At 36.8% G+C, this 72,089-nt stretch overlaps 1 protein-coding gene across 2 annotated transcripts; it reads left to right on the top strand.

Annotated features, from left to right (window-relative positions):
• The first annotated feature begins 47,120 nt into the window (after positions 1 to 47,120).
• LOC107873251 (MICOS complex subunit MIC60) lies at positions 47,121 to 66,242 on the top strand. Of its 2 annotated transcripts, XM_047401807.1 has the most exons (12): positions 47,121 to 47,327; positions 47,531 to 47,594; positions 51,163 to 51,876; positions 51,957 to 52,058; positions 52,190 to 52,330; positions 52,510 to 52,587; positions 52,799 to 52,891; positions 52,971 to 53,090; positions 54,847 to 54,924; positions 57,700 to 57,879; positions 65,273 to 65,374; positions 65,483 to 66,242. In XM_047401807.1, the coding sequence occupies exons 1-12, from the start codon at positions 47,317 to 47,319 to the stop codon at positions 65,714 to 65,716; spliced, it is 1,917 nt and encodes a 638-aa protein (XP_047257763.1). In that variant the 5' UTR covers positions 47,121 to 47,316; the 3' UTR covers positions 65,717 to 66,242. The 2 variants fall into 2 exon arrangements, with proteins under 2 accessions (XP_047257763.1, XP_016575502.2); XM_016720016.2 differs by lacking the exon at positions 51,957 to 52,058.
• Positions 66,243 to 72,089: the final 5,847 nt, after the last annotated feature.

The raw sequence follows: 72,089 nt of genomic DNA, 5'->3' as shown, positions 1-72,089 counted from the left end.
TTCACTCCACTACACAATTTTGCTGAGGGGACCGAGGTGAAGAGAAGTTCTGAGAGTATTTGTTCTAAGCGCAATACTCCTCAAATACCTTATTTTCAAATTCTCCTCCGTGATCACTGTGAACATAAGTAATGAGGTGTCCATCTTCTCTCTTTCCCTTTCTATAAAAATCTCAAAATATGTGAAAGCCTTATGTTTATGAGCAAGGAACATTACCTAAGTAAAACGTGAATAATCATCAACCATGACAAAATCTCTTTCCACCAGTGCTTGTAATTTTAGTTGGGCCAAACAGATCTATATGGATTGTTTGAAGAGGTTTGGTAGTGGAGACAATGTCTTTGACTTTGAATGATGTCTGGGTCTGCTTACTTAATTGGCAGGCATCACAGATGTGATCATTTTCAAACTCGAGTTTTGGCAGACTTTTCACCAATTCAAGTCTAGACAACTTCTGAATGATATACATACTAGCATGCCTGAGCTTTCTGTACCACAACAAAGTATCATTGGATTGCATAATGAGGCAAGTTAAGGTAGTAAAATTGGGACTATTTAAAACATAAATATTGTCAATGCGCTCACCGATGAGAGACGCCTCTTTAGTCGTGTTTGATTAAGCAATTTGTAGCATTGAAGAGAACTTCAAATCTGGCATCACAAAGCTAACTGATGCTGAGCAAATTCTGTTTGAGGCCATTACTAGATATACTTTTGTTAATTCACATAATGAGCTGAGTTTTACTTGGCCAACGCTGATGATATTGCCTCTAGCATTGCCATCAAACCTTATTGATCCTCCATCTATTTTCTCTAGAGTAGAAAAGTTTTATTTTTTTTTGGTCATATGTCTGGAACATCCGGTATCAATGACCCACATTCCTTTCTTATAGCTCTTGCGGACCTGTTTTTGCAACACAAGAAGATCAATTTTATTTAGGTACATAAGTGGTCTTTGGTCCTTACGGGTTAGATGTTCTTCCTTTGAATCTCCAAACCCACACACTTTTAGGATTATTCCTGCAGCTATAAGATTTATTCCCTCTCTGTTCACATATAAAATAGATAGGTCCTTAAGAAGAAAAGAAGATCGTAGCTGATTTAAAAGATTCTGATGAGGGGCTTGATTTGTTTTGAAAAGAGTTGGATCTCACAAAACTGTGACTATAAATTTTCTTAATACTGTTTAGCTTTATTTTCACATCATCAATCTCTTCATGAAGCAAGTCAATTTTAATTTGACATGCTTCAATTTTTGTTTGATGACTTCTCTGTTCTTCCGTAAGTTTTTGTTTAAATAGCGCTTCACAACTTTTCTTCTCTTGAGAAAGTCTGTTATATTTATCTATAACCTTTTGAAGCTCGTTAGTTATCAAATCTAAGTTAGATTCTAGAATATTACAATTGTGACAATCATGTATTCTTACCTCGCTAGATTCACCTTTTGCCATGAAGCACATATTGGCTACTTCTACTTTTTCTTCGATTTCATCTTGATCACTCCAGGCTCCAAGGTTTTGATTTTTTGGATAATCTTCTCTTTAACTTATGAAATTTTTGTGTAAAGTGACCAGGCCTTCCACAGTAATAACAACAATCATCGTTTCTGGTGGAATCATCATTCTTGTCTTCTTAGGATCTTTGTTGTCTCTGTCTCATGATTTGCCTCACTCCACAATTTGTAATAGCCATTCCTTCACTATTAGCATCTTCCTAAATGTCCACTTCTTCGGTTGGAGTAGCATTGAGGGTTACTGGTTTCTTCTTTTTCTTCTTGTGGTACCTATTAATATAACTTTTCTCATATGCAATAAGGTTACCTCATAGTTTATCATATGTCATGTTGTGAAGATATCCGTCTTCCAGAATAGTAGCCTTGGTTCCCCAAATCTTTGAGAGACTTCGGACTAGCTTCTGGACTTGCGGCTTATGGATAGATCATCCTTAGAGATTTCAGTTCGCATACGATCTTACTGAATCTAACAAACATTGTTTTAATGTCCTCATTCTCTTTCATTTTGAACAACTCATATTCTTTGACCAGGGCAGCAATTTTTGACTTCTTGACTTTGGTGGTTTATTCATAGGTTACCTCTAATTTGTCCCATATTTCTTTTGCAATCTCGTAGGTTGATATCTTGTCATATTATTCTTCACTTACTGCACAAAGAAGTAAACTTATAGCATGTACATTGGTTTGAATTACTTCTTATTGTTCCTTGGTGACCTCAAAACTTTCAAGGTCTTCTATGTCGGTACTGCTAGATTCTTTGTCTTTGTCTTTTTGCTTCTCTTTGAGTCCTGGAATCAGCTTTAGACCCTTCTTGATGACAACCCAGGATTATAAGTCATTTGATTGGACAAAGATTCTAAACCTATTCTTCCAGTAAGAGTTGTGTTTTGTAATTCATTTGATTGGACAAAGATCCTAAACCTATTCTTCCAGTAAGAGTTGTGTTTTGTAAGTCATTTGATTGGACAAAGATTCTAAACCTATTTTTCCAGTAAGAGTAGTCTTGTCCATCAAAGTATAGTGGACTTGTGGAGGAGTGACCATCCTAAAGAAGAGCACTAGGAATTTGATAATTTACAATTTGATCTTTGCTCACTTGTGGTTAAGCAACATTATTGATAAGACCTTCTCTGATACCAATTGATATTCAAAAGGGAGTGAATTGAAAATTTTCTGTGAGTCATCTAATGACTTTTCATAGTTGACTCGCCTGCAGATCAGTACACTTCACAAGACAAATTAGATTTAAAACCATTAAGAAAATAAGTAATCAAACATAAAGTAAAGACACCAAGATCTATCCTAGTTCAAAATACCAATGTGGTGCTTACTTCTAGTCCCCTTGGGTTTCAACATTTTCTTAGATCTTTCATTATTGGCTTCGAGTACAATGATGGGAAACAAGTTTCGAAGACTTACTTTGCTCTTTGAATCTTGTGACACAACTTTAATTTATATCACAAAGTTGACTTGATCCTATTCTTTGTATAACAATTGTAATCTAAAGATTACAAAGCCTTATGAGACTAAGATAGAGACACTTTGAGTTTTTCTTCTTAAGGTTATGAGGCCTGTGTCCATCTTCAGTTTTTCTTTTTTATAGTCGTCGGTTGCTACTCTTCGTAAGGAAACCTAAGATATTTCTTCTCAATCAAGGATTTGAATGATTCCTTGATTGAGGAATGTAGCCATAGGATATGTCCATATCAGATATGTCCATATACGGTTGTTACTCACGTCCATATCAAATATATTCATGATTTATTATTCCTTTTGATCTCGTAGAGATTGATGCCTTTCCAAATGTGTTTGTGACCTTTTTCTTCTTTTACTTGATCGTGATTGATCTAATTTTTTTATGACTTTTGGGGCTGAGATTCTCCTTCCATTTGTTCTCATTGTGATTGATTTACTTGGATGTCATGGATCGTGACTTGATGTCCTTCCATTCATGTTGTCCTTCTATTCCTAATTTTTTTTAGTCCTGGAGCTTGTGATTGAATGTCGTGGATCGTGACTTGATATCCTTCCATTCCTGATGTCCTTCCATTTCTAGAGTCGACTTCTTTTATCCTTCCAATATTAGCAGTCTTTAATATCCTATGAAGATACACTTGTTAGATTGTTATTATTAAAACATAGACTTAGGAGGCTAACATATGTTAGTAGCAGAAGATAGTCTAGTTATATATGATTCCTTGTTTGCATTTATGGCTAACATAGAAGATAAAAAAGAAAAAGAGATAACTCTTTCTGATATTAAGGATAACTAGATAACTACTCTGCTAGGAAGATAAAAAAGCTTTCTAGTGTCTTGATTGTCTCTGTATGTGAACTGACTATTGAGAAAATTATTTTGGAAGAAAAGGTTGAAAATCAAAAGTTTGAACTGATTGCTTAACTCTCCAAATTTCTAAAACTGAAGATTTGTTCATAAAGATAAAATCTAAAAATCTGAATTTGATGAGTACTCTGATGAAGGTAAATGAGGTAGATGGAAAATGGAAGAAAAAAGCTTTAAGGCTTCAAATTGATCTTGAGGAAAGGTTGAGGGATTTTCAAAAGTACCTTATGTCTCTACTCCACAAGAATGAAGAGTTAGAAAGGGACCCAATCCGTTTAAAAGAAGAGCTTAACAAATCTCTTAAATGGACTGAATCTTCACAGATCTTTTCTAATTTGACCAGTAAAGGTGTAAATAATATAAAAGGTCTTGGTTGTCAAGGAGAATCAAAACCTCTTGGGTAAAAAGGAATAGCTGCTCATGATGCCAAAAACAAGGTTCACAAACCTTTATGTACTCACTGTGGAAGAGATAGGCACTTGAAGAAAAGATGCCAGTATTGGTGTAAAGCTAGAATAAGCAGTACTGAATACATTCAGAAAGGGAATTCACACCCTAAGGGTCCCAAAATCTCAAAAAGTGTGATAAGGAATTCTCTACCTAGATGGGCTAAGAAGTATTTGATCACACCATTGAACTCAAATTTAAGTAGGATCCCAAATACAACTTGTAATCATGATTCCAGGTATGAGAAAGAAGATTACATTCAGGAATGGTGGGTTGTTGATAGTATGTTCTCAAAGCTCAATATTGGAAGATCTGACTAGATTCTCTCTCTCAAGATACTTCAAGGTTGAAGTAACTGATACGCTCAAATTACAACATTCTTACAAAGTGTAAGTGGTCGTTATCAAATATAGAACTCAACTGGGTTGGGTGTCGAATCCCATTGGGAATACTGTGTTCACTAAGTATTGTGACTGTTATTAGACTGTTGACCTAAGATTCTATAGTAAAATGGGGTGCTTGATGCATTAATAATGATCTTTCATTCTTGTATCACACAGCGGTCCAGCTAATAAAAGTTAATACACGTGTAAATTCAATGAAAATGAGTTAACTAGAGTTATGCTCACCAAGAAGTTCAAATAGTTAGGGTTGTAAATTTGTTCTTGAATTCTAACTTATTATTTCAATTGCAAGAAGTATTAAATCTTAGGGATTACCCACTTGTTTCTCAACCTAATGGGTCTTTTACCCTTTTCTTCTTTCGAACTTAAAGGATCCATGTATTATTCAATAGAATTCTCATGAGGGTTGATCCCGTTAGGGCATCAACCCTTGACCCAAAGAGTAAACCTATGGATTTCATGTGAATCACCTTTTTTTCCAACATCCACTTTCTTATCAGACAAATGGTGTTCATGGGTTCACTTCTCAAGTTTGTAACCAAGATATGTCATTATAATAAAGAGAGATTCATGCAATTTAGATAGATGTTAGAAATCAAATAGATTCACAACCCCAAATAGCTCTCTACATCAAGGCTCTTATAACCCTAGTTATAGGAGTTTAGCTACTCATTTCCATATAAGATATCAAAGATATATTGATGTTCATAAATAACTTCAAGAGAGCACTTACAAAATTTACAATATTATTCTTCTCAGTTTTAAAAAAAACAATAGAGAATAATAATCAGATTTAAATTTCTAGCTTCAAATCTCAATAAAAATTGTTACCAGCTCACAATAGAGAAGAAAGTATGAAACTATTGTCAAAACAAAAGATGCAGAATAAACCCTAATACTTGGTATCTATATATTTTTAAAATTGGGATTTTAAAATTCGAACTCGAAGTTGCCGCTTCATTCTCGACGGGTCGAGCGACGGTTCATCGCTGAGGCGACAGTCCATCGCCTGGACCGTCGCTAGAGCTCCAGTAAATCAATGTTCTGTTACTGGGCGATGGGTAGGGCGACAGTTCATCGCAATACAATGGTATATCGCTTGGTCCATCGTATGACTTCCAGTGGTCTTGCATTCTATTTCGTGGCAACGGTTTAGGATAATGTTCATCGCAATACCGACGGTCCATCGCCTAGACCGTCACATGACTTCCAATGGTCCTGCATTCTATTTCTTGGTGACGGTTTAGGCTGACGGTTTGTCTCAAGGTCGACGGTCCATCGCTTGAGCCGTTGCTGATCATTTTTCCTTTATTTTGGCCAGTTTACCAAGTTATTCTTCAAACTCAGTTCTTATCCTAAAAACACTAAGACACTATGTTAAATATGACAATCATTGCTTGAAAACACCCAATTATCCTAAGAAAAAGGACTAAAATGTTACATTAAAAGTCGTAACATCAACATCCCAACTTAAGGCAATTACTTGTCCTCAAGCAACTCAGCACCAAATTAAAAATATGAATAACATAATGACAGGCATTTGCTACTGAATAAGTTTTCACACAACCATTTACTTGTCATCCAAATCATATGGTTTAACATGTCAGAGTCCATAACCGGCATTGTCTCTAATTTTAATTCCTCTACACAAACATGGATACAAGAATCTACAGAAATTAACCAAACTAAGTGTAACTCAGGTTGCCCTCATAGCCAAGGAGATCCACCACTCAGAATATTTTATGGATACAAATCAAAACCCTCTCACTCATCAAAGAAGTTACTAACATAGAGCATGTACCCATAGGCTTGCCTTTATCATACAACGCCCTCCTTATAGCTAAGTTCCAAGATTAAACAAGTCTTTTCTAAGTTAGTAATGATGTATCCGGCTAGTCAGGAAGGAATTTTTGGGTAAAAGTGACTAAGAACTAGGCTTTAACTCTCTTTGCATTCAAATTCTTCTTACCAAAGCCATTACTTTGCTAGCTCACTTACCCTTTTCTCATTTATTTATGCTTTACCACATAAAACACACTTTATCCTAGCAGCCACACCTTTTTTCTATTTTTTTTACAAACAAGCATCAGCCTTCCTCAACTTAAGTTGATGCCAAAAGTCAAGGTGCACATTGTCTTAACTAGACCAGGGCCAAATGCTCTAATTCAAATTCTAGACTAACTGTCCATTAAGCAGTTAACAGCCCCACAATAGTCACACTTAACTTAGGTGTTTTGCCTAAGTTTAGGTACACATTGCCCATTACTAGGCCAGGGGCAGAGCTAGGAGTCAAAAACTGAAAGAGAGTTAACTAGAATACTTGGTGATTAAGAAAGATTTACAAAGGCTCAAAGAAAGGTTCAAACATGGAAAATTATTTTTGGTGGGGGCTAATTTTTGGCTAATTGGACTAACAGCACAAGGTGTCCTGCCATCACTTCTCATCCTATAAACTACAGAACAGAATCAATTGAACTAAGCAAGTTCTAGGTACTATACTTTGTAAGAACTAATACAAAATACCAACACACACAGTGGCAACTGAGTTGTACTCATTCTACTATTCTTTCGATGTTCGTCATATGTCATATGAATTTACAGATTAATACCAACTACAGATTCACTAATAGTTGATAACATATGCTAGGAGACAAAAGTAAACAGTCAAATAGGAATAGTTATAGCTTGATGCCAACATCATTCATCATCCATATTTACAACAAGATACTAACACGAACAACATTTTTATTTCATGGACCAACATTAGCAACATAACTACATAACAAGACTTAAACACAATAAAAATACAAATCTAAAATTAAACCTAGACATGTCGATTCTCCTAGATAGCACATGGTAGGGTTAAGAATATCAGCAACACAACCCTCCAGGGTACAAGCACATCCCACCCCCACAGAAAATAATACTTTGTCCTCAATGCATATAATTTAAGTACAAAAGAGGAGAAATACTTATAGTACCTCTTATTCATCTGAGGCATCTATGAAGTGCGATGAGGCTGCAATGTCCTCACCAAGTGCAATGTTAACCCCCATCGTGGTGGGAGTGATCACAATCACTTCCTCCAAAATCGGAGGTACAACATCTCTGGCTGGATCTACAGCTTGCCTCCTAATTGGGGCAGAACTGGTAAACACTCCAACTGCTTTGTCCTCTTCTCTTTTCTTTATTCTCTCCTCATCTTCCCTTGATTTCTTCTTGCTTTCTTCATCTCATATTGCTCTCGCTCCTCTGGTGACATGGCTTTAAGTCTTTTTCTTTTAGTAGTTTTCCGTGTAGCTTTTTCATTGGTCTCCGCTAGCCTTTTACGCTTATCTTTGATTGGTCACCCTATTAAATCTATAAGACATTCGTCTTCATCACTTGCAATCTAGACTGGATAAAATATGGCCTGCTGTGGCTGTTGATTCATCCTGTCTACATCTGCCCAGATTTGTCTAAACTTCTTAATCAATTTTGTAAAATCCGGAATAGACATGGCATCCAACTTCTTGTTGATTCGCTCCTCTATGTTGTCCATTCTTAGCTGGATGTTTCTGAAAGGATGTATCACTTCCTCTACAATTCTTTCAACAAAGGGTTTAAAATCTGCCCCCCATATAGATAACTGTTTTTCAACCCTTTTCTATGCCCGGACTACCTTTGTAAAGTTCTTTTGGTTCAGCCTGTATTCTAAATATTAGGACAAAACTGATGCAGAATTTGAAGTCCCACCCATGGGCATCAAAGCTGAACCAGCATAGGTGGTAGGAGGCATATACATAGTAAGAGGCAATGGCATACCTGAAGAAACCTCAGATGATTCGGGAATTGGCATTGACTGAGTTTGCTGAGTTGGGGGCCTGTTGACTCGCATATCAAACTTCAAGTCATCCCTTGTCTTTTCAATATCCTGCCTATGCACTGCCCGAATCTCATTATCAAGTCCACTAATCAAAGAAACATTTTCTTGCTTACATAACTCAGTGATAAGACATGGAAAGGGAAGCGCAGTCATGGTCTTATGAGCTCAGAAGAATAACTCATCAGCAATAAGGTAGCTAAAATCTATTGTTAATCCCTCGATCAATACAGCAATAATTACAGCTCTAGTGACCTCTAAGCGGTCATCACCTCTTGTCGATATCAGCCTCAATCTTACAATTGCCCACCAGAACTTGGCCCTAAAGCTCAGGGATAACTTAGATATCCATTCGCGTGGGTTGTGCAACCACACAAGCTCTCCTTCATCTGTCAGTATTCTGGCCAGCCAGGGCCTTTGTATCTTTGTTGTAAACAATCGATGTTTAAATTTTGGGATTGCACTTGGTATCTGGTATTCAGGACCAAACAAAAATCTATTCAATGTTGGCTCTGAGATATCTATATCAACTCTGCGAATAAGAATTGTATCCAGCTGATGTTCCTACTTTTGAAGGAATATTTTAGGCCTTTTCCTTAGGATAATTGTGAGTTTTCAAGCAACCATCATTGAATTTAACATGTTATTTTAGGATAAGGATTGAGTATGAAGGATAACTTGGACAATCTGAGCAAAACAAAGGTAAAATAAGCAGTGACGGCTTAGGCGACGGACTGTCGACCTTGCGATGATCTGTTGGTCTAAACCGTCGACAAAAAATAGAAGGCATAGACTCTATACATCCTATAATGGTCCAGGCGGTAGACCATCAGCCCCGTGATAAACCGTTAGTTTGAACGTCGCCAAGATATAGAATGCATCATCACTGGAAGTCCTGCAGTGGTACAGGCGATGGACCACCGACCTTGTGATGGGTTGTTGCACTACCCATCGCCCAGAAGCAGAACATAGAGTCACTGGACACCCAGAGATGGTGCAGGCAATGGACTGTCGGACTTGCAACGAATCATCGCTTGACCCATCGACCATAACGCAGAGAATCTGAGTTTGAATTTTAAAACCCTAGTTCTAGAATCATATAAATACAAAGTATTAGGGTTTATTCCGTATCTTTCATCTTCAGTTTCATACTTTCTCCTCTAGTAAGAGCTTTGTACTACTTTTCATTGGGATTTGAATCTAGAGATTGAGATTTGATTATTCACTTTCATATTTTCATCAAATATTAAGAAGAAGAATATTGTGACTTTTGTAAGTACTCTTCTGAAGTTATTTATAAACATAAATATAACTTTGATTTCTGATATGGAGATGAGTAGCTAAACTCCCATAACTAGGTTTATGAGAGCCTTGATGTACAGAACTGTTTGGGGTTGTGCATAAATTTGATTTCTAATATTTATCAAAACTGCATGAATGCTTCTTCAATATAATGACATCTCTTGGTTGCAAACTTAAGAAGTAAGCCCACGAACTCTATTTGTCTGACAAAAAAGTGGATATTGGGAAAAGAAGTAATTCACATGAAATTCATAGGTTTACCCTTTGGGTTAATGGATTGATACCTTAACAGGATTAACCCTCATGAGAGTATTATTGAATAATGCATGAATCCTTTAAGTTTGAGAGAAGTAAAGGGTGAAACACCCATTAGGTTGAGAAACACGTGGGTAATTCTTAGAATTCAATAATTATTGTAATTGAATACACAAGTTAGAATTTAATAACAAATGCAAAACCCTAACTGTTTGAACATCTTGGTGAGCATAACCCTAGTTAATTCATTCTCATTGAAATTACATCTACATTAACTCATATTAGCTAGACTTTTGTGTGACTCAAATACGAAAGAATTCTGTTAATATTTCAAAAACCCCTTCTACTCAGGAACCTTAGATCAACAGTTTAATAACATTCACAATACTTAGTGAACACGGTATTCCCTGTGGGATTCAATACCCAACCCAGTTGGGTTCTATATTTGACAGCGACCGTTTACTCTCTCATAAGAGAGGTGTAATTTAGGTGTATCACCAGTTTGTTTATGTCAGAGGCTGACGCGCTTGGGGGATAGTTCTTCTCCAACAATGCCAAGTAATTGGCAAAAAACTCATGTACCAAGTTTGGTTGATATGATCCGAGTGGCCTGCTCATCCATGTCAACTCATATTCATTGAATCGGCGCTCAAGTTTTGGGTACTCATATAGGGTTGTTGTCACAATTTGATACTCCTCAAAAATAGGTCTCTTTGTGTACAACTTGTCTATTGGTGTGAGCCCTTTGTTGAAATAATCCCGAGCCCCCTCGACTACCATCTGATACTCTCCTGCAGTTGTGTGTCCTCGCACCAAACTATATTCGGGTCCTCTTATTCTGGAGACTCTCCTTGGATAGGGTTAGATACTTTAACCCCTTCCTCAACTAGTATTGACTTGAGTTGTTGTTGTTGCTGCTTTCACCCTCCTCTTTAGATTAGGAGGATGAAGAAATTACCTGATGATTACGCCGGGCGTTGCATGCCGATGTATTTTAACTTTGGGATGGCCTTTACCTGGAACTTTAGCCTCTATCCCTACCCCTAGTTGGTGGTAATTTATTGGCCATAGTACCTGAAAGTGCAGCATTTATCAGCTTGCAAACTCAAATCAGAAGAAAGAAAATTTTCCAGCCAGCGACGGATAGGGTAACGGTCTGTCGGGTTTGCCACGGTTCGTTGGGGTCATTCCAATAATTACATTTCTGAGAAAGTTGTGACGGCTTTAAGCGACGGATCGTCGGGTGTCCGACGGTCCGTCGCTCAAGCCATCGCCTATATTTTTCAAATTCAAGCCTCATTTTGGCATTTTGTCAAACACCTTGCATACACTTTATTTAAGAATGATTTTCATGGCATATTTATCGATAATACATCACCATATTTTGCCATTTTTGGTCCATGGGTTACTCAGGCTTCCACCGGGACAATGTATGTTAGGTTTCAACTCAAATCATTACCACACATTAACAAGAACAGAAGAAAATTGGTTCACTTGATTGTATTCACCTATGTTATTGATCATCATGTTGAAGAAAAATAGGGAATGAAAGGAAATTCATACCTTGTTGTTGTAGTATTGGGTCACTTGTCTGACTTTGCACAATGAGCTCTGAACCACAGATGATTATTTGTTTTAGTGAAAAGAACTTTAGCTAGATTGTGATGAATAAAGAAAAATAAGAAATAAACTTTAAATAGCTGGGAAAAGGGAGATAGAGAGTTATAAGAGAGAGTGAAAGGGTTTAGATGCATTGAATGGTTGGGGAGTTACTTAACCACTTCAAATTATTATTTAAAACCATTTAAATCAGATAATAATGAAAAATCTGGCTATTTAAACAAATTTAACCTGACCCGCTGAAATAGGGTTTCATGCGATGGTTCCAGTTATGGTACGTCGCATGTGCGATGATCCATCGATCAACACGTTGTCCCTTTACAGTGAACTTACTTAGAGACAAACTGGCGATGGTTGGATCGACGATCCATTGAGCTTGCGACTATCCATCGGTCATTCCGTTGCTACTTTTCCTATATCTTGGTTTTTGGAATTTGTTACGACAGTTCCCATGATGGCCCATTGAGTCTGCGATGGTTTGTCAGGTAATCCATCGGTCTCCCTGAATTCTTTCAGCTTCTATTTTCCTATACTATCATACCTACACACTTACACAAACCCTTCAGCTTGCATAAAACAGTAAAAATAACTTAAACTAATTCTTTACAAAATACAATGTCGGTTGCCTCCCACTAGCTTCTGATTTATTATCGAGGTACGACTTAGTTATCTCGATTACTCAAACTTCATCAAGATAAATTGTCGCAATTCTCTTCATCGAGTTTGTTGGACTGATAAATCATTTTTCATGCTGCCCATTAACTTTGAAGACACTTCCGTCTTCATTTTTGAGTTCCACTACTCCAGATGAGTAGACTTGGTTAACTCTAAATTGGACAGACCATTTGGATTTGAGCTTACCTGGAAAAATCTTGAGTCAGGAGTTGAAGAGTAGCACCAAGTCCCCTTTCTGAAAATCCCATTTTTTAATTTTGCGGTCATGATACTTCTTTATTCTTTCTTTGTACAAATCAGCCCTTTCATAAGCTCCAACAAAACTCATCCATCTCATTCAGCTGCCCTAGTCTCATATCGGCTGCCTTATTCCAGTTTAGATTAATCCACTTCAGTGCCTACAGTGCTTTATGCTCCAGTTCAATCGGCAAATAACACGCCTTTCCATAAACCAATTGGTATGGTGATATGCCAATTGGTGTCTTGAAGGCTATTCTATATGCCCATAAGGCATCATCCAGCTTCCTAGACCATTCTATCCTGCTAGCATTTATAGTCTTAGCAAGGATAACTTTGATTTCCTAATTAGAGATTTCCACCTGCCACTGGTCTATCGGTGGTATGGTTTAGCCACTTTATACTGTGTGACTCCATATTTTACCAAGGCGGCTCTAAATATCTTGTTGAAAAAGTGTGATCCTTTATCGCTTATGATGGTACGTGGTACCCCAAAGAGAGAGAAGATATTTCTCTGTAAGAATGCAACAACCCATTTTCCTTCATTGTCTGCCAGAGCCACGGCCTAGACCCATTTTGACACATAGTCAACAACAACTAATATGTATTTCATCCCAAATAAGCTCACAAAAGACCCCATAAAATCAATGCCCCAAACATCAAATAACTCTACCTCCTGCATTTTAGACATTGGCATCTCATGGTGTTTTGAGATGGACCCTTGCCTTTGACATTGGTCATATCTCTTTACGAACTCGTAAGCATCCTTGAACAAAGAGGACCAATAGTAGCCGCTCTGAAGCACTTTCCTTGCAGTCTGGTCACCTGCATGGTGACCTCCATCTGGGGAAGCATAACTTGCTTCCAGTATACTTAACATATCTACTTCTAGGAGGCACTGTCTAATAATACCATCCGCACATCACCAAATAAGATATGGCTCATCCCAAAAGTAATGGGTCACATCATGGAGAAATTTTTTCCTTTGATAAAAGAAAAGATTCTTCGATATCATCTCGCTCACCATATAATTTACGAAATCAGTATACCAAGGTATTTTCTCCATAACAACAGCTAAGATTTCCTCATCTGGAAATGCATTATTGATCTCAAATTCATCTCTAACTTCTTGTTCACTTTCCAACCTAGACAGATGATCTGTACCTTGATTTTCGCAACCCTTTCTATCTTTGACTTCAAAGTCAAATTTTTTAAGTAGTAGAACCCATCTGATCAACCATGGTTTTGCATTCTTTTTTGCCATCAAATATCTCAAGGTTGTGTGGTCAGCATGCACCACTACCTTGGTTCCTAGCAAATAAGCCCAAAACTTCTCAAAAGCATAAACTACTGCAAGAAATTCCTATTCTGTGAGGGTGTAGTTCTTTTGAGGTCCATTCAGCACTTTGCTGGTATAATAGATTGGATGAAATAATTTATCTTTCTTTGGTCCCAGCATAGCTCCAAGGAAAACACCACTTGCATCACACTTGATCTCAAATGGTTTTGACCAATCTGGTGCAACAATAATAGGAGCATCAACCAACTTCCCTTTAAGGCATTCAAATGCCTTCAAGAAATCATCATCAAAGGCGAATTTGACTTCCTTCTCCAAAAGTCTGCATAGGGAGTTTGGAATCTTTTAGAAGTCCTTTATAAACCTCCTCTAGAAGCCAGCTTGACCAAGGAAACTACACACCTCCTTCACTTAAATAGGAGGTGGAATCTTCTTTATAACCTCAACTTTAGCTCGATCAACTTCAACCCCCTTTGCTGAAATTTTGGGTCCGAAAACAATGCCCTCCTTCACCATAAAGTGGCATTTCTCCCAATTAAGCACAAGATTGAACTTTTCACACCGCTGCATGGCCCTACTTAGATTCAGCAAGCTGAGCTTGAATGAATCACCGACAATCGAGAAATCATCCATAAATACCTCTAAGGTTTCTTCAACCATATCAAAGAAAATCGACATCATGCACTGCTGAAAAGTGGCAGGTGCATTACACAACCCGAAAGGAATCCTATTGAAAGCAAATGTGCTATATAGGCACGTGAATGTCGTCTTGTCCTAATCTTCAGGAGTAATAGAAATCTAGTTGTAACCAGAATACCCATCTAAGAACTAGTACCAACCTCTTCCCACTAGCCGATCAAGCATTTGATCCATGAAAGGCATGGGGAAGTGGTCCTTCAGGGTCCACGAGTTATATTTTCTTTAATCCATACACACCCTCCACCCAGTAACAGTCCTGAGTGGGATCAACTCATTCTTCTCATTAGCCAAACTGTCATGCCCCCTTTCTTGGCCATGCACTAAATAGGACTTACCCACTTACTATCTGAGATAGGATATACCACTCCTGCATCTATTCACTTGATGATTTCTTTCTTCACTACATCTTGCATAGGTAGGTTTAGATGACGCTAATGCTCAATAGTTGGGATACAATCCTCTTCAAGCTGGATTTTAACTGTGCATATACCAGGAGGAATACTGATAATGTCAGCAATCATCCAACCAATAGCCCTCTTATATCTCTTAAGAATAGAGATGAGGGCTTCCACCTATTTTTCACCTATGTCAGCCGCAATAATAACAGGTAGTGTATTCTCGCGGCCCAGGAATACATACCTCAAATGACCAAGAAGCTCTTTCAACTACAAAGTGGGTGGCTCTTCAATAGACAGCTTGGCTAGTGGACTGGGACGATTTTTCAAGTCCAAATCCAATTTGTTGGGTACATAAGAATAAGACCCCATTCCTGTCAAGGCACACACAGTCTCCTCATAATCTTTAATACCGTCTTGATCAAAATTAATTAATACAGCAACTAAAGTCTCCATAATAATTTTTTTTTCTATAGGTACTTCCTGCTCCTCCTCATAATAAACATCCATAATAGAAAATACGATCATATCTTTATGCTGTTTCATGGACTGGCATACATCGAATTGAACTACTTCATCATTCAACCTAAATAGTAGTTTGTTTGCCTTTAGATCAATAAGTACACTCCCTATTGCGAGGAAAGGTATACCCAAGATTATGGGCACCTCGAAGTCTACCTCGCAATCGAGAATGACAAAATCAGCGAGAAATTTAAAACTGGCCACCTTAACTAATACATCATATAGAATCCCCTTGGGCCATTTGACCGATCTATCCGCCATAACTAACCTTATGTTCGTAGGAGTTGGATCCCCTAAACCCAATTTTTTATACACAGCAAGTGACATCAAGTTTATACTGGCACCCAGATCGCATAGAACTTTTGTAAAATCAAGAGGTCCAATAGTGCATGGGATAGTAAATGCTCCTGGGTCTGCCTTCTTCTGCACCAACGACCTTGTGGAAATAGCACCACGATGATGGAGATTGTCCACCGTCTCATAACTAACTATCCGCTTCTTCGTAAAAAGGTCTTTCATAAACTTTACATACCTGGGCATTTGCTCTAATGCCTCTACCAATAGCAAGTTGATTGTCAACTGCTTAAGCATGGCCATAAACTTGCAAAACTTTATGTCGTTGGCCTTCTTTTTCAATCGATGGGGAAATGGAGAAGGTGGTTTTAGGAGCGTAGTAACCACCACTTTGGTCTCCTTTTTCGTGATCTTCTCCAACTCATCAACCTGCTGATGGTTCGATGGTGCTTCATCAATAACTTCATTCTATTTCTCAGACTCCGCCGAATAAGTTCCTTCATGCTCAATATCCTCTACAATCATAGCTTTGCCCACAGATGGGCCTGGTAATACCTTATCACTCTGTGTGGTAATTGCCATACAGGAGCCATCATTTTGAGAATTATGAACTGTATCACTTGGTAAAGTTCTACTCTTCTTCTGATTCAATATTGTTGAGAGTTGAATCATTTATTTCTCCAACTGTTTGATAGAATTAGTGTGTGAGTTTACGAACTGACTCATGGAAGATAAATCACTCTTCATAGTAGTCACCCCAGAGTTGGTAGTCTCAACTCCCTTTAAGAAGTTCTCCATCATGTCCTCTATAGATATCTTGCTAGAGCTAGTTGCAGAATTATCTCTATTTCCAGAAGGTACATATAGTCCACTCCTATAATTTTTGCTCTTAAAGTTCCCTTGATCTCTATCCTTGTAACTAGCTTTATCATAATAGTTCCGACCTTGATTTCCTTGGATATTGCCTCGGAAACTCCTCTGATTATTTAGATAGTTTGCCTTTTCTTCTAAATTAGAATCAACTCTTCCCTGGGATACAATAGCTTTCACCTTCTCTGTTTTTCCAGAAATTAGATGCTTAATTAGCAAATCCATCTGTGTTTTTAAATATTCTAAATCCTGGTTATGTTATTCCTCTTTTTTATGTTTCTCTGCAGTCATACTACCAGACATAGTAAGGCTTGCTACCATAGAATCCCTGGTATGCCAAGCTCTACTCTGTTTGGTTATCCGATCAAGCATCTCCGAGGCCTCTAGAAAATTAAGGTCAACAAATGACCCTCCTGTAGTATTATCCACGACTGGCTTCATAATAGAGTTCAAAGGCCGATAAAGAGTCTCCATTAATAAATATCTGTCATGTTATAGTTCGGGGCATTGTATTAGCTTTTTTTTAATCCTCCCCCAGGTCTTATGAAGAGCTTCAGTGGGAAGCTATCAGAAGTTACTAATTGCATCCCTCAACTATATCCTTCTGGAGGATGGAAAGAACTTTTTTAGGAAAGCCTCTTTCAACTTCCTCTAATTGGTTATAGAGTCAGGTGTTAGTTCATTTAGCCATAGTGTAGCCTTCCCATATAGAGATAATAGAAACAAATATAGGCGGATAGCATTCTGACACACTTCTGTATTATCAAAAGACTTGCAAATGGTGATAAAATTCACCAAATGCATGTTTGGGTCATCTCCAAGAAGACCATCGAACAACCTCTTAAGATAAAAAAGTTGAATCATCGTAATGGTGATATTAAATTTAGCTCCTGGTGCTAAAGATGGAGGAATCATAGCTCCAGTTTCACCTACTCCATCCATTCCATCTTCGTCGTCGTTCAAATCAAACTATACTGGTTGACACTCTTGCCTTTCCCTAAAGGGATGACTCCTATTTATATTCCAATTCACTGGTGCTGCCACATTCTCTGCCCGCCTTGGGTTAATAGGATCTAACAATTCATCATCCCCTAAATCATCATCATGAGATTAGGATCACGTGCTTGTTGGCCGTCATTTTGCTGATTTAGTTGAGCTCTACCCAGGGCAGCTAGTCTTTTAGCATCTTGGGGGTCTGCCATTCTGCCAATTAACTGCGGTTCCAAATGTATTGGTAATAATGGTGCATCTATTCTCCTTGTACTTGGCATACACAATAGCTCCCCTGCACAGAACACAAACAACAAATAAAAGTAAAATATGGGAAACTTGATCAAAGGTCAATTAACAAACACAAACTTAATTGACAACTGTATTCCCCGACAATGGCACCGAAATTTGATACACCCAAATTACAACTTTCATATGAAAGTATAAGCGGTCGCTGTCAAATATAGAACCCAACTGGGTTGGGTGTCGAATCCCACAAGGAATACTATGTTCACTAAGTATTGTGACTGTTATTAGACTGTTGATCTAAGATTTTAGAGTAAAAGGAGGTGCTTGATGTGTTAATAATGATCTTTCATTCTTGTATCACACAGCGGTCCAGCTAATGAGAGTTAATGCACGTGTAAATTCAATGAAAATAAGTTAACTAAAGTTATGCTCACCAAGATGTTCAAACAGTTAGGGTTGTAAATTTGTTCTTGAATTCTAACTTATTATTTCAATTGCTAGACGTATTGAATCCTAGGGATTACCCACTTGTTTCTCAACCTAATGGGTCTTTTACCCTTTTATTCTTTTGAACTTAAAGGATCCATGTATGATTCAATAGAATTATCATGATGTTTGATCCCGTTAGGGCATCAACCCTTGACCCAAAGGGAAAACCTTTAGATTTTATATGAATTACCTCTTTTCCCAACATCCACTTTCTTATCAGACAAATGGTGTTCATGGGCTCACTTCTCAAGTTTGTAACCAAGAGATGTCATTATAATAAAGAGAGATTCATGCAATTTAGATAGATTTTAGAAATCAAATGTATTCACAACCCCAAACATCTCTCTATATCAAGGCTCTCACAACCCTAGTTACAGGAGTTTAGCTACTCATTTCCATATAAGATATCAAAGATATATTGATGTTCATAAATAACTTCAAGAGAGTACTTACAAAAGTTACAATATTGTTCTTCTCAATCCTTAAATAAACAATAGAGAATAATAATCAGATCTAAATTTCTAGCTTCAAATCTCAATGAAAATTGTTACCAGCTCTCAATAGAGAAGAAAGTATGAAACTATTATCAAAACAAAAGATGCGGAATAAACCCTAATACTTGGTATTTATATATTTCCAAAACTGGATTTTAAAATTTGAACTCAGAGTTGCCGCTTCATGCTCGATGGTTCAAGTGACGGTTCTTGGCTGAGGCAACGGTCTATTGCTTGGACCATCGCTGGAGCTCCAGTGAGTCTATGTTCTGCTTCAGGCCAACGGGTAAGGCAATGGTTTATCGTAATACCGACGGTATGTTGCTTGGTCCATCGCATGACTTCCAATGGTCCTACATTCTGTTTCCTGGTGACGGTTTAGGCCGACGGTTCATCAAAATACTGAAGGTCTATTGCCTGGACCGTTGCATGACTTCCAGTGGTCCTGCATTCTATTTTTTGGCGACGGTTTAGGCCGAAGGTTCATCACAAGGTTGATGGGCCATCGCCTGAGCCGTTGCTGGTCATTTTTCCTTTGTTTTGTCTAGTTTATCCAAGTTATTCTTCATACTCAGTTCTTGTCCTGAAAACACTAAGACACCATGTTAAATACGATAATCGTTGCTTGAAAACACCCAATTATCCTAAGAAAAAGGCCTAAAATGTTACGTTAAAAGTCGTAACATTAGTGTCTTATTTGGAAATAGTTGATTTCAAGGGACTTGGTTCTAAACGAATTCATCTTAGAAAAAGTAACTTGAGGCAGTATGAGTAAAGTAAAGTCTGGGGCCTGGTCCTCAAACCTGTTCTAAAAAGAAACTTGAGACTGATCTTGATCAAAATACCCTGACCTAACATTTGAGTCAGTATCACACCTCAAAATTGGCTATGTTAAGGAGACATGTATCCATGATAAAGTCAGTTCATGTTAATCTAAGTTAGTTCCACCCTCTTTCAGGTATACACCCATAGGAACAACTTAGGAAGAGAACAGTTGAAGCAAATACAAGTATAGAATTCAGTCAAAAAGAGAGGGACCTGGTCCCATCTCTCAAGTTAGTACAAAAATAATGTGCCTTAAAATTCATAAATTTTCTATTTAAAAAGACCACATGTCTTCTCTTATTTGAACAAAAGCCATCAATTTAATTCAAATATGAAAAGTCAGACCGTTGTCATCAGACGTGTCTCAAAAAGGATATCTCTTAAATGTCAAATGGTTATCTCTTTAATTATAAATTCAAATCCTTTTATTTCATTCTCCTCTCAATTAACTTAGAACATCATTCTAAATTATTTTCTTCCTTAATCTAAACTGGTCTTTTTCTTTTCTTTTCCCAACAATTCAAAATGTCTAAAATTCCATGTTCTTCAAACCCCATGAAAGAATTATCCTCTGATCATCCTCAAAAGTCACAAAGTGCTTTACCCACTAGTCCTTCTCCTGAAATTCCAAAAATCCTAAGTGAAACAATTCCTGTCAAAAATCCTACATCCATTAAAGATCTTGCTGAGTTAGCTTTGAAAGTTAACTTAAATCAAGGATCTGACCCACCAATTGAAGAAGAAACTTCTCAATCAGAAATTCCCCCTTCCTTAAAAGAACCAAAATCCTCCAATATTCCACAAATATCTATTCACTCTGAAGAATTGGAAGGTATTGAAATATCAAAGAACTTACCAATACCTGGTTCCCCTACCCCTTCTGATTCAAACTCCATCTTTACCCAATTGTATGATGAAGGAGTTCATGTAGAGAAATCTACTTCACTTAGCAGCGTAACTTGGTGGTTGAAATTTTTCTTCTACTTGCATATGATCCCAAGGAAAGCTCTGTTAATGCAGAAAGGACCATAGTAGGAGAAAAGAATGATTTGACAAAGGATGGGGAGTTTATATTACCTCTAAATGGGGAAGATAGAGAAGATGAGGATAGATAACCTCGAATTTGGAAATTGAATAGACTAATAGACAATAAAGAAAAAAAGAAATTGATTGACTCTAGTGTTCAAGTGACGAGATCTTATTCTACTAGAGTGTCAGAAAAAAATTACTAGATGATGCTTTAAAGGCTAGTAAATCTTCTACCATTAAAAGAAGAAGACTTAGGAAAGCTATTGTGGTGAAGTAAGAAAATGTTGAAGTAATAAAAGTTAGCGAAGGTAAGTAAATTGATTATAATATTGCTGCTACAACCGAGATGAAAAGACAAAAAGTTCATGTTACTGAAAGAACTAGGTCCTCTGGTTCAAAAGCTGAAAGCTATCCAGGAAAGGAAAAGAAACATATTACTATAAATAAGAAGAAAGTATCTGAGGGACCTAGTCTCAAGAAGAGAAAGGTTGTTGAAGAGGAACCAAGTAGTGACTCAAAGAGAAGAAGAAAAGAAGGTTGTCCCTAGAAAAGCAAGAAATGTTATCTTAGAAACCCAGAAAGTGTTGTTTATGAGAATGTCTGATCCAAAGATTTATGAGAAACCTGGCATGGTGAAATTGGTGGAATATGTGAAACACCAAGGTTGGCTACACCTACTTAAAGCATTAGCTCCTACGGTGTTTGAAAATGAAGTTAGAATTTTATTACACCATGAATTTCTTAGAAGATGGGGTGCTAGTCTAACCAGTCTAGTGCAAGGAAGGAGATATATCTAGATGAAAAGGGCTTGGGAAAATTCTGGATATACCTATAATAGGTGTAAGGACTGTTGTGAAACAACAACCTTTAATAAAATTTGTGATTAAAACCTCAAAAATGGGTGGAACTTTAATAGCTGGTGTAAAGAAATAATTTCACACATGTGAGTTCCAATTAGTTTTTGAATTTGTGAACAAGGTCCTTCGACCTAGATCAGAGAAAAAACCATTGCCTCTAGTGTTGACCTGTTCTTAAACGAATGTTTGAGTAAGTTTGAGTTGATAAGCTTACCTGCTCTTATGATAGAGCACATAAAGAAGGTGATCTATGGGAAGGAAGGAAAGCATGTGATGCCATATGGATACTTCCTAAACAATGTTTTTTATCACTTTAGAGTAATTGGGACAAAAGAAACCCTAGGAACATTCAGACAAAAGCTCAGTCTGACAACCTTGGTAAAAAATGAATGCATTAAAGAAAAAGTGGAAACTATGTCCCAATTGTTAGAACTTTTTGGCTGCTTAAGAAAGCTTAACCAAGGAAATAAAAGAGTTGAGGATTGTTTAAGTAGTAAAGGACACTGAAACTACAGAATTAGAAGTTTTCCTCAGAGGGACCTAATGCCACTGAAGAACTTACAGCAGAAAATGCGAACCTCAAAGGCAAGGTTGCAAATTTAACTGGTAAGGTTAAAGGGTTGAATGATTAAGTAAAGACCCTCACTAAATAGTTGTTAGATACTCATACTATTGAGGCTGCTAGAATGGATATATTGGCAAAATCACTCTTTCCTCAGCCCTATTCTACCTGAGTTCTAGTGTGTTAGTTTACTATGTCAGTCTCTGTTGTGGCATTTACAAATAATTATTTGAGTATTTTTTGGTATATTATAATGGTGCTAGAATGAATGAAGTTCTTCTTGTGTGCCCCATCTGTTTCCATTCTTTTAAAGTTATTTTTCATGTTAGTGTTTCCCTAGTGGCCATGAGTTAACTAACGTATGCTTATTTTACTCTTGGCTTACTGTTATTCCATTTCAATGATGCCAAAATAAGAAATATTAACTTCATTTGTTTGAGTCTGGAGGCATAGTGACGGGGGAAAGTATACAAATACACTAAATGACCAATGGTGCATGATGACAGGAGAAGTAATTGAAGCTTGATAGCAATTGACATTAAGGGGCCAGGTCTGTAAGTTGTGGAAGCATGGTATTGCATGATAGGGTGGACATTCATCTTCATTAGTGGAAATCAGACTGATTAAATTGATGAATAAGCATTGAAATACCCAAGATCTTGGACTTGCAAAAATTTTTGGTTTTGAGCATGTTATCCAAGATACGATTAGACAAGCCGCTCGTACCCCTTGTATACGAGTCGTATCCACTCTCCCCTCCATTCTGTGCCGTAAGAAGACTATGAGGATAGAATTCTTTCCTCTATATGACTTTTCCTCCCCTCACTCATACACAAAGCTACGAGTCGTACCTACGTAAGTTATATAGTGCATGGTCCTTAGTGAAGAGTGGACTCTTTTTTATACGGGCCTTGGATATGATTGGGTATGAGTCATACCCTTTAGATACGACTGAATGGTGGGTAGTCGTACTCTTGACAGTGTATGTGACCTAGGTGGAGCTTAGGGTATTATTCAGGGTACCACTCGTACCCTAGGGTATGATTTCTTAATGAGTCATATGTTGAATCGTACCCCTGGACGGGTTCATTTTTCAGATTTTGACCAAGGGCCTTGTGGTAATTTCCTACACCCTAAATTCTAATCCTTCTCACTATATAAGTGTATATGTCCTCCTAAATCATATTTTGAGTGGATCTAACATCCTAAATTCTTTCTCTAACACTCTCAAAGTTTCTTGAGACAAGATTGGAGGCTAGGGTTTGGAGGGTGCTCATCTAGAAGAAAAAAAGAAGTCATGTTCTTGGTTGATCAACTTGTTTATGGCATATAACTCTTCCCCTTGCTAAATAACTCTAAACCCACGTATTTCACACTTGGATTAGTAAGTGTACGTGGTGGTTTTGAAATCAAATGAAAAGGGTTTTGTTGCCTTATGATGAATAATGTTATTTGTTTCTTAGACTTGTGTATATACATGTTATTGATGATGAATTACAGATGTGGATTCTTGTTGTATATGGTTTAACATAAGGGTCTTGAGTAACCCTAATCTTGATGATTTCTGCCATGAAAATAGCCTCGTTGAAGTTATGCACACAAGGTGTTTGTGAAATGTCTAAGTGAATTTTCTAGTTACATGTTGGTGATGTTTTGAGTTAGGGAAATGACCCAATAATCATGAATGATGATAAATGATATTGTGAAGGTATTGAAATCCATGTATTGTATACTTAATGACCTTGTTGGTTAACGACTAATAAGGGATTAAAGCCCCTAAATATGAATATAAATTTAAATAGTGTGTTAAACTAAAATGTGGTAAGAATGTGGTATAAGATTGATAATGAAATTTGAATAGTTATATGGATTTTAATGATCGTAAATTGAATTGACGATGAATTGAATCAATGCATTTAGTCCATTGGAGTGACTAGAGGTTAAATGGTTTTGTGAAAGTCAAATGTGTATCTATGGTATTGGTCTAGTGGAAATGAATGATATATGATGTTGTTAATGAGTGTGAACACTTGGTAAATATTTAATAGAGGCCTTGTTGGCCATGTGAGGAGTAAGGGATATCTTTGATAGTTAGTTGTTAAAGGGGTCATAGTCCCTATGACATAACTTGAATTGTGTTTGAATAAAAAGGTATGCATAAGGATAGTAATGAGGAATGATTAGTTCGTAGAGGTCTTGGTAACCATAAATGAACTTGCATCGTGTTGGGAACTAACTCCTTGGGCCTATTTATACGATTAATGGTTAATTTTGGTTGGCAAAGACCATGTGGTTGTCTATGGTGTTGATATGTAGCCATAGTGGCTAGAAATACTTAAATGGGTTCGAGTCCTTATGTGTTGAATGATATGGATGTTGATATGTGATTAAAGAGGGATAGAGTCCAAATATCGATTGTTGATGAAATAAGACGTGTGTAGTTTTATGGTCCGAGTCCACTCACCGTGGGAGTTGGTTCATGGTCCAAGTCCACTTACCATATGAGTTGAGTTGGTTTGTGGTCCAAGTCCACTTACCATATGAGGCGCATTGGTTTGTGGTTCAAGTCCACTTACCATACAATGCGGGTTGGTTTATGGTCCAAGTCCACTTAGCGTACAAGGCGTGTTGGTTTGTGGTCCAAGTCCATTTACCATATAAGTTACGTCGATTCGAGGTTCATGTCCATTTACCATAAGAGGTATGTTGGTTTGTGGTTCGTGTCCACTTACCATGATTAAGAGATAGGTTGGTTTGTGGTTCGTGTCCACCTATCATATAAGATGTATTGGTTTGAGGTTCGTATCCTCTTGCCGATTGTAATGTAGAAACCCTATATGGCTAAAATGTGAGGGTGGAAGGTTGGGAAGTCCTTCATTCCATGACTCATGAATGAATGATTCGAGAATGCATGTTATGATTTGTTCCATGGTTTGGCACGTTATGTAAATATATGTACATGTAACTTTATATATGCATATACTTATGTAATTGTGATCGTATATGATGTTTTAACATGGATTTGAACAAGGTGTACTATTTTATCCTTATCCTTGGATTACATACTAGCGCTCCAACCGCTGACCATCTTCGGATGCTATGTCCCCATATGACATAGGGGCTGGAGCTTTATCTTCTTTTCCTACGCAGTGACCAAGTGATCGAGCAGATCATGTTGAAGTGGTGACCTTTCATTCTTCAAAAGGCACATATTTCATAGTCTCTTTATCTTATGTTTTAGACATGATGTTGGCTATTGTTGGGGGCATGTTTCGACATATGTTCATATGTTTAGACTTTGGATTTGTATATAGGTATCATGGATGACTGTGGACTTGGGTATATTAACTAGACTGTTGTCATTAATGAAATGTTAGTTATTATTTAAGCTTTGACTATTAGCCTTATGTTTCTGCTATCTTATAATAAGGTTGGGATTCCCTGACCTTTATGGTTGTTGTGAAGATGATTAGGTTGGGTTATCGGGGCGACCTCCAATTCATGTGGGCTTGAGGTGTCCCTTCGACATGGCCCGATTTTGGGATGTGTCAAGCATGAGCATTGATGCTCAAAACTCTGTGGCTAGTTTTTCATCATCAAAAGGGGGAAAAACTATTGTATCTTGTTTTGATGATGAGCATATGACTACAAGGGACTAGGTCCCTGGATGTTCAAGGTAACAGTATAACTGGCACACATCTGCACAGTTTTTTCCTCTTGTTTAACAAATTGAGCAGGTGATGCTTGTGCTATTTAGGACACTTGGTCTAATTATATTTCAACCCTAATCATCACTCTACTATAGAAGGAAAAGAATATTTCTCTATCAAGTAGTTTTTGCAAATTTGATAGGACGGAGTGAGAAAAGGCCAAAAACTCAATATTCAACATTGCTCAAGTTCTCATTTATTGTTTGTTTAGAAATAAAAAATGTTCTGAGTCTAGTTTGAGTCTGTAAATTAATTACTCATTCTATAAGAGTAATTCTTTTTTCTTCTTGTTATGAGTTGCTTTTGGTAGAGTTGCCTAAGGTTGAAATTGGTTAGAGTTAACCAATGTTGAGGAGTCTTAGAAGAGTTATCAATTTGAGCTTGTAGTTGAGTTACTACAAGCAGGAGGAACCTAGAGTTAGGTTTTGTCACGACCCTAACCAGGGCCTGGCCGTGAAGGGTATCTCAAGGCCCATGTGGACCGGATATCACCACCTTCACCTAACCTGATCAGCACAACAACCTCAAGTGTCGAATGAATTTTGAACATACAACAAGATAGAGTAAGATAGAATTAATATTAATTCATAATAAGTCTATATCAACCACCAGTAACCGGACGGCCGTCCATCACCAAAACACTCAACCAAACCACCCAAGTCCACAGTAATCCAACAAAGCCTCTACAAAATCAAAATTAATAAAATATCAGTCCATGCCCCCAATAATAGCCAAAACCAATATCCAAGGAGGTAGTCAAAACAAAGACTAAACAAGGTTTAAGACATAGATAACAAAGAACAAGAAATGAAGAGTTCTAAAGTATGGAAGCTTACTACATCAATGTCAACTCACGAACTACTCGAGCACCTAATTACTGTACATAAAAAGTAGAAAAAGCTCTGGGACCTGCATTGTGTAAGGATACAGCGTTCGGAGATAGTTAGCGATTGGAGCACTAGCATGTAACTCAGGGATAGACGATATAATAATTCCAAGTCAAAACCAATCAAAGCCTTATGCACATCATCATATATATATGTAAGTAATATACTGTGGTAGGGAACAAGGTTTAGCATAAACTTTTGAAATCTTATCCTTGGTTTGTATAGCTTAGTTGTCATGTTAATTCACCCATGAGCTATAGGGGATCCAACTCTCACCCCCTGGCCAGGGCCCCAGTTCATGTAGCTGCACGAATCGGAGAATGATCTTACATATATGCTTGGGAGACTCAACCTCCCACATCACGTAATATGGAGATTTGAACTTCCCGGTCATAGTAAGCAAGAGGACTCGAACCTCAAGCCATTATGTCCATTCGAACCTCCTGATTATAGTAAGCAAGAAGACTCAAACCTCAGGTTGCATTGGCCCCCGCATTGGTAAATACAGTTTCCAATGTTGATCCCCCTGGTACCTCCACCTTCACTACTCAGCTACACAACTCTTTTTAAAGCCCAATTAAGACATTCATTACATATAGACAAATATTTATCCAAGTACTTACCAAAGGCATCCAGTTGATATCGTCATACCAACCCCACTTGCAAGCATACAACATGCCATAACCATTATTAATCAACTTAGGACTCAAAATCATTATCCAGACAAAGACATCAATTTAATTTAATATTTAGGGACTCAAACCCATTGTCCAAACAAAGACATCAATTCAATTCAACATTTAGGGACTCAAACCATCAAGGTTACAATGCAAATCAATTTATGGCCAACAAGACCTTCATGAAACCATTTACATTATTAGGACAATGTCTTAGTTCAAAGCATAATTCAATTTAATTTACGGTCATCAAGACCCTTACAAAGCCATTCATCCTTCGTTCACATTCTTATGCCAAGAATTAGCTCAAAATATAATTCATCATATGAAAAGATTCTCCCTATTGACATTTTCAAAAATAGGTTGAGGGTATACCATTTATCAAACCATTATTCAAGCCATAAACTATGAAGTTAGCATTACCCATGCCCCTTTGTTTAAACTATAATTTCCAAGCACCCACGTGTGAAAATTCATTATTAAAACATGCATAAACACAAATTAAATCATGAGAGAATAATACTCAACAATATGCATGCAAACCCTCAACCATGGATTTTAAAACCACTATTTATAATTCAAGAATATAGTTTAAAGAATATGATTTTTGTGAACTAACAATGAATAAAGAGTCACATGCCTGAGTTATGAAGATTCACGGAAAGATTTCGATCCTTAAGCCTCTAGATGACCACCTTGATAAAACCCTAGCCCAATCTTATTGAGAGGTTTTTAGAGAGTTTGAGAGTGTTTTTTATCTTTTAAACTAAAGAATGAAAGGCCAAAAAGTGTTATAATACATGGGGTATTAAGGGCTTGGGTGGGAATTATCCAAAATATCCTTAGCTTAAAAGCTATAAAAAGAATGCATGAGGGTACGGTTGGACACCTCAACTCGTATCCACATCATATGAGTGGTACCCTCAACTTATAACTTGATAAGAAAGTTGAACACCATATTCTGTACAACATACAACTCCTTAGCCTAACTCGTACCATCACCATATGAGTAGTACCCTTCAAGTCGTACCCTAAGCAGAACATCAAAGGCTATATACTGGATAATATACGGTTGGGCACTATACCTCTTATATCACAAATATATAACTCATGTAGAGTCTTTTCGTACCTTGAATAGAACTTGGCTAATATCACACTGGCCAACATATAACTAGGGTCATAGACCCGTATCTATACCATACGACTAGTATGGTGTAAGTCGTATGATGATCAGAAGGCTCAAAACTTAAAAAATTTATAAGGACCAAAGTTTAGGGTATTTCAGGTTTAGTGGAGTTTGTAATCAAGAGTTTAATAATAGTGGAATTTTGGGTGCTTGTGAGTAAAAGCAGTTGTTTTTCCTTCCTTGGGCAAAGGGATTTCCATGTTAAATCTTGTGTCCTTTACTTTTGTTGTACTGTATTATGTTTCTGGTTGCTTTACTGTGTCTTTCCCTGTGATTGACTTTAAGAAACCTAGTATCTTACAGTATGGTGCAACCCCTAGGGTTTCAACAACCTCCATATAGTGTTGTAGACTCTTAAGAATCAATGTTTGTATGCTAAGTTTTTGAAGTATGACTTTTGGTTGAGGACTGTGACCTTTCTTGGTCATGTTGTTTGTAGCGAGGGAATTATGGTGGACCCACGACTCCAACCGATATTTGGAGCTTCTTGGGTTTAACCAGGTATTATAGGAGGTTTGTGGAGAGTTTTCTTCTATTGCTGCACCATTGACTAAGTTTACTCAGAAGAAGGTGAAGCTCCTATGGTTCGATGCTGGTTAGGGTAACTTTGAGAAGTTGAAGGATAAGTTGACTTCAACTCTTGTTTTGACCCTACCCTAGGGTACTAATGGTTTTATTGTTTATTATGATGCATATCATATGAGACTGGGGTGTGTTTTGATGCAGTGATATGGGGTGTATTTATGCACTTTACTATCGTTATCCTAGCCTATTTAGCCTTGTTTTAAGGATAATTCGTGTACTTTATGTTTTGATGATGATACAAATAAGCATCTAAGTTTTCAAGGATGTGATTACAATAATTAAAAGTGTTTTCAAACAAGTTTGGGTTTAAATCGATCATTTAAAGTCTAGACAAGAAAATTAGTTTTACTAGCTTGAGCTAGGTATTGATCTAGTCTATCATGATAGATTCTAATATGTCAAATAAGTTCCATATGTCATTAATGTGGATTTATTAGAGTAACAACTTGCTTGTAATGTGCAAAGTTCAATTGAAATGAGCCAAGAGTCAAAAAGAAGTTAAAGATTAAAGTGGTCGAGACTAGTGCTTTGTTTGAGGTTCTAGCTTACAGTTCTTGACATGGTGTTGTGTTGAACTATAATTCTTGGTGTTTGATATTGTAGGATTCTTTAGGAGTTAAGTTTTATGATATTTTGATGTTGAACAAGCTGGAATTGAAGGAAAAATAACATCATAAGGCAAGGATGGACAATGAACACTTCGATAAAATTTTAGAAGCAAATTCCAATGAGGGCATGAAGATATGCCCACATTGCCCCAACCATAGCAGTGTACTAGATCCTGCACAGCCTTCCTTAGAGTGATACAATAGATCCCGCAACGCCCCTCTATTCCTAACCAGCTAAAAATTGCCCAACTATAAATACACGACTTTACACACTTTGTAAAGAAACTTTTGGACGTCTTGGAGCATTATGAGGGGCTGCTAAACACTTTATTTAGGGTTTTTACTCTTTAACTTTATCTTTTTAGTATATTTGATTATGTATTCAAGTATTGGGATCATGATTATGTCGATTAGTAGCTAAATGCCCCCTTTCCGGGGTTAAAGCCAAGAACATGACTACTATCATTTTGAATTGATTTCATTTGATTTTCTTATCATATTTAGTTGTTTTTTATCCTTGTTGGAACTATTTTAAGAAGTATCTAACCTTAGAATACATATATTATTGACCTTGTAATCTCGAGAGGGGGAATAGGAAGATAGAACGCGGGGATAAGCAAAGTAAGGCTCTTATCCTTTTATGAAATAAGGAATTTGAATTAGCATCTAGGATAGGGATGTACCTAGAAGCCTTTCTTGGTTCACATGTAGGATAATAACTTAATGCATCTAATTGGATTATTATATCCCCGCTCAATAATGTAGTTGTAATGATCAAGTTAGGTAGATGATTAGAGGTCGGGAGACCATGATCATGCGATAAACCCTACGCATCAATAACTAAGATAAGCGATTTAGCGAATGAAGTTCAATAGCATAGTATGATTATTCGGAGTGATTTAACCCTGGGATTTTCTCTATTGATTGTCTCAAGTCTTTTACTTTATGCACTGTTTACTTTAATTTTAGTTTACAACTTTCAAACTCTTTTGGTTACACTTGCACTAGATTAATCTTAATTGTGAACTAGAATTGGATAGTTGCTAGAACAAATCTTTGTTAGATCTATATTCAGCTTTTTTAAGGCCACTATATTACTTGGTAGACCCCGTATACTTGCGTGTGAACTTGGGCACTGTCATGTTCTTGGCATCGTTGCTGGGGACTTGTAATTTGACAGCGATATTACTTTTAGTTTTACATTTTAGATTTCTTTGGTGCTTTACACTTGGTTTTGGTTTTTTATTTGCAGGAAACAGGTTTTCAGGTTTTTCATTTGCAGGAAACAGGTTTTCAGGATAGTAAGCTGGCAAGGGATAGGGAATTGGATAAACCAAGCCCTGAACTTGAGCAATGCGTCCATCAACATAGGAGAGAAATAATCTTTCTCCCCCATATTCCGCAGATAGAAAAAGATCAAGATAATCCTACTCTCATGGCTAAAGCACAAGTAGCCCGCAGGATAGTTAGAGAAGTGGCAATCCCACTTTAAATAAATTTTACCTCCCCTTTTAAGAAACCGACTGTTGGAGGTAATTTTTAGTTAAAGCAAAATATGGTGCAGCTTCTAATCAGCAGTGGACAGTTTGTCAGGCTTTCAAATGAAGATCCACAATTCCACCTGTGACTTTCTAGAGATCAGTGATACATTCACCCTACGGGGGGTGTCAACTGATTATGTGAGGCTGACATTATTCCCCTTTTCACCACTAGGGGAAGCGAAGAAGTGGTTGAATGCTGAGCCGACAAATTCAATCACAATATAGGATGACTTATCTTAGAAATTCCTCATTCGATTCTTTCCATCTGGCAAGACTGTGAGAATTCACAGTAAGATTGTGTTTCAAATAGAAGTTATACGAGAATTTATATCATGCTTGGGAGTGGTTCAAAGCTCTTTTTCATGACTTTCCACACCATCAATAGTCCAATGAGGTATTAGCTCATACTTTTGTAAAGGCACTTGACCATAACACAAAAATTTTGCTAGATTCAGCTGCAGGTGGTCATACTTTGGAGCTAATGTATGATGAGTTGTATACTTTGTTGAACCACATTGCTTAAGGAAATCCCGAGTAGCATTTAGGCTAAATGAATGCTCCAAAGAAGATTGTAGGTGTGCTGGGGGTAGACTAAGTTACTGCTATATCATCCCAGATTTTTGCACTATAAAGTCAGATAAGCAATATTAAGTTAAGGGTTACACAACCTGCAGCCATAGTTAATGCAATTCAACAAGCTACACGTTGGTATGAAGTTTGTGGTAACAGTGGCTATTCGGCAGTTATGTGTGCTGTAAATCCTGAGTTAGTGATGTATGTGGGAAATGATTAAAGGCAAAATTATGGAAATACATACAATCTAAAGTTGAAGACTCAGCCACTAAATCAGCTATGGAACACCCAACAATAGCAGCTTCAGCAACTACAGGTTCAAGGGAATCAGGCCACAAATAGTAATATGGAAGAGATGCTGAAATAGGTGTTACCTTATCAAACACAATTGGCAGCAGATATAAAGAGTCAGCGGAAAGACATGAAGACTCAACAGGCAACTACAAGGAACTTGGAGTTGCAGTTGGGACAACTACAATAGACACTAGATACCAGGCCATAAGGTGGTTTGCCAAGTGATACTGAACCTCCTAAATAAGTCATTGTAATTACTTTGAGGAGTGGTAAAAATCTTAATGAAGAACATCCAAAGGCAACTAAGGAGGTAGATGTAGAGAAAGCTCTTAAACAGTTAAACGACAAAGTTGCTGAAAATTTAAGAAAGTTTGAGTACTCAAAAAAAGTTACTGAAAAAATGAAGGAGAGTCCGCCACTACCTCTCCCATAAGTACTGAAAAAATGCATGCGTTAAGAAGTTCTTTGACACGTTCAGAGAGCTTTATATTAATTTACCTCTTTTAGATGTTTTGCAGGGAATGCTCATGTATGCTAAGTAATTGAGGAACATGGTTGCTAATAAGTTAAGTTGCAGGATGCTGAGACAGTAGCACTCAATGAGAAGTGTTACTTTGTGGTGACTCAGAAAATGCCCAAAAAGTTTAAGGATCCTGGAAAGTTCACACTCCCCATTCAAATTGGCAACAGCGAGATAGTCCATGCACTTAGTGATTTAGGGGCAAGTATCAACTTAATACCCCTATCTTTATGCAACACATTGGGCTTGGGAAAGCCTAGACCGAGCTCTGTGCTAATGCAACTAGCAAACGGGACCATAGCCCATCCTAAAGGAGTTATAGAGGATCTTCTTATTAAGGTTGGTAAGTTTATTATTCCTATTGACTTTATTGTTTTAGATTTTCAGGTAGATGAATAGGTGCCAATCATCTTGGGACGTTCATTCTTAGCAACAGGAGGAGCTTTGATAGATGTAAGAGAGGTCACACTCACAATAAGGTTGGAGGATGAAGAGGCAGTTTTTAAAGTGTACAAATCGCTTAACACACTATCCTATTACAAAGACTTGTACATGATTATTGTGATTAAAAGGGATAAGTGTAGGGTGGTGGAGATAATTCATAAAATACCTCTTCGGACTTCCTCATTGAGCAGTTAAAGCCACAACCACCTAAGCCCGACATGATGCAGATTGATGATCCTAAAAAGGCTATTTGTGAAAAAGTTATTGACCTTGAGAGTTCACACTCAAGAGGTTAGAAACGAATAAGAAGATGACCTCCAAGTGTGAGGAAAAGGATGAAGGAATGTGGATGAGTTGTAGTCGGGTCGTTCCGCAACACTAAATCAGGCACTTCTTGGAAGGCAACCCAAGTTAAGTAGGTATGTTTTAGTTTTAGTATTTTTAGTTTTTACTTCACGTAGTTTTTGTTTTTGTTGAGTCACAGGTTGATGGGAAGTCTGAGTACCGGAAAACTTGAGCTAAGAAGCATGACGAAGACTAAGTGGGGGCTCCTCGAACCCTCTGGATGTATAAAGATGCTACTACCTAGGCCTAGAGGCCTTAGGAAGTATTTCTATCTCTACTTTTTATAGTATACTTTAGGGACAAAGCAGATTTTTGAGTGTAAGGTATGGAAATTTCCAATTTTTAAGGTAATTTTAAATTTTTTTGTTAAGAATAAATATGGGATATTCTTGTTGGTGCTATATTTAACTGCATGATGTAAGTGTTTCAGTTGTATGAGCATGTTGATTGTGTGAATGACTACTTTTTAGACCCCTAGGCTCATGATTATGACTCTTGTGCTTGTTGGCTTGATTGGAATTCGTGTTATTATTTAGTTAAGAGTCTATGATGATCTTACTTGTGTGAATGACTAATTTAGTTGTTAAAGGTGAGTTAATTGTAAAAATGTGATGTATTAAAGTGCTTAGGAAAGATAGTCACTATTACTGGCTAGAATAGTTCCTACCCGCCCCTTAGTCTATATTTCGACCCGTAAAGACCTATTTGATCCTAAGCTTTATCATTCTGATATTAGTGGAGTACTATACTAAGGGCAAACTTATGGTTCATTATGTGTAACTTGTGAATTCCTTGTGAGAGTGAGCGTAACTTGATTTTTGTACCTATTGTGTTATAAATTGCATTTATGTGAGTAATTATGGGTAACTCTCTTATTGTGAGAAAACATATTTCATGAGTGTGGGAAATTTGTATGATGTCTTTTATTGAGAAATATGCATGAGTTTTCCAACTTGGTGAGTCAATTCTTGAGGCTAGGATGTTTTTAAGTAGAGTTCTTGAATTGCCAATTGTGTACATAACATGCTTAGTGTAGAAACTTGCATTCTGTGTAGTCATTGTAGTACTAGCTTGAGTGTCTTGCATGTAGTAGAAGTGTAAAGTCTCCTCAATTTATGATGCTTAGGGTAAAGAGTTGTTCAAGGACGAACAAGGCTTTAAGTGTGAGGTATATTTATGCACTTTCTATCATTATCCTAGCCTATTTAGCCTTGTTTTGAGGACAATTCATGTGCTTTATGTGTTGATAATGATATAAATAAGCATCTAAGTGTTCAAGGATCTGATTACAACATTTATAGTGTTTTCAAACAAGTTTGGGTTTAAATCGATCATTTAGAGTCTAGACGAGAAAACTAGTTTTACTAGCTTGAGCTAGATATTGATCTAATCTATCGTGATGAATTTTAATGTGTCAAATGAATTTCCAATGTCATTATTGTGGATTTATGAGAGGAACAACTTATTTGTAATGTGAAAAGTTTAATTGAAATGAGCCAAGAGTCAAAAAGAAGTTAAAGCGTAAATTGGCCGAGACTAATGCTTCGTTTGAGGTTCTAGCTTGTAGTTCTTGACGTGGTGTTGTGTTGAACTATTATTCTTGGTGTTTGATGTTGTATGATGCTTTAGTTGTTAAGGTTGATGATATTTTAATGTTGAACAAGCTGTAATTGAAGGCAAAATAATATCATAAGGCAAGGATGAACGATGAACACTTAGATAAAATTTTGGAAGCAAATTCCAGTGAGGGCATAATGATATGTCTGCGTTGCCCCAGCCATAGCAATGCACTAAATCCCACTCATCCTACTTTGGATCCATGCAATAGAGCCCGCGGTACCCCCTATAGTCTGGGCTCAACAGTCAACAGCCCGCAATGCATTTCTAACTAGCTAAAAATTGCCCAACTATAAATATACAACTTGACACACTTTATAAAGAAACTTTTGGACATCCTAGAGCATTGTGAGGGGTTGCTAAACACTTTATTTAGGGTTTTTACTCTTTAAATTTAGCTTTTAGTAGATTTTATTATGTATTCAAGTATTTGGATCATGATTATGTCGATTAGTGGCTAAACGCCCCCTTTCCGGGGTTAAAGCCAAGAATATGACTACTATTGTTTTGAACTGATTTTTTTTATTTGCTTATCATATTTTATTGTTTGTTTATCCTTGTTTGAACTATTTTAAAGAGTAACTAACCTTAGAATACTTATATTGTCGACCTTGTGACCTCGGGTGGGGGAATAGAAATATAGAACATGGGGATGGGCAAAGTAAGGTTCTTATTCTTTTATGAAATAAGGAATTTGAATTAGCGTCTAGGATAAAGATGTACCTAGAAAACTTTCTTAGTTCACATGTAGGATGATAGCTTTATGCATCTAATTAGACTATTATATCCCTAATGTTGTAGTTATAATGTCCAAGTTAGGTAGACGATTAGAGGTCGGGAGACCATGATCATGCGATAAACCCTATGAATTAACAACCAAGATAAGTGATTTAGCGAATGAAGTTCAATAGCGTAGAATGATTGTTCCGAATGCTTTAACCTTGGGATTTACTCTATTGATTGTCTCAAGTTTTTTACTTTACACATTGTTTACTTTAATTTTTGTTTACAACTTTCAAAGTCTTTTGGTTATGCTTACACTAGATTAATCTCAATTGTGAACTAGAATTGGATAGTTGCTAGAACAAGCCTTTGTGGGATCTATATTCGATTTTCTTTAAGGCCACTATATTACTTGGTAGACCACATAAACTTGCGTCTGTACTTGGGCGCTGTCATGCAGCGTGGCAGGGTTGTGGCTTATGCTTCAAGGCAGCTTAAGGTGTATGAGACGAACTATCTGACTCATGATTTGAAGTAGCTAAGAACTATCTGACTCATGATTTGAAGTTGATGGATATGGTTTTTGCTTTGAAGATTTAGTGTCATTAGTTGTATGGGGTTCATGTTCATATATATATTCAAACCATAAGAGCTTGCAGTATGTGTTCACCCAAAAGGAGTTAAATCTTAGGCATAGAATATGGCTTGAGTTGCTCAATGATTATGGTATGAGTCTTCATTATCATCCAGGTGAAGCTAATGTGGTTGTTGATGCTCTTATCATATTATCTATAGGGAGCTTATTTTATGTGGATGAGAAGAAACGAGAGTTGGTGAAAGATATTTACCAATTGACAAATCTTAGAGTTCGTCTTTTAGATTCTGAGGATGGTGATGTGATTTTTCAAGAGCTGGTGAAGTCATCTTTTGGTGCTGAGGTGAAATAGAAGAAAGCTTTAGACTCTATCTTGATTCAAATTAAGAATGATGTGGGTGAACAAAAAGTTCTGGCTTTTGGGATTGGTGGTGATGGTATCCTGAGATATCAAGGTAGATTTTGCGTTCCCACTGTCATTGGGTTGTGGGAAAGGATTTTGGCGGAGGCTCATGCGTCGAGGTATATTGTTCATTCTGGTTCAACAAAGATGTACCATGATTTGAAAAAAGATCTACTGGTGGAACAACATGAAGAGGGATATGGCCAATTTTGTGGCTAAATGTATGGTTTGTCAGCAAGTAAAGGTGAAGCACTTGAGGCCTAGTAATTTGTCTCAAGAGATTTGGGAAGTGATCAATATGGATTTCGTTATTGGTCTTCTGCAGTCTTGTATTTAGTTTGATTCGATTTGGGTCATTGTGTATAGGATGACTAAGTCCGCTTATTTCTTGCCACTAAGGACTAACTTTTCTGTGAAGGATTATGCAAAGTTATTCATTCAAAAAATCGTCAAGTTGTATGGTGCTTCGATTTCTATCATATCTGATCTTAGTATGCAGTTCTCGTCTCATTTTTGGCATTTATTTTTGAGAGGTTTGGGGACTAAGATAAACCTTAGCACCGCTTTCCACCCTTAGATGGATGGATAAATGGAGAAAACTATTTAGACTTTGGAGGATATGCTAAGATCTTGTGTGATTGACTTTGGTGGTAGTTGGGTTGACCATTTGCCTCTCATAAGGTTTGCATATAATAATAGCTATCATTCCAATATTTAGATGGCTCTGTTAGAGGCTTTGTATGGTAGAAGATGTTGGTCTCTTATTAGGTGGTTCGAAGTTGGTGAGGCAAAGTTATTTAGTCCTGAATTGGTTCATCAAGCTATAGAGAAGGTGAAGATGATTATGTATAGGCTTAAGACCACACAAAGTCACCAAAAGTCCTATGTGGATGTGAGGCAAAAAGAGTTGGAGTTTAACATTGGCGATTGGGTGTTCTTGAAGGTGTCTCCCATGAAGGGAGTAATGAGATTTGGAAAAAAGGGGAAGCTCAATCCCTATTGCGTTGGCCCGTACTTGATCTGAATGGGAATAGCCAATGTGGCTTATGAGTTGGAGTTGCCTTCGAGTTTGGCTTTTATCCACCCGGTCTTTCATGTTTCAATGTTGAAGAAATGCATGGGTGATCCTTCCTTGGTTATTTCCTTGGAGAGTTTTTGCATTTCAGATTCCTTGTCTTATGAGAAAATCCCGGTTTAGATTTTGGATAGGCAAGTCCACCAATTGAGGACTAAGAATGTGGCTTCGGTGAAGGTTCATGAAGGAATCATAAGTTTGAACAAGCTACTTGGGAAGCTTAAGAGGACATGAAGTCCAAATATCCATTCTTATTTTTCACTTTAGATAATTGTGCTTAAGGTATGTGTATTCCTTAATATCTTTGTTTTCTGTCTTTGTTAAAGGAAAGCGTAGTTGTGCTCTATGTTAAATTGTGCTAATGAATGCTTTGACTCATTATTCATGGACGAATGATCCGAGAAGGGGAATGTAACACCTTGGATTTTGGTCCTTGAAAATTTCTGAGTTTTTGAACTCATTGCCCAACCTACGACTCACTTTACGAGTCGGAAGGTGTCCTTATGAGCCATACGAGCCAAATCATCATCTGACTAGTGAATAATGTCTATGCTTCTATCTTGGTTAAGACTACGACCCTACGAGTCGTAGGGTCTCTTGACGAATCATATGGTGTGAGTCGTAGGATCACCAGAGGGGGGTCCCTCAGCTACTGTCCAGACTACGACTCATGGTGATGAGTCGTAGTGAGTCTTTACGAGTCGTATAGTGACCCATAGTCACTGGTGATAAATTTTTCAGCTTTTTAATGAAGCGCACTCTGGAAATTTCCCTCTTTACCCACTTAAGACCCATGACCATAAAGCACCTTTGGGGCGTTATTTTTAATACTTATCAAGCATAAACTCTCTCTCACAAATCCCTGAGGCAAGAAGATGCTAGGGTTCCTCAAAGTTGGTCATCTAAGGGCTTAAGGGTTGGCGTTGGTTTCTCTTCATAATTCCCTGTACTTTAAGGCCTGTGACTCTACCTTCAAATGTTTTTTCCTTTAAGCATATGTATTAAATAATTATTGATGTGAAATTGAATGTGGGTTTTGACATAGGTTGAGGATTTTGGCATGGTTGATTCTTAAATTATTTTTCCATGATTTATTATGCATTAGTTATGTCTTATCAATATTTTTTTGAACTAATTGGGTGCATGAGTATGAGAATTGGAATGGGGTCGAGGCATTCCCCCAATTTGATGATTTTGGTATTGAAATTGGTTTGGGAATTGTGTTCCTTCAACTCATTTGTGAAATTGGTTTTGAAATATGAATTTGTCACACGGTTTGACTTACCTACCCACACTATTTCATTGCATGAATGGTTAAAAGGTTAAATATGAATTTACAGGCCTTGTTGGCCGTGTTTAGATTGAAATTAAAACCTCGAGGGTCGAGACATTCCCACGAGTTGATTTGATAAACTAAAAAGGGTCGAGGCATTCCCAAACTTGATTTAATAAACAAAGGGGGTCATGACATTCCCCCAAGATGATAGAATGTAAATTAAAACAACATGAGTTTAAGCTTGTAAGTGTAAGGGTATAACGATACATGTGGTGTGCCTTAATGTCTTATTCCATGGTTTAACGAAAGGGTTCTGTGAAATTTTTTTATATATGGGCTTAAATAGGGTCATGTAGCTAAGCCGTAAAGGAATGAGTCTTGAAGGACTTGTAATGGAAACTTACGTTTGCCGGCATGAGGGGTGGTCTTGATAACCGTGTGCTTGTGACATACTCTATATAAATATATATTTTTGTATCCTGAATTGACGTGGGGTCAGGGCATTCCCTGGTATTCCTTGATACCTCCGGTTCGTGCGGCTAACATGTACTAGGGCCCTTTCAACAGGAGGAGATGGACCCATATAGTCCTAAGGTGTTGTTACGACGGTTGAGCTACATAGTTCAGGTTAATGTTTTAATTCATGCTAAGCCATATTCCTTACCCAACATGATTATATATATATGTATGTACACTGTGTGCATGTGGATTTTACTATGATTTTGACTTAACATTATTTTATCTCTTCCCTGGGTTACATACTAGCGCTCAACCCACTAACTATCTTCGAACGCTGTATTCCCACGCAATGCAGGCATCGAAGACATTTTTGCTTTTCCAGCACAGTGTTAGAATTTTTGGATTGTCAGTTGTTAGCTTTGAAGTGGTGAGCTTTCATTCTCTGGAAGAGCTATCATTTTGGAGTCTTGTTTCGTTTATGTCTTAGACCTACTTCTTTGGTTTTGGTTTTGGCTATCGTCTGGTGTATGTCCCGATTTAGATTGGTTTTCGATTCTGTTAGAGGCTTCGTGGATACGGTGGATTGAGATGGCTATTGATATTCTTAGATTTCTTGAGTTTTGATTATTCTATCTTGTTATATGTTCGAAATTCATCCGCTGCTAATGTATCTGGTTTTGTTTGAATAGGCAAATGAGGTGGTCTCCGATCCACGGCTGACTTGAGATGCCAATCACGAACATATCGTGGTTCCAATTGTGACACAAAAAAAGACATAAAGTAACATATATTATTCGAAAATGAGATAAAAAGTATTGTAAATCACAATAATTGAGAAATATATATATATATATATATGTATATATATATATAAATTGACTGTCGAAATTTTATCTGTTCTACATAAATGAAGAGAGAGAAAGTATTTATACCTTATTAAAAATTATTATGATTTACATGATTAACAACTTAAAAAATTTAGGAGATAGAATATATTTGATCGACTCTTGAAATTATATCGGTGTCACTTAAATTGAAATAGAAAAAAAATTATAAATCACAATAATTAAAAATTTAAATTATTTTAGTGATTGATTATCTAAATTTTAATTATGTCACATAAATTAAGAGAAAAAAATTACTATTGAGCACAGATGGTTGATATGTAGTAGAGAAAAGACATTTCCCCCCACCCCCCTTAACTTGTCCTCCAAACTCACTTTAGCACTTAAACTTAACTTCCGTTTATTTACCCCCCTTAACATCTTTAAAGTGAATTATTTCAACCCATTAACAGCCTAACCTAAGTCAAGGCTGGGTGTTGTTAAGTATGCGCCCTTTGATTGGTTGATGTTATAATCCGACCCATTCATGTTTATAACCCGACCCACTCCTATCAAATACTCCAAAACCTAAATAATAACCCATCTCACTTTTTCTCTCTCTAAAACCACTCTATTTTACCCAATTCCACTCGATTTCACTTCAAATTAGGTTATTTCTGTAATTTTTTATGTCTTTTGTGTTGCTCCGTGACGGAATTTGACTACTCAGGTGATTATTAGGGTTGTTTTACTTTGATATTAAGGTTTTTGCCGTGAATAAATTCTAACCTCGTTTTTTTTTATTTTACTACAGATTAACCATGTCTTTTGTGTATGTTACATTGAGGTTTCACCATGGAGGCAAATTACAACAAAAATCTCATATTAAGTATCATGGAGGTATTTTTACTGACTGTGTCGATGTGGATGTAGATAGACTTTCTTACTTTGAATTTATTGATATCGTAAAGGAAATTGGGTATATTTGTTGCTCGTGTATTGTTTATCTCAGACCTCCCAAAAGAAAAAAAATTAGTAATAGTAACATGTGATAGGGACATTTTAAGTATTTTACCTCAACTTAAAAATGGAGATGTTGTTGAGTTATACTTGACACATTTAGTTGATGAGGCTAATGTGGTCCCATCTATTGAATATGACCCCCATGTGGGAGGAGAATCTTGTCCTACTTTTGATAAAGAGTTAAGTGAAGACTTTGGAGACTATGATAATTTAGGGTTTGAAGAGAACTTTGTAGAAGCCACAATACCTCATGAACCTACTTTTTCTGAAAACTTGAGTGGTGGTGGTACTGCTAAAAGTGAAGACTTAGGTGGTGGTGATGATGTTTCTTCTATTGGTAAGGACTTAGGTGGTTGTGGTGGTAGTGTTTCTACTATTGGTGGGGACTTGGGTAATGGTGGTGCTGCTGCTAGGGGTGAGTACTTAGCTGGTTGTGACAGTGATTTTTTTGCTACTGGTGGCAACTTTAGTGTTGATGGTGTTGCTACTAGGGGTGAGGACTTAGGTGGTGGTGGTGGTAGTGCTAGGAGTGCTGATTTGGGTAGTGTAAATGGTGTTTCTGCTATTGGTGAGGATTTGGGTGGTGTTTCTGCTAGTGTTAATCAGAATTTAGGTGACACTACTTTTGTTACTGCAGCAGATATCCCTGTCATTCCATCAGATTGGGAAAGTGAAACTGATGTTAGTGAAAAATCAGATTATTGTGATTTCTTTGATGAAGGTGAAGATGATGAGTATGGTAGTGATGTTCATGAGGAGGTAAGGATTTTGAAGGAACAAAAAAGGGCTGCAAAAAAAAAAGAGATCTGATGAAACCAAAAAGAGAAAAAAACATGAGCCTAGAGCTAAAGGTGTTGTTTAGGTAAAAAAGGAGTTGATGTGGGATATGATGAGATTTTATCCAAGAAGAAAAATAATCTAGAGGGCAAGATAGCTGGAGATGAGCCATATATTGATTCAGATGATGAGGTAAGTTTTGAAATAGATTCTGATGAGGATAATTTTGGGGATGGTGAGGTTGAACAACCTGCTAGAAGAGAAGGAAAAACAAGGAGAGCAAAAAGAAAGTATAAGAGGATTTTGTTTGATCCTACTTGTAAATTAATAGTTTGGGAGCTTGGACTTTGTTTTGCAAATGTTGGAGAGTTTAGAAAAGCTCTTACTAGATATATTGTTCAAGAACATATAGAGTTAGAGATAAGTTTGTGAATGAACCAAAAAGGGTGAGAGGAAAGTGTATAGATGGTTGTCCATGGTTATTGTTTGCAAGCACTGATTCTAGGACTGCAGATTTTCAAGTTAAGAAGTGCATTCCAGTTCACAAGTGTAATGCCACAACAAAGAACAAATTGGTGAATTCTAAGTACTTGGCAGAAAGGTACAGGGACAGAATCACATCAGAACCTGAAATTAGAGTTTCTCAGTTTCAAGAGTTAGTAAAAATGATTTGGAGGTGTATATAGGGAGGACTGTAGCAAGGAAAGCTAAAAACATTGTGTTGCAGCAAATTATAGGTGATCATATAGAGGAGTTCAAAAGAATTTTGGATTATAGGGATGAGCTTTTAAAGACCAATCCAGGTAGTACATGTGTAGTGAGGCTTAGTGAAGAAACTTTTAAAGGTGGAAGAAAACAGTTCCAATCATTTTACATATGTTTTAATGCTTTGAAGAGAGAATTCAAAGCTGGTGCCAGGAGATGTATTAGGTTTGATGGTTGTTTTTTGAAAGGTATTTGTAAGGGTCAATTACTTGTGGCTGTTTGTAAGGATAGGAATAACCAGATGCTACCACTAGCCTGGGCAGTGGTTGAAATTGAGAACAAATTCACTTAGAGATTTTGTTAGATGGGAGATGGGTCTAAAATGACTACTATTACTGATATGCAGAAAGTAACCTCATTTATTTTCTCTTATTCATTTTCTGAATTTTTTATTTTGCACTTATTTTATACTTATGGCAACTGATATATTTTATTTTTTTCAAGGGTCTTAACAGTGCAATTTCAGATTTACTGCCAAATGCAGAACAGAGAATGTGTGCTAGACATGTTATAGCCAACTGGTCTAAGGATTGGAGAGGTATTAAAAGAAGAAATTATTTTTGAAAGTGTGCCAAATCTACATATGAACAAGAATCAAGAAGAAATTTAGATCGTATGGAGATGTTAGGAGATAGAATTTGTGGAGACCTTTTGTGGTACAACATAGAAAGGTGGTCTAAGGTTTACTTCAAATATCACAGTTGTTGTGATAGTGTTGACAACAACATGGCTGAAAGCTTCAACTCATGGATACTAGAGGCAAGATATAAGACTATCATATCAATGCTTGAGGAAATAAGGGCTAAGGTGATGAGAAGAATAGGACAATTGAGACAGTTTTTTGAAACATGGATAACTGATATTTCTCCTATGGCACTAAAAGTGTTGCAAGATAACACATCAAAATCAATAAAGTGTACTCTTGAGTGGAATAGTGAATTTAGTTTTGAAGTTAAGGATAGATGGAGAAATACTTTTATAGTGAATTTGAGGGATAATACTTGTACATATAGGCCTTAGATGTTAAAAGGTATACCTTGTTGTCATGTCATAGCTGCACTGCACTTTAGAAGGCTAAAACCCATTAACTATGTTGCACATTGGTATACTAAGAAAACTTACCTCAAGACTTATAGTTACTTCATTTAGCCTGTTACTGGTATGAAAATGTGGCCCAAGTTAACCAATCTTTTTGTTATACCACCTACAATAAGAAAGCTTCCAGGCAGACCCAGTAAATAAAAAAAAAACAGAATGAAAATGGGGCTGGAAAGTTGTCAAAGAGGGGTGTTGAGATGACCTACAGGACATGTCACAACAAGGGTCATAATAAAAGGAGTTGTCCATTGAATTCAAGTTCCAATAGAACTAGTGTGGGTTCTTCTTTTGCAGCACCAAGCACAAGTAGAGGAAGAGGAAAACCAAAGGATCTACAAAGGTAATATTTGACTTGTAATTTACTAGTATTTTAATTCTTTTTTATTTTCTTTCATTTTTTTATCTCATTATATTTTTTCTTATATGTTGTAGGTTGCTGCAGCAGCAGTAGCTACTGGTAGAGGAAGAAGATCACCTGCAGCAATTGCTGCTACTATGGGTGTTGATAGAGGAAAAGGAACTGCAACTTGTGCTGTTGATAGTGTTATTGGTAGAGGTAAGGAGCTGATGCTGCAGTTGTTGGTGAAGATGGTATAGGTAGAGGAGCTGGTGCTACAGTTGTTGGTGGAGCTGGTGGAGGTAGAGGAGCTGGTGCTGCAGCTATTGGTTGTATTGGAACATCTAAAGGAGATGGTGTCACTGGTGCTAGCAAAGGTAGAGGGACAGCTTATAAAAGACCTAGGATGGTTGGAATGTGGGTGCTTCATATGGAGAGTAGTTTTAAAATCCTCAATGTAAGTTAAAATTTCTTGATTATATTTGTCTAGTTTAAAGTAAACCTTTTCAAGTATTTAGTTAAATTTGTTCTCTTTTATTTTTGTCAGCCTGGAATGCCAATGAACTTCTCCATAGTGATTGGAAATCTTGGACATCACAAACCAACCTCAGGTGTGAAATGGAAAGGAAAGAAAGTTGTGACCTAACAAGGACTTGAAGACATAAGAGCACAGAAAAGAATGAGGACAAGATCAAATGTTGCTGAACTAAATCATCTAAGCCAAACAAGTTCAACATCTTTCCAGTAAAAGCTTGATTATGTTTTTCTCTTTGTGTATTGATGGTGTGTAATGAAAAAGTAGTGATTTTAACTTAGCTAGTAGTTCAATTGTGGTGACTGTAACTATGCAGCTGTGACTGCACGAATTTGATATGTTTTGAAAACAATGATGCAGTAGTGACTGTATTTTTGGCTAATATATCAGCAGTTGTGGCTGCATTTTTTAAACTAATGTTTCTGTTGAAATATCAGCAGCTGTAACTGCATTTTTTTGGCTAATGTTTCTGTTGAAATATCAGTAGTTGTGACTGCATTTCTATTGTGTTATATGCTTACAGTATTTTGACATTTTGCAGCTTCAAATTACAGTTTGTTGCCTGCACTTATTTTTGGGCTACTAAATGATTCAAATGCAATCAATTTAACAATAAATACTCAAACAAACACAAAAAAGTATGAGCTGCTTCATTACAAAAGATAAACAAACATGATTCACTTCATCTAACAACCTTTCTCTTTTTCATATATATTTGAGAATCCAAATACAAAAGAAGTTGCACTACTCAACACAATAATTTGCAACACATTATATAACAACAACCTAGTGCTAAGGTAACCTCATTGAACCATTTTTCATAGAGAGCATCCCAACCAAATAGCTTAAAGCTATTACTAATATACAACAAAAAAACACAACAAAGAAGTGAGTATTGTCTCTAGTCCTTCCTTCAGCTATTCGTCTCCAATTCTTTTCTTTCTCTTTGATCTTTCAAATTTCTTCTTCCAACTTCTCTAATTTCATATTAATCCCATTATCATCGTATTTGGATTTTTTAGGTTTGTCAACTTCTTCTGAACCTTCCTTGATTGATTTGCTCAATCCAATCAATTTATCAACTTCATTGAAACGATAAGATTCAACTACATTCTCAAGCTCACCTAGTTTTTCAATTAGTTTAGGAATCACATATTTGGACCTTGGATCAATGTTTTCGAATCCCTCCAACACCAAAAGTCGCAAGATCTTGGACCCTTCAATGTTGACAAATAAAGAATGATTTAACCTCATTTCTCTTCATCAATTCTGTTGAAATAACAAGAGAAAATGCAAAATTAGATATTTACCCCATAATAAGGACATGCCCAATATCTTCTACCAGGATTACTTGAAGTCCAAGATGTCTTCAAAGGCAACAAAATTTCGTGATTACAATGAATAACTTGCTTCAAAGCAGAATCATTTTCTTCCATACATAGTTTACTCAAGTTAACTGACTTCATTATTGTATGCTACAAGAAATTCATTTCAACAAATAAGATAAAATTCAGAAACAAAATTAAAAGAGACAATAAAAAAAGTAATTCAGAAATTCATTACGAAAGTGATTCCTAATAAAACATAGACAAAGTAATGAATGAAATTATACCTTAATACGAAAAGGGATGAAGCTAAAATCAATTCGATTTTATGTTTTTTAATCTCAACTTTATGCGGCTTAATACAAATAAAGAGAAAACAATTTTAATTTTTGCATAACTTTCATGAATTGAAGAAATTTTGGATTGAAGATGAAGAAGGAGGAGGACAAATTAGGTTTTTTTTTTTTATAGAATAATGGATATAATCGTTAGGGAGGTTCAAACAGGTATTAAAAAGAAAGAGAAAAGAAATTAAAAAGACAAAAATGAGTTTTTACGCGTCAGTAATATTTGTTTATATGCGGACTATTAAAGAGTTGAAATAATTCATTTTAAAGATAATTAATAGGTAAATAAATAAAAATTAAATTTAAGTGCTATAGTAAATTTGGAGGACAAATTCACACAAAAAAGTTGTCTTTAAAGAGAAAAGTTTGGGATGTACAATTTTTTTTTTTTTTTAAAAAAAGGAGTGTAAGAAAAGCAAATGAATCGGGCGTAGTGAAAGCGGAAAAAAACTCCGCCATTGGCGCGAGGTTATGTCAGACAACCTACAAATCTCAACTCAATAATTACTAACTTATTTTACGCCCATCGTCTCACCATGTTGCGAAGGTAACCCTTAATCAAAATCTAAATTTCTACACTTATCAGTTCATAGCTTTTGTTCATTGATTAGGGTTGTAACAACACAAAATTCGGCATATTATTCTGGAGTATTTTTCTTTCCGTTGTAATACATGGGATAGTTAATTTGTGAATTGTTGAACTAATTTCTTCTTGCTTTTTTTCCTTTCTCTCTTTATTTTATTTTACAGGTCCATCCTGCGACTATCGGCTGTTAAATCAGTAAAAAGAATTCCAATAGAGGTTACAACACAGGTACTTTTGGAATATCGTCTTTTTTTCATGTTAAAATAGATGAACAAATATTTTTCAATTGAAGAAAAGATCTGTTGTGGGTGCTGGAGTGCCAAGCAAGATTGTATGAATGGTGAACTGTGGTGTATCACATCAAGCAGCAGCTTCGTCTGGTTGTTATAATTTCCTGATTCACATTATGGCAATAAATATTTAGGTGATGTTAATAAATTAAATTAGTTATCTTCTATCATTTATTGTAGTATTATTCCCTAGTTTATTGGAATATTCGATTATCATAATGAAATAATAAACAAGTCAGCAGTGGTGCCAAGTTTGTCTTTCCGATAAAGGCACGAGCTAAAGGTTTTGTTCATTAGAAGTCAAATAAGGTGGATTAGGTGATGATTTTTAATAGTTGGAAGCATGGTCCGAGATGTTCCATAAAGAGCCTTGTCCTTAAAACTGTCTTGTTAAATGAATATGTCAAAGTATTGGTGATCGTTCCCTCCCCTGCACGCTTCCTCTTTAGGACAAGCAACGTGGGATTAGAGAATTGGAAGTGAAGCACGGTCTTGGGTGGGAAAGAACATAACCAAGTATTATGTTGCATTTTGTACTAGTTGTGTTATTTGCTTTATATCCATGCCATTGTTGGCATAGAGAAGTATTTCTAAAATAGTTCGCGAAAAGAAAACACATTTCATGGATTTACAAAATAAAACTGCTTTCTGAAAGACAAACAATAATCCTTTTCAAAAAACAAAAAAACAACCAAAAGGCTGTCAACCAAAAAACTCACTCCCGCAATAATCCATATAATTTTGAATGTTATTGTTGCAGGTAATTTTTATGATCCCTTACCTTTTCTCTTTCACCTATTTTTCCATCCATGATATTAAGTTATATTTTTTAATAATATCACTCGTGATAGCATGGATTTACTGTAAACTCTTCTTAGCTCCTTGCATCCATCGTATCTATGGAATGCAACATTCTATTTGTAGAGCTTATTGATCAGCCTTTTGAAATTTATCACCTTGTTGGACACTTAAAGTTCTTTCACCTCAAGTCCTTCCCGCTTTTTGTAGTCGTTACTAGCTCCAGTGGACCAAGTGATACTTTCCTGTTTTGTCTCCTGAATCTCACAGATCATTCTTTTGGGGTCTTTTCAACTTTTCCATCATACTAGACGGTGCCTGCAAGAGGGACATGTAATATTTGAGGACGCTTGATCATTTGCCCTTGATTAATACTTCTCTCTCTCCCTCTCCCTCTCCTTTTCCAATTTCAGAAAAAGCTTTTTCTTTCTTTTTTTGAAAAGCACCCTTTTTGCCACTCTGCTAGTCTTCTCAACTCTTTGAATTATTGGGTTCCACACAAATTGGTCCTTGTATGAAGCACCTAAAAGCAATTTGTAGTAAGTAGTTGGGAGTGCTCCAATCCGACAATTGAACACTTAAGTTAGGTGTTCAATATTGTCTACGTTGCTCACTAGTATAATCTCACACTTTCTAAGGTCGATCGGAAGTCCTGATACTTTGTGGAACCATATGAGGATGAGAGGATCTGTCTCAAGGATGTCAATTAGGAAATATCAGCATCACAGAACACCAATATGTTATCCACAAAACAAAGTGTGTGATTGTCACACTATTTTGTTTCTCTATCAAAGCAGTGAACCCCCCAATCAACCTCATGCTACTGCTTTGTTCATCATTTTGCTCAAAGGTTTTATTACTAAGATGAACAACATAAGAGGTAACAGTTCCCCCTACCTTATGTCCCTCGAGTTGCCATAGAACACATATGATCTTGCTCCATCTATCCATGAATGCCCATCTTTATCACAGCAGAGTTCAAGAACTGCCAATGCACATGATTACAAGCCTTCTCAAGGTTAATTTTGCACAAAATCTCGAGCTTTTCCGTCGTACTCCTTGATCCACCAGTTCATTTGTCACCAAATCACGTCTTAAATCTCTCTCCCTTTTACAAACGCGAGATCTTGATCATATTTTCCGATGTGCCGACCCATCTAATGAAGCACCAACTCAAGAAACAAAAAAAAAGTGCGTGCTCTTTTTGTGTGTGTTTGTGAGACACAAGGAAGATGGGTTGGTTTTTGGCTTCCAATCTTTCGTTTTTTCGTTCCAAGTCTTGCACTATTCATGCCAAGTAATCTTTGTATGTATGCAGCATGAGCTTTTGAGCCTATAGAGAGGAACAAGCCACCTTCTTTGGCTATTTCGGTACTTTTTGAATCTAATCACGTTAGAGTTGCCGGGGATGATTGTTGTCTATATGGGTGAGGTATGGATAGAGGGTCAGCCCATATAGTATGTGCCTAGCTAGAAAGTGGCAGGAATTTGACATATGCACTGGTGTGCGAAGCCATCACTAGAAAACCACTATATCTGAGTTTAGATTCTTTCATCCTATGCTGCTCTTTAAGAGCAAAATTTCTATTCTATTTTATTGTTGTCCATAGTGTCACACGGTAACACTTACTTTCCCCTTGTGCATGTTGCTCTTGTAATATTGTTATAAACATATAGAGTTTGATTATTAGATTTCACAAAGTAAATATTGGAAAATTATAGTTTCATGTTTTGAAAAACATCCACTAGTACCAAAATTTCTAATACTTTTATTCAAAAATCAGACACTTGAACACAATTGTACTCATCTCATAATTTGTGTAAATATTTCCAAGTACCTGTTGAAATGCTTCCCAGAAGTGGGTGTTGCTTTGTTTCTTATCAAGTTCTCGAGCTTCAAAGAAGTTATGGGCAAAGTTTGAAGAAGTCTACTCCTTTTGAATTTCACATTGTTGTTCCTCTTATGACAAGAAGAAGAAACAACCATTTTTATTAGCTATGACATTGACACACTTAAATTTCTTGGGGGCTTCATGGTGGAGAGGTGAGAAGTGGAACTTTTCAGAGGTTTGGATGCTGCAAGTGGTTGCTTTTGTTACATCAGCATCTTCATGAAGAAACAGTAAATATGATTTTTAAGAGAATACAACAAGACCATTTAACCATGATGTTATGGGTTTGAGTCTCTTAAGGGGGCAAAAGGAAAGGGGGGGGGGGGGGGGCAACTGTTGTTTAACAAGGAGATTGTTTTTGTTCCAATTTTCGACAATCTGGGTGATGTGATATCTTGGATCACTCGTGAGAAAGGGTTGTAGGGTAAAGTAGGTTTACGTTTATCATATCAAGAAAAAATGAAAGAAAGAAAAAGGATTGGAGAACTCTTTTGATAAATGATATTAATTAGTTGGTGCATTGTTGTAAAATTATGATGCATCAATAGGTAGAATGTCATTGGACTGGAGAGAAATGCGACTGGCATAAGTCAACCTTCCTGGCATGCTCAGAATTTTGATTATCATCTGCTTGTTTTTCCCTTTTATCACAACAACAACAGCATACCCAGTAAAATCCCTTTTATCACAAGAAAAATAAAAGAAAAAAAGGAAATTCATCCACATATTTCTGAGCAATACTAGTGTTATGTCTTACATTAACTAGATCACACTGAATGCTCATATACGCATTTGTTTTTGGGTATACGAGTGCAGATACCTTCCTATCTTTTTTCCAGAAGAGAGTTCTCAGTCTCACCCAAACAAAACGGGCCACCACGGGGGTCAGGTTCAAGTGGGAAGCCCGCAGAAACAGCGAGTCTCTTGCCGAGATTCATTATTGGATCTGTTGCTTTAAGTGCTGGGTTCATTGCAGCTTATCAAACTGGATATTTAGATAAGTATCTTGTTAAAGAGCCCCATTCTAAACCTGAATTAGCCAGGGCAGGAACTGGAATTCAAGATGCCAAGGAGCTAAAGGAAAACAGTGAAGTTTCAGTAGATAGTGAAATTTTAGGAAGACCAGAAGCTGAGTCTAAATCGGTAGAGTCTGATAATCTGGAGCAAACTGAAGAGAGCATTGGAACTCGACAAGATCTCTCTGGACCAGATGAGCCAAGCAAAATGGGATCGGAAAGTCATTTTCTGGTAAAAGATTCGTCGGAGGTTACTGGTGGAGAAGCCAATTATACTGAAGCAGAAGAGTTATCGCCCAGCTCCCATCAGGAGAGTATGACATCTGATGAAACTAGTTCTTCTCAATCACCTGAAGACACATTGGACATGAAGAGTTCAGAGGTAACTCCTGACAGAGTGCAGTCTGAGGCAATTGAAATCACTCCGACCTTTACGAAGGCTGATACACTTCAGAAGGAAAATGAGGTTATTGCTATGTCTCCAGAGCATGTTACCAGTCGAGCCAAGATGGAGGTATCAACCAATTTGTGCTGTCCATTTATCTTGTGAGTTACAAATTTTGTCATGATTCTCTGAACTGCAACTTTTTGAAGGATACTCTTCATCATGATGAAAAAGCTAGTTCCCTCCTTGATGAATACTATTTACGAAATGGGGGTGGAGCTACTCCTACAACCTCCTCTGACAAGCATATGGTATATTCTCCCCCCCCCCCCCCCCCCCCCCCCCGCCCCCAAAAAAAAAAAAAGAAGAAGGAAAAGACAAGGATATGAGATAGAGAATCTCCTATTTGGTTTTCCTTAACTTCTGTGTTATGACACTGAAGGCTGCTGAAGATCTGGGTGATGCCTACATATCAAAGGATGGAAAACTGGTGCTTGATTTCTTACAAGCTCTTCATGAAGCTGAGAGGAGACAAGCAGAGATAGATGCTCGCTTATTTGCTGAAGAAAAGAAATATATGAAGGTGTGTGACCTTTAAGAATTCTGCACAAAAGAGGACTTTGTAACATTATTGTGAATTTGTGATGCTTAACTCTTAAAATTTGTGTTATTTCTTCTGCATGCTTTGCTTTTTAATTGTGTTGCTGCTTGTTGTTGTTATTATCATTATTATTTTAAACTTTTTCTGCTCACATGATTTAGGAGAGATATGAAAAGGAACTTAAGGATGCTAGAGCCAGGGAACTTATGTACGCTGAACGAGAGGCTTTACTGGATAAGGTTGTACCATGTTTTTTATTGGCGTACTCATTTACCCTCATATAGGCTGCTGCCGTGGCTCATAATTCCAGTTCTTTAACTATTCATTGCCACATTTCACTTCTTTCGTAGGATCACGTGCGTGGATGGTCATCTTAGTTGATGATTTATCATTGCCTTCTCATGATCCTAATCTGTTTGTTTGACTGATTAATGATGGGCACTTCATTAGGAACTGAAAAAAGAAAGAGCAAAAGCCATCGCAGCGTTGAAATCACTTAAAGAAAAATTAGAAGAAGAACACAAGACGGAGCTTGAGGAAAAGGTGCTATACTCTCTTAAGTCTATATAAATAAAATACTATATTTTCTGTCCAGCAGACTTATGCAGATTCGTCATTGCAGGACGCTGAAGCAGAACTAAAGTTGAAGAAAGCACAGGAGTTAGCTAAAACAGAATTGAATGCAGCTATCGCAAGTGAGAAAGCATCCCAAATTGAAAAAATGGCTGAAGCCAATCTCCATGTAAAGCTTCTGTGATATTAGTTTTCCACATATAGAAGTTTCTTTTTTCGTTTGATTTTACACCAATCTTTTGAACTATTATGCGCATTCCAATTCAACATCGGGTTAGAAACTGTCTCTGCCTTAAATATCTATAGGAGAAGATTTTGGAACCACAGATAAGGGAATCAGATAATTTGCTACCCTAAATTCTGTTCAGACCAACATCTGCATCCAATTCTTTGCTAAATGGAAAAAACTTAATGCTGAATGTCTGCTGAAAGTTCTTTATCTTAATCTTTTATATCAACAATAACAATACACCTCAATCTTTAACCTTTTACGTCAGATATGGATCTTCTGTCTATTTTTCTTCTGATCCTATCAATACCCAATAGTTTGGCGTTCTCCAGCTCTAGACTCACTCCATTTTCTATTGACATACAAATCTCTGAAACATACTAAAATAGCTCCTACTTACTTTGGGGCTGATGCAAGTAAACCAACATTGCAATCTTTAATCCTTACTCGTCGGTATTGCCTATATTGGCTTTTGCTTCCATCTAATACTTTCTAAGTTTGTATGGATCCCAAAAACTTGTACGTCTTTTGAAACAACTTCCTTCTATATGACTTTTAGGTGTCCCTCATCCTCCTTTTTACACCTTCAATCATCAGTGTCGTTCAGGAAAAAGTCATCATGGTGTCATACCTACAAGTCGGTACATTTGGAGATTTACGTAGGACATCCAAAAAATCCCACGTGATCTTCTTTTCTTTTATCCTGTGCTACTTGCACATTCTGTAAGATGTGATTTGTCATTGTCTAACATAGTGCGAGTGCATATTCATCTTTCTTTTTAATCAAGTAAATACATTTTCATTCATAAACACGGCCAAAAGCTTGCTGTATACAAGGGGTGTTCCAAAAGTTAAAGAAGCTACAAAAGAAATGATTCTCTACAAACTCCACCTTCTACACAACAAGGAACTCTATGGATGCACCAAAAGAAATAAGTGAACGAAGAAGACTCAACTAGGAAAAACTCGACTCTACTCCCTCAAAAGCTCTCTTGTTCTCTCTACCAGACAACCCACATTAATGCGAGAGGGACCACATTCCATGACCTGCATCTTCTTCTCCTTCTCCAGCTCTTCCACCAGAATATCAACACTTATACTGGCGTTGCCCATGACGGGCCAAACCACCTAAGCATATCCCACTATAACATCATGATTAGACCACAATGTGGAAGAAGATGGTCCACGTCCTCACCTGCCTCCTTGCACATGTTGCACAAGCCGACACAAACAACCTCCACTTTCTAAGGTTTTCTGCCGTCAAGATCCACCCCTCTATGAGCTTATATTCATGTTAACATATGGATCTATGTCATGCCCATCTTGCGAACATTTGGGGCATTATAGAACCACCATTTCACCCTGAGAAAGCCCATCATGCACTCCCACATAACATTGCTAGTCTTGAAATCATTCTATAGAACTTGTCTTTCACTTTTGGTTGGTATCATTCTACAGCACAATGCTCCAGTTACATTCACTTTCATTAATTCTATGTGTTATATCTTCATCTATACCATTCTTTTGGAACATTAACCTAGATATCTTTTTATGTTAGCTAATTCTGTAGTTCATATATTCTTACTTCTACTTATCTTAAAACACTACTCTCTTGAGTGTTTCTCCATAGATCAGTTGAGGAAGTTCTTGACTTTCTATGGTTGATGATTTGATTTGAGTTTATTTTGTTTCGCAGATAAATGCTCTATGCATGGCATTTTATGCACATTCTGAAGAGGTTCGCCAGAGTCATTCTGTTCACAAGCTTGCACTGGTAAGTTATCTGCTTCTGCTGTGCTTTTTCATTTTATTTCTCTATTTTCCCTTATTTTTGAAAAACTTTGTTTATCCTAACTGTGGGCGTGAGACTATATATATATATATACATAATGTCTTTCATTCTGAAGAATCTCGCCATCAGGGATGATACTAGTCTTTGGTCCAGAGTATCGTCGAACTATAACAGAATATTATCATAAATGGTTGCTACATTCCCCCCTTCGCATATGATAGTGTATATGGTTGCTATATTTGCCTCTCTACATATATGCGGTAAATGCAAAACTACGTACACAGAGTCCTTTCCTTATGTATATGACTGCCCTGCTAGAATTTGGAAACATGTGATATCATGTCCAAAAGGTTTTAACCAAACTTTAAAATTCAATTGGAATTTCCAGACAATCAATTTCACTCAACAAGAACACCTTGAAGAGTTGAAAACCATATTTTAACCATTCTAATTCTTTATAACATTCGTTCAATCCTTTCTTAGATGAGGTTCAGTTCACTTCTGTTACTAATCATGGCATGATGAAGGTTGGTGCTATTGGAATCACTTTAGCCATGCCCTAGTAAGGAGATTTGTTCAACATACTGATATCCGTCAAATGGCACCTTCTAGTATAACAAGCACTACTTTTTAACATTTTATTTTCACTCTGTGATTTCTTTAAATTGGTGGTGTTCTCGTCGTTTTTGTTGTCAGTCTTCCGTCTTTTAATGTTTAAAGAAGGCAGAATTGAGGACCATGTGTGTGTCTCCTGCATGAATGTGATAAGTTGTAACTATAAACCTTTTTTTCCTTTGTAACATAACACTTCCATTTGCCAACACAAAAGAAAATCGCAGCTTCTGCAAACGCTGCCAAAATTCTCTTCAGAAACCATTTTCCCCAGTGTTGTTGGAAGCGAAGCGAAGCGGTGGTGTGTCACTTTTTGTGTCTGAAGCGGAACAAAGTGAAAAAGTGACTGCTTCTAACCGGAAAGTGTGAAGCGATGGAAGCAAGCGCGTTGTTTTAATTATAAAAAACTGGACTCCTTTTAGAAGAAAATAGTTCTAAATAGAGTCCAGTTTAGTGTTCACGTTTCACTGAGTGCAACTCCTCCTCCTTCTCTTCTTCTTCTTCCAGGTAGGTCTTTTTCTTCTTCTTCTTCTTCTTCTCTTCGTCGCTCACTGCTGGGAGGGGTTGACAACTTATTTTTTGAATTCTTGCTCACAGTCGCTGGAGTCGCACGTATGTTTCCTCTGTTTCGCTGGACTGTTTGCTGGAGTTCCCTTTTCTTTTCTTTCTGGATTGGTCTGGTTTCTGTCTTTTTTTTTTTTTTTTTCTGGCTAGTCGGGAGTCCTCTGTTTTTTCCTGTCAAACTTTTATTATTTTCATCCATTTTTTTTGTTATCCAGTTTTTCTGATTTAATAAATTGATTGAATTTGAATTTGCTTGTCCAACCCGAGTCTTTTTTTTTCTATTAACGGTGGTTCATGGGCCAGCTTGCATGCACCTCGACTAATTCCACGGGATACTGCCACCTCCCACTAGCAACAACCACAACAGGTACTAGGTACCGGGTAACTCTGTCCACCAAGGCTAGAACAGATGGGAAAAATCATCTAGTGTTCGTCTCTGTTAGGAATTGAACCTGAGACCTTTTCACTGAACGATAGGCACACCCTTGGGTGCTTGTCCAAACCTAGTCTTAATTTTTTTCATCCAGTTTTTCTACATCAACATACCTGTGTGATCCCGCAAGTGGGGGTCTGGGGAGGGTGGGTGTACACAGACCTTACATCTACCTTGTGAGAGGTAGAGATGTTGTTTCCAGTTTTTCTAATTTAATAAATTATTTGAATTTGCTTGTCATATGGAGGATGTTTTGCTATCTACCTTTTTAGTTTTAAAATTGAATCATTTGCTTATATAGAAAGTCTTTGTGCAAGTTTTTTTATTTTTTTGTTCTTTTTGAAAAAAATCATGCTTCACTTCAATTCTCTTAATTCAGGATGCGGGGGTGTTGTCATTTTTCTTCTGCTTCGTGCTTCCAAAAACACTGATATTCCCTTCCAATGACCAGCTAACGGCTACATTAGCCTGGTAATCCCAATGACCAACTAACATAGCCATTTTTCAGTTTTCCTGAAATACCATTAACACATGTAAAAACGCATAATAATTTGGCTAATAGGCAATAGCTCCTATTTCTGTGAAATATAATCTTGAATTCTGTTTGGAACAATTGCAGTTTTCCATTTGTGTGCTAATTTTTTCTAATTTAACCATCTCACATATTCCTGGTAATTATCATTCCAGTAACACCATTTTTCACATATGCTATTACTAAATAACTTCCGAAACATAAGGTTGGGACTCTTCATCCTCCTATGGCTCAAGTCGATTAGCTTTCTCATGTGGTAATCGGGAATAAATGGCCATTGGCTTTCATGCTTCATGAAGTCTATTTCTTCCCCAAAGTTAATGTATATTAAGAGTAAAAAACTATAAAAATTGTGTAATAAGAGAAAGAAATTCGTATTGTAATTTAACAAGGTGATGTCTTACTCATTCTAAAGTTGAAAGTTATAACCATATTGTCAATAAAAGCAAATAACTGTTGGAACTTAAACAAATTATCCATTTAAAATAGAAGTAATGCAATGCATCCAACCAAAGCCACAACACAATGTTCGTTGGTGAGGAAGCATATGTTAGCTAAAACCTGCATTAAGTCTTTATGCTATAGCACGGGATCATTTGATTGTTCATTGTTGCAGGGGGTGCTTGCTCTGGAAGATGCACTGTCCAGAGGGTTACCAATTCAAAAAGAGATAGAAGTTCTTCACACTTCTCTTGAAGGGATAGATAACAATTCGCTGCTGGAATTGGTTCTATCTTCTCTTCCGGAAGAAACACGGAGATGTGGTTCAGATACTGTGTTACAACTGAATCATAAGGCAAGTATCTGAAACACTATAATATTATGATTTAAGGTTGAACATTTCCTATGCTTATAAATCAGTTTCTTGCTAGCTGCTTGTGACCTATGCGTTACCACTATCATAAAGCCTTGATGAGTTATCCACATAGTCACTTCTCTCCTATATAAAAGAAAACGAGAAGGAATATTTTTCTCTTTTTTTCTTTAGCGTAGAGTTCTTTCCATGTGATACATTGCTGTTTCCTTTATGCTATGTTCTTGCTACTACAGCTGGAGAGATCTTTTCCTGTTGCATTCATTTGTCTTCCGAATTTCATGCTAAGTCCAAAAAAGAAGAACCTGATACAATAGCTGTCTCTCCATGTTGGTGAAAAAGAAATTGTTAGAAATGGAATGTTAGAGGAGGAGGTGACACGTTGGTAAAGCAAGGATCCTGGTTGCTGAGGAACAGGATAATTTATTTTACAGTTTTTAAGTAGTGATTCCCCCTCCCCCCTCCCCCCTTTATTTGTCTATATTTCCAAGTGTTAGAATGAGACTATTCGGGAGAAGGTGGGAGTGGTTTCGGTGGAGGATAAGTTGCGGGAAGTGAGGTTGAGATGGTTTGGTCACGTGATGAGAAGGGGCCCCAGTCCGTAGATGTGAGAGGTTGGCCTTGGAGGGTTTCAAGCGGGGTAGGGGTAGACCAAAAAATGTACTGGCGAGGAGTGATTAGACGTGACATGGAACAGTTACAGCTTAGTGAGGACATGACCCTAGATAGGAAGGTTTGGAGGAAGAGTATTAAACTAGAAGGCTAAGGTGGGTGGTCGAGTCGTAGTCCGCAGTTAGGAGGTTTAAGGATAGCTTGGTTGGGAGTTCCAGTTATGGGGGAGGGGATTCTTGGGTTGTTAATTATACTGTTTTTTTGTGAATGTTGGTTCTTTTGTTACTTTAGCATATTGCTTGCCTTTTGGTTAATTATACTTTATTTTTGTGGATGTTGGTTCTTTGTTCTTTATCATGTTGCACTTTATCATGTTGCACGACTGTTGGTCTACGGTCTTTTGTCTTGAGCCGGGGGTCTTATCGGAAACAGCCTCTCTACTCCTTCGGGGGTAGTGGTATGGACTGCGTACAGTTTACCCTCCCCAGACCCCACTATGTGGGAATATACTGGATTTTTTGTTGTTGTTGTTGTTGAAGTGTTAGAAGAGCTGTGACCCTGGTTCTTTTTGTTGCCCATCCAAAGATTATTATTGTCCTAAGAAAAGCTGTCAGGAAGACCTAATCTAATTTGGGACTTCCAAGTTGTATTTGTGTTAATTTATTTCAATTTCCAAGATTTAGAACTACATGTAGGACTGGTACTAATATGAACCTCAAAGAAGTTTCAAATGTGGAACTCCATGGGCGAGGCTGTATTGCAGTTTCTGGTTTACTTCTTTTTCCTTTCTAAAATTTCTGAGGAATGATTGGATATTAGACATTGAACTTTTTCCATACCAAATTGGTATGTAATATGGGTGATAAGCTGATAAAAACTTGCAACCAGTTTAGATCTGTTAATTGTTGTGAAGGTGCCATGATTGTGTGTTGAGAATGATAAAGCAAAGGAGCCTGTCTGGGACCTCCGCTAGATTGTGATTCTCTAGAGCAACCAAAAGATAGAGGTCACTGATTTCCAAGTCGTGGAGGATCTTCCTGAAAATTGGACTCCAGTTATCGCCTTCCCTGTGCTGTGTAATGGAAGCATCTTTGTTGCTTGCTAATTGGTAGAGCCTTGGGTAGGCTATCTTAAGAGTGATGTCCCCAAGCCATAAATCTTCTCAGACCTTCCTTGAAAGAGACTTTTTTGGAAGAATTCTTCTTGAAAATTGTTAGGTGTCGTTTGGTAGGGTGTATAAGAATAGTGCAAAATATGATGTATTAGTAATGCTTGCATTAGTAATGCAAGTTTTAGTTATGCAGAGGTTATTCTTATGCGGTGTTTGATTTGGTGTGTGAAAAATAACTTGCATTACATATTTCTTAAAAATACTTATTTACAGAAATACCCTCCACAAATATAATGGAAATGACGTGTAAAAGGTTTTGATGGACTATTATGTCTTTACCCATGCTGATGCATGCATTAAAGTCCTTGCATTTCTAATACCATGGTTTCCATGTATTAGTAATGCATAACATAATACCAAATAGTGTATAACCAATGCTTGCATTAGTTATACATAGGTTGAAAGTGTACCAAGCAAGGTATTGTAATACAAAAAGCTAATGCATGCATTATTTTTTCTAATGCATCCTACCAAACGACCCGGTAATGTGTTTCTAGACCCCAACACGATGGGATTCTCTACTTCTATTGGAGCTCTACTGATTCCGGGCACCATATTAGGGCTAATATAATGACCTCTCTAGTATCCAACCTCATATTGACCATATCTCCATAGCCACTTCCTTAGCAATCCCATAGTGTGCAACTTCAAATCTCTGATTCCGAAACCTCCTTGTGACTTAGGAGGAGCCACTTTTTGCCATTTGTCCAGGTTTAGAAGTCTGCCTACTTCACATTAAGTATGCATTGAGTGTCTATAAAGGCTGAGTTAACCTTCTAAGGCTCAAAAGTTTGATGTAGACTTAATGATATGCTCAGTCCAATAGGTACTTCATATCTGGCTTTGGATACATTAGGTCTTAAATTCCTGCCACGGGGTTATGCCATTGCTGTGGTTATGAATCCTCTCTAATTCCCTGGTCACTCTGAGGTGGCAATAGACTCAAGCTTGTAGACTCTAATAAACTTCTACGGATCGCCCACCATGATATTCTTGCATGGACTTTTTGGTCTCAAAGAGTTTTTGCGTGCTTCTCTATAGTATTTATTGTTGTCCTACCATGGAATATCAAAGTTTGAATCAATTTATGTGTCAAGAGTTCAAATCCTTACGCTAGAATTATTGGAATTTCGCGTAAGATCCATTTCCATTGAAGAAAGACTATTGTCACAAAGCGGGATATAACATGGTTTTTCATCAAATGTAAAGCTAAAAAATTTCCCCCATGTTTGAGAAATCAGATGCACTGCTATAAAAAAATTCTAGTAATGTGAACTTTTAATATCAAATTTGCTAATAAACTCCCTATACATTTTTTCCCTCTGTCCCAATTTATGTGACCCTCTTTCCTTTTTAGTCAGTCCCCAAAAGAATGATACCTTTATATATTAGTAACAATTTAACTTTGAACTTCCCATTTTACTGTATAATGAGATGATCCATTGACACAGAAATATATGACTTATTTTACCAATCAATATATATTGACTCGATTTATCTATATGACTTATTTTACCAATCAAAAGTCTTTCTTTCATTCTTCTCTTTTGCCTTATCTGTAGATAAGAACGAATTGGATCGACTCGACTGATATAGTAGATGGAATGGTAGTTTGTGTAATATCTAGTTAGGACCCTGCGCCCCTTTTGTTATCTTCCACTCTCCCTGTATAAGTTGGAAAAGAGCTGGGTGGATTACCTTTGGGAGCTTAGTCGAGATCTTGGGTGGTCTTGTGAGTGGTTGATAAATTGTGACTGCAGTTTTCTTTAGGGAGTAGTAATATTTTTGGGCAAACCCAATGGACCTTTCTCTTCACTATTAAACCAATATGTAAGTCTTACCGTGAGACTAGACTGATAGTGTGTTTATCCCAGTTTTTAAATTTGCTTATCTTGCAATCATTTAATATGCCAACAGTTGACTTGTTCCTCATGAATTGTGTGATTTCGGTTGTTAGGTATCTGAATTTGTTTTCTTTTGTTCTTTTGCTCCTTGCGCGTAAAGTCTTGTAGTGGCTGTTTGGCCATGCATATCTTTTTACTTTTTTTCTAGAGTTGAATTCCGGAATTCAAATTGAGGTTGAATTCCAGAATTTGAAAAACACCAAAAATTTGTTTTCACCTCATATCACTCACAAAAACTCCAAAACAACTCCAATTTTCAATTACCGTGCCATTTCCACTTTGAAAATAAAAACTACTTTTTTGCAATTTTCACAATTTTCATGGCCGAACGGGCCCTGTGTCTTGGGGAGTTGGGGTTGATTGTTGGTTTTTAGCTTTGAAATTAAAAGAAATAACCGAGAAAGAGTTGGAGAGAAAAAATACTGCAATTGTATTGTCAAAGGGAATTATTTTATTAATAACTCAAAGACATATTTATAGCTAAATTCTAACTAGCTAAATTTCAATTCAAAATCAAATAACAAAGGGATAACTAATTTCTATTCAAATAACAAAGGGATAACTAATTCCTATTCAAATAACAAAGAGATACTCTAATAATTTAAAACTACTAATAGTTATCTACTTCTACTTTATTTCTGAGACATATTTTCAATACTCCTCTTTGGATTATAAATTGTAGATTGTAGTCACGGCTTTGGCTGTATTTGACCTCTTGAATAAATTTGTCAATTCATCTTTGTTCTTGCATGGCTTGTATGCATCTTCTGTTGGATTAAATACGAAACTTTTGACTCTCATATCAACTTTGGTAAAATCTCATGATTAGTGGAATCAAAGATTCGACAATATACTGTTATTGGTTCAAATCGGGGTCTATCGGAAACAACCTCTCTACTTCTCTTGAGGTAGTGGTATGGTCTGCGTACACTCTACCCTCCTCAGACCTCACTAGGTGGTAATACATTGGGTATATTGTTGTAAAGATTCGACAATATTTATTTCCAAATAATAATTTAAATCCTTCTTCTATTAGCTGACCAACACTTAACAAACTTTTATTAATATCAGACACTTAAAGGACATTTGAAATTATTTTTGTACCTGAAACTGTTTTGATTGCAACATTTCCTTTTCGCTCTGCAGGAATATAGTCACCATTCCCAATTCTAATTTTCTTATTTTCCAAAGGCGAAACGCTTTAAAAAGAGTTTTGTCATATGTCATATGGTTTGTACACCCACTGTCAATCATCCAAAAATTAGATTTCTTGGTTAAAGAATATGTTGCCACAAATAAGTGATCTTCTTCTTCTTTTTCTTTGGTGACTTGAGCATCTGTTTCATATTTTTTAGATTTGTTTTTGCAAATCACGACTTCATGGCCAAGTTGATTGCAGATCTTGCATTGTGCATCTGGTCTCTTCCGACATTTAAATGGAGGATGACCTATTTTGCCACAGTGCTGGCAAGGTGGGTGGTTTTTTCTTAAATTATTTCCCTTGCTTTGATTCTTGTGGTTGGCTGCCAAAGCTCCTTCAGTCATACCATCTTGTCTCATAAGCCTCCTTTTTCTTGTGCCTACAATGTATTTAATAATTCTGTCAACGTAATCTTGGACAGATCTGTTGTATTTTTCAAGGTAGTTATTGATACTTCATATCTTTCAGGCACTGTAACAAGAATTTTTTCAACAATTTTTGATCCTTTAAATTTTGTGCCAAACAATCTTACCTCGTTAACAATGCCAAGAAGTCGGTTTGAGTACTCTTTGACGGTCTCAGATTCCTTCATCTTTTGTAATTCGAATTCTTTTATTAGATTCAATACCTTCATGCCTCGTATTTTTTCATCTCCTGTATATTCTTTCTTTAGATAATTCCAAATTTCTTTTGTTGATTTAAGAGCCATAATTCTCGTGAAAATTATTGGAGAAACACTAGCAAACAAAGTTGCTTTTGCTTTTGATTTTTTGATTTTTTGATTTTCTTTTTGGCTTTTGATCTGGGCCATTGGGCAGCGGAAGAATATTATAATCCTTCTCCATGGCCTCCGAAAGATCTAAAGCCTCAAGATAAGTCTCCATTCTTACTATCTAAAGTTGTAATTTTCACCATTCAAAACAAGATGAGCTATTTGGGGAAAGTTGTTTTCAGAATTCATCTTACTCACGGATCCCTCAAGAAAATTGGCTCTAGATACCAATTGTTGATTTTAACTTTGAAATTAAAGAAATAACAGAGAAAAGAGTTAGAGAGAAAAAATATATTGCAATTGTATTGCCAAAGAGAATTATTCTATTAATAACTCAAAGACATATTTATAGCTAAATTCTAACTAGACTTCAATTCAAATTCAAATACAAAGGGATAACTATCGTAATTCTACGCCACATAGAACTAATAGTTATCTACTTCTACTTTATTTCTGTGACATATTTTCAACAGGGGTAACTAGAGCAGTATAACAACAACAATAGCAACATTCCGAGTGTATTCCCACAAAGTGGGTTGGGGAGAATAAAGTGTATGCAGTCCATATCACTACCTCAGATGAAGTAGAGAGACTGTTTCTGATAAGCCCCCGGCTTATGATAGTTAACAGTATAACAAACAAAAAATAAAATCAAACAACAAAAAAGGATATCACACCATTAGATAATAAAAAGTAAGACACCCACAAGGTAATATTATAAACAAGCTATTCAAAATCATAGACATCACCAAAACACCATGAACAAGAGACTACAGGCTTAGATACAAACAAAGCACTCTTCAATACTATTACAGATGTACTCTTACCTACTAACCCTCTATCCTAATCCATGTTCTCCACACCTCCTATCAAGGGTCATGTCCTCTATAAGCTGTAAATGCTCCAAGCCATGCCTAATTACCTTTCTCCAATATTTCTTCAGCCTACCCTTGCCCCGCCTAAAACCATCCATAGCCAGCCTCTCACACCTCCGCATTGGAGCATTCGTGCTCATCCTCATCACATGTCCAAACTATTGCAACCTCACTTCCCACGTCTTGTCCTCCACTGAAGCCACTCCCACCTTTTCCCGAATAATCTCATTTCTAACTCTATCTCTCCTGGTAAGTCCACACATCCATCAACATCCTTATTTCCACCACCTTCAACTTTTGGATGTGGATGTTCTTAACTGGCCAACATTCCGCTCCATACAACATAGCCGGTCGGAATGCCACTCTGTAGAGCTTACCTTTAAACTTAGGAGACACCTTATTATCACACAAGATTGCCGAAGCAAGCCTTCAATTTCAACCACCCTGCATCAATACGATGCGTGATCTGCGTCAATCTCACCGTTCCCTGAATCATAGACCCATGATACTTGAAACTCCCTCTCCTCTGAATGGCCTAAGAATCCAACTTTACTACCACGTCCGCCTCATGCGACAAATCACTAAACTTACATTTCAAGTACTCCGTATTGGTCCTGCTCAACCTAAATCCTTTAGACTCAAGGACCTGCCTCCAAACCTCCGACTTATTATTAACTCCTCCCTGCGTCTCACACCTCCAACTTAGCAGTATTATTTTTATTGGAATTTGTAGTTCTTACATTGAAGTCTGCAGATCTTTTCTTTGTTACACTTTGTTACTGATGCTGACCTGAGCAAAATCTGAATGGTTCTGTTTCTAATTATTTCTCATTTTAACAGTTTGATACATTAAAGGGGACACTTCGGCACTTTAGCCTGATTCCTCCAGGTGGTGGTGGGATATTGACACATTCTTTGGCTAGTGTTACATCCTGGTTAAAGGTTTCTTTGCGATACCCTCCTTTGAGTTAAACTAGTCTGCATTATCGGAGTACAATTACTGAATTCGTATTTTTATCCCCATTAGATAATCATATGTACTCATTTCAGGTTAAGGAGGCTGACCTGTCTGGTGATGGAATTGAATCCCTCATTAATAGAGTTGAGAGTTTCTTGGCTCAGGGAAAACTATCAGAAGCTGCTGATACGCTTGAGAAGGGTTTAAAGGAAACCAACGCAGCAGCAGTCGCTGATGATTGGGTTAAGCGTGCTAGGAACAGAGCTATAACTGAGCAAGCACTAACCTTGCTGCAATCTTATGCCACCACTATTAGCATAACTTGAAACGGTGATCCATTATAGCATCAAACATCCAGTTTATCTGCTGCCTACAAAAATCGCTCAAGAATGGGTTTTTGGTGATTGTCATATTGAGATTTTCAGTGATTGGGACAGTCCTTTTTCATCTTGAATGCAATCCAAGTGGTTATGCCTTTCTTGATCCGGGAGTAATTTTTGTTGATAGATACATCACTATCAAGCAGTACTGTTGTACAACGGGCTACTTCTGTTATTATTTCATTTAGGTCAACCATGACAAGGATGTCCAGCTGGAGTAACCATTGAAATTTCGACTTTCCATGCGCTGTCCTGTTAGCTGTTATCCCTGTTTGGCATGTGTAATAAAGGCAGCTCAGATGACTTGATAACTTCTTTGATGGCTTTCTGCATTGATAGTTTTTTTTCTGTTTTGAGGACCACCTTGAAACAAACTAGGTTGGAATTTCTGGAAGAACTCCGATTATGTTTATCTTACATGTGTATTTGAATTCATTATGGGATGCAAGAAGGAATTGAAGTTTCATTTGGATGTAGAAGTTCTAAAACCATAGACTTAAAAAACAAAATGTTTCTTGTATTAGTGTAACACTAATGTTTAACCGTAACTTAATACGAGATTACTTATTTACTTAGGGGTCGTTTGGTTGGGAAACAAGTTGGGGTTAGTTATGCCGAGATTAGTTATCTAGTATTCCTTTTTAGTGGTTGTTTGGTTTGTGGTATTAAAAGTAATATGCATTGCATTCTTTTTAAGAATTGACAGTTTATTTACAAAAATACTTTTCACCTTATTTAGCTTAATTATTTTCATGCATATTAAACCAAATAAAAAAAATTAAAAAGTTATTATTTTTTTTTTAACTTTATTAGTTTCTTTTTCCTAAAAATGTGTTAAAATATTTATGTTAATGTATAATCTATATCTATAATATATTAAAAGTGTGAAGGGCTTTAGAAATATTGTTTTAACTTTTTATCCTTCGTTAAAAGACTTTATAATAGATAAAATTGTCTTTTCACTTTTTTTTCTTCAATTATTATATCATTATTTTTATGATATTAAATATAATAAATATATTAAAAATTAAATAGAGAAGGTTTTCTTTATTATGGTTAAATTTCTAAGTTTATGAAGTTTTTATTTTAGGTAAAAAGTTACTTTCTATTGGTTTTAGATGTTGGTTCTTTCTATTGGTTTTAAGACTCAGTATATAGATAAAGAGAAAGAACCAACATCAGGAAAATCGGAAAAAGAAAGCGTAAATCCTTTTCCAATTAAATTTTCCCATGAAAATAGGCAAAAAAAAAAAAAAAAAAGGGCAGGAATTCTTAGACTTAAAAGTTGGCCAACAAAAATAATTAAAATCGGCAAGAAAAGAAAAAAATAGCACAAACCCTTTTACACGTTCAATAAATTAAAAATTGGCAAAAATATTGAAAGAACTTATGTATATTGGTAGGGTTTTCTTACCCTTTTTAATGTAGCTGTTAATATATGTCCCTACGTTTTTTTCTTCTTTTTTTTCCTCTTTTCACGATTTTAACTTGATTTTTTCTGATATTGAGCCTTCTTCTTCCTGGTATAGAGTTATGCCTTGTGGATTTCGAAGTTTGGAAAACTTTTATTTTTTAGAAGCTAGCTCTTCTAACTTTTGAAAGTCAACTTTCCGAAGTATGTACCCATTACACTTTTCTTCTTTCTTTTCTCTTTTCACACTTTTATCTTGGTATTTGCCTGATTTTAGTATCTTCTTCTTCCTGATATATAGTTTTGCGTTGTAGTTTTGTAGGTTTTGAACTATTTAGTGTTGAAAGCCAATTCTTCTAGGTTTTGGAAGCCAACTCTTTAAATTATGTACTCCATTGGTAAGTTATATAACTTTCACATATTTATGTTCCTCTTCTTTCATTCAGCTACTTTTTCCTCTTCTTTTCTTAATTAGAACGTCCTTCACCAAAACTCTATCATCCTCCCCCTTAATGCACTTCACTTGGTCCAGATCTCGAACCTTACGCTCCCTAGTTTTGGCAAGCCTATACAATCTCTTTTCCCCGTCTCTCTCCTCTAAACTTAAATACAGTCTCTCAAAAGCTGCTGTCTTAGCAGTCGTAACTGCTAACTTAGCCTCTTTCTTGGCTAACTTGTACTCCTCTTTGCTCACCCGCTTTTCCTCGTCATCCTTACTCTCAACCAACTTAACGTAAGCTGTATTCTTTATCTCCACCTTTTTCTTAACTTCTTCATTCCACCACCAATCCCCCTGATGCTGGCCAGACCAGCCCTTCGAGACACCCAAAACCTCTCTAGCTGTTTTCTTAATGCAACCTGCAACCCTATACCATATACTATCCACGTCTCCCCGATACTCCCATGCCCCCATCTCCTTCAACTTCGCCTCTATCTCTAATGCACTGACTAGAGTCAGGCCATCCCACCTAACTCTAGGTCTACCCTCCCCACCCCTACTCTTCTTGCCCATCTTTATAACCAAATACATCACCAGGAGTCTATGTTGGGTTGCAAGATTCTCATTTATAAAAATCTTACAATCCTTGCACAAAGCTCTATCCCCCCTCCTAAGCAGTAAAAAGTCAATCTGAGTCTTGGCTATCCTACTATGGAAAGTAACCAGATGCTCCTATTTCTTCGGGAAGCTGGAATTTACTACCACCAACCCAAAGGCCCTCGCAAAGTCCAAAAGAGCAACTCCTTCATTATTCCTATCCCCAAAACCAAAGCCTCCATACATATCATCGTACCTTATAGGCAAAAGACCAATGTGCCCATTGAAGTTCCCTCCTATGAAAATCTTCTCCGAACTAGGCACGCCTCGAATCATCTCATCCAAAACCTCCAAAAATCTCCTTTTCTCCTTCTCTCCCAGGCCCACTTGTGGTGTGTAGGCACTACAGACATACACTATAAACCCCCCAATGACCAACTTAATAGTCATCACCCTATCATTAACCCTATTAACCTTTATTACCTGCCCCCTAAGCCCTTCATTTACTAAGATACCTACTTCATTCCTACGCCTCTTACTACCTGAGTACCACAACTTGTACCCATCTACATCCCCAGCCTTAGCACCTACTCATTTAGTCTCCTGGACACACGCAATATTGATTTTTCTCTTCCTAAGAATCTTAACTAGCTCTATCGACTTACCCTGAAGGGTCCCTATGTTCCACGACCCTACCCTCAACTTACCAACTCTCTTCTCTCCTCTCTTAAAACTCCCTTCTGCATCTCAACTTTAACCCAACACCTGATCCCGACTCCAACCCCAGTCCCCAGGCCCTCCAGGACATGACTCTAGTCTACCATTTAACACCCAAGACACTACACAATAGATGCAACAGAAGAGCTAGATTTCATTAATTTATCATGTATTCATCTTAAGATTATTATACTAACTAATTGGTTATTGTCCCTTTTTTTTCTCAACTTGTTTCCTAACATTAAATAAAACAAGGTGTTGCTTCCTCAATCTGAAAAGTATTATGAGATGTTCACTGCTTGTACATTGGATAAGTATGGATTTTGTGAACCTGGTCCTAAAGGTAAAGGAGCACAATGGCCAACCTTCTAATGAAGTCGCAGTAAGCCCAGACTGAACGTTTTGACAAAATAATATTGGTTGTCCAACTTGCCATGGCTCTTTAATTCCCTGTCTAGGACTCTTAAATTTCTTAGGTATCCCACCATCTCTACCTTCTACTTTTTGTTTCTTGCTCCATGTTGGACTATTTTTTTATGACTCTGCACTAGTTATGTTTTGGTTCGGTGGTACATTAATGTAGCTGTTTCTGTATCTTCCTGTTTTGATAAGTTTTGCTGTGATTATGAATGGCTAATATCATTAGATTATGCACTTGTTTTCTCTGTGATTATGTACTGGTTATGTTGAATAATAAGCAAGAAGATGCTGATGTCTTACTAAGCTAGATTATTAAGCTAAGAAAGGATAAATTAGTATTAAGTTAAGTTAGTTGTAGTAATATAGTTTAAATACTACTATTGTACCATATAACCATTAAGTTATTTTTTATTCATTCTTCTCTCTATCAATGATCAATATTATCTTCTCTCTAAGCTCACAGCTCTTCTTCTTCTTCTTCTTCTTCTTCTTCAATCTTGAAGATCCTGAGTACTAAAGATACTCTGTTCATGGTATCAAAGCCATGATCAATGGCTGGAGAAAGTTGCATATGTATTTTCTTTTCTGGTTCTCGGTTATGCAATTTGATTGTAATTCAGAAATTAGGGATTTCAGTCGATCGAAAATTAGGGATTTCAGTCAATCGCAATTGCTAAATTCAATTAAGTCACAAGATTACACTTCTACAGAATTGCTAAATTCAATTGCTGCAACATAAAAAAATTTACTTACATTGTGAGTTTCTCATCAATTTACTTACATTTGTGCAATTGAAAGTATTGTGAATACTTTAAAGAAAAATTATAGTACACAATCGAGTGAAACAGTACTTACTGGAACTACAGATAGTATAACTATAGGAAATGATGGTACTGCAAAAACAAGCCTACCAATAGATTACAATCATCCGCTATATCTACAGTCAACTGATTTTAGTGGAACATCAATTATTTCATTTCAACTAAAAGGAAGTGAGAACTATACTGTGTGGAGTAAATCTATGCAAAATAGCACTGTTGGGAAGAAACAAATTAGGGATAGTTGATGGATCATAAAGAAAAGAATCTGTACCAGGTAATCTAGGTTATCAGTCGGAGCGAGTGAATGCCATTGTGTTATCATGGCTGATGAACTTTGTAGCAAGCAATCTTAAGGATTTCAAAGTCAGGGGGGGAATGAAGCAAGTATACAAACTTAAGAAATCCTTATACGGATTTAAACAAGTTCTAAGAAAATGGAATACAAAGTTAGCTGAAGAACTATAAAAGGACAAATTTGTTCAAAGTCAGTATGATCACTCTCTGTATACTAAGAAGACTGAAAAAAGGATTTACTGCAGTATTGGTCTGTGTAGATGATATGCTTATAATTGGGAACAAATTGGAACTAATCAAAGACACAAAAAATTTACTACACAAGACATTCAAAATGAAGGACTTGGGAGAACTAAAATACTTCTTGAGGATTGAGTTTGCTAGGTCCAAGTCAGGAATTATAATGCATCAGAGAAAATATGCCCTGGAATTAATATTAGAAACTGGACTTAGTTCTTCCAAACCATCAACTACACCCATGGACAACAATACTAAGTTCACTACCAGAGAATATAATCAGCTATAGGAAAATATCAAGTATCAGAACTCAGAAGTAATAGATGAGCTTATAGAAGATCAAGCAGGCCATCAAAGGCTAATTGGAAAATTGCTTTACCTGACAATAACTAGGCTTGACATATCATACAGTGTACAAAAACTCAGTCAATACCTTTATCAACTAAAAAAATCTCATATGGAGGCTGCTCTCAGAAAAGTCAAGTACATAAAACAATAACCTAGTCTAGGAATCCTACTATCCAGTAGCAGAGAAGACAATTTATCAGCATTCTGTGATGCTGACTGGGCATTATGTGCAGTCACATGAAGGTTAGTGATAGGTTTTATTATAACATTAGGAAACTCCTCAGTCTTATGGAAGTCAAAGAAACAAAATACTATCTCAAGAAGTTCAGCAAAGGCTAAATACAGAAGTATGGCCACAACTGTCTCTAAGTTAACCTGGTTAACTAGTTTAATGAAAGATCTTGGAGTATAGATACACCTACCAGTAAGTATATATAATGATAGAAAATCAGCTATTCAAATAGATGCAAACCCAATGTATCATGAGAGGACCAAGAATATCGAAATTGACTGCCACTTTATAAAGGAACAGGTTCAAAAAGGGTTAGTGAAAACTGAGTACATCTCTACTAAGGAACAATCTGCTGATCTCCTTACAAAGAGCCTAAACAGACCTCAACATGAACTTCTTATATCCAAGCTAGGAATGATCAATATCTTCATCACTCCTACCTTGAGGGGGGCCATCGAATAATAATCAAGAAGATGTTGACGTCATACTAAGCTAACTTATTAAGCTAAGAAAGGCTCAATTAGTACAAAGTTAAGTTAGTTGTAGTAATATAGTACAAATACTACTATTGTACCACATAACCGTTAAGTCATTTTTCATTCATTTTTCTCTCTATCAATAATCAATATTATCTTCTCTCTAAGCTCACAGCTCTTCTTCTTCTTTTTTTTTTTCTTCTTCTTCTTCCTCCTCCTCTTCTTCTTCTTCTTCCTCCTCCTCCTCCTCCTCCTCTTCCTCCTCCTCCTCTTCCTCCTCCTCCTCCTCCTCCTCTTCCTCCTCCTCCTCTTCCTCCTCCTCCTTTT

This window comes from Capsicum annuum, chromosome 12 (assembly GCF_002878395.1).
Source record: "Capsicum annuum cultivar UCD-10X-F1 chromosome 12, UCD10Xv1.1, whole genome shotgun sequence".
NCBI lineage: Eukaryota > Viridiplantae > Streptophyta > Magnoliopsida > Solanales > Solanaceae > Capsicum > Capsicum annuum.
This window is presented reverse-complemented; position numbering and strand designations above follow the sequence as displayed.

Excerpts from the sequence above, each read along its gene's own strand:
- LOC107873251 (XM_047401807.1), top strand. Across the intron at positions 52,331-52,509 it reads AAGAAAAGAAATATATGAAG|GAGAGATATGAAAAGGAACT; the intron begins GTGTGTGACCTT and ends CACATGATTTAG. Across the intron at positions 52,588-52,798 it reads GAGAGGCTTTACTGGATAAG|GAACTGAAAAAAGAAAGAGC; the intron begins GTTGTACCATGT and ends GCACTTCATTAG.